This window comes from Schistocerca serialis, chromosome 9, assembly GCF_023864345.2.
Source record: "Schistocerca serialis cubense isolate TAMUIC-IGC-003099 chromosome 9, iqSchSeri2.2, whole genome shotgun sequence".
In the NCBI taxonomy this organism is placed as follows: domain Eukaryota; kingdom Metazoa; phylum Arthropoda; class Insecta; order Orthoptera; family Acrididae; genus Schistocerca; species Schistocerca serialis.
The window spans coordinates 314475334-314547422 of NC_064646.1; positions in this window are offsets into that span (position 1 = coordinate 314475334).

A 72089-nucleotide genomic window follows, 5' to 3' on the forward strand; every position below is an offset into this window, starting at 1 on the left:
CATCTCTTATAAAGTGTTTTCTAATACTTGTTGCATCGCAGTATCAGTTTACATCGTGACTTACGGTCACAATGAGCAGTGATCTCCAGTGGCCTCTTATGGTACCCATTGAGTGTAGTAAAACGACTGCACCCCACAGGGTTTCGGCGTTTACAGGACGTGCCACACAGCTATGTTATATTGGTGTCATTCAGCAGTGGCACACTTTTTTTCCTGTCAGGTGTATGTGCATGAGGATACATTGACATCCGACCATGTCTGCTGGGTGCTCCACTTTTTTGTCATCCAGTGTTAACATACCCTTTGGAGACTTAATTAAAATTACCAATAACGTGTTTGTCTTTGAACACCACATCTTATTTATTTTCTTTACTTTTCTGTGAAGCATACTTTTTGCTTCAGTGAAGAGCCTCTCAAAATATAATCCTGCAACAATGAATAATGTTGTACAAATTCCGACAGCTGATCGCTTTCAGTCTCTCCGCAGACATAAGTTTTCGTTTCGCGAAATTATGTTGAACTACACGTTTTACCATGTTCACTGCTTGGTTCTAGCTTAATTTTTTCTTCTAAATGTACTTACATATTGTTTAAAATATCCGATTGACCTGAATCGCGCTTCGCCGTCTAGTTGTCACGCAGCGCACGTAATGTAACTTCCTTGTCAGTTTTCTTTCTGGTACAGTCGTTTGACTACACAAATGGTTACCACAAGTACAGCGAAAGATTACTGGTCTGTATGGCCAGATGTAAATCAGTACCACAGTAATGCAAGTATCAGGAAACGCAGCCTTAGTGATGAGGCCGTTCTTATCGTGTGTTACCTCAAATTTATTACAGCAAGTGGTATTCCAGATATGTTATCCTCATCATTAGTATCTTAGACAATAGTAACTGCAACTCTATCACATAAACCATTCGTCAGTCCTTACTCAAATGAGATTTTTATTTTAAATAAGAGGTTTTTGCAGGAATACATAGACTCCCTAAGTTCTACAACAGTTCGAAGTATTCTTACTCTCTAAAACGTTTTCCAACGACCTATTAACTGTCGTTCATTTGAGTAATGGTTTTGGTAGGAACTGGATGATAAACTAACAAGTCAGAGAAACAGCGATTAACTCCATCAAGTGCTATATACGAGGGTTGTCCAGAAAAAAATTTCCGATCGCTCGCTAAATGGAAACCACAGTGAAAATCAGAAACATTTTGTTTGCAAGAGTTAGCTACACCTTCCCGATACTTCTCTACATAGTCGCCGCTCCGACTTTTGTCGGAGTGTTATACCAAATTTCCAACACCTTTGTCATAGAAGGCACCCGCCTGTGCTTTCCGATAATTCTTTACGCTGGCCTGTAGCGCGTGGTTTGCGCCCAGGTGTTGTCTTCGTATCCAGCGTTTAATGTGAACACAGATGATTCTCAGGACGAGCCAATTAGGGCTGTGTTGTGGGTGATCGAACACTTTCCATCGAAAAGGCTGCAGGAGCGTCTTCACTGTCCCTGCAGAGTGCGGCTGAGAATTGCCATGAAGAAGGAAGTGTGTGGCAGTTGTGTTACGTGGGCTGCATTCATTAAGGCGAAGCCTCTCAGCGGACCCTCCCATTTGGCGGCAGACATCGTTGTTCTAGGCACATTTATTCGTTCATAGTGCGCTCACAACTGAAAAGAGTATCTTGATGCGATCGACGATCACACTAGAGACACTACCCAACACATCTGTGCAAAGCTTCATCGGGTTTTCACTGTGGTGTCCACTTCGCGACCGATCGGATCTTACTTTCTGGACAACCCTCGTAGAAGCCTCAACATCAATAGTATATCGCGAGTAATTACACTGTATTCATGATGACAAATGAATCTGTGAGCAGTTTTAAGTCACAAATCGCTCTTGTCATATAGCACTAAGTGACGTTAAATATCCAACTTAATCATGAGCAGCTGTATTAGCACATGTTTGAAATTTAATTGATAATAGAAACTGTTTTTTTCGCGGTGTGAATTCAAACACAGCACCTTCAAGCAGTGCTAACTAATTGAAGCCTTCGTGCCTGAGCGAGACTCGAACACAAAGACACATGAAATACCCAAGTTTTGGACATTATCAGTTAGTAATTATGAACTTGAAATTACCTGACGAAAAGATAAAAGCTCATATCCAGCAAACTTTGTTCCTCTTAACTAATCAGGGAAGAAGACAAATGTAGTTCCATTCACAAGCAAAAAAGTGTGTTCATATTTAAACTTGATATGCCGTGGCGTAATGTTTTGTCTTTTTTCAATGATTCGATCCCAGGAACTAATAGGACTGTTAACTAAACACAAAATAATTGTAGACATCGAATTTATTCATTAGTAATAAGATGTTTGTTCCTGAAATGAGTAGATGAAAAAATTATAAGTTACTGGAGTTGGAGCCAGCATCTAGAACCATAATTTTCTAGAATTCATCAGTGGCAGGATGTGTGCGTATTTGAACCAGAGACGACATGACGAAAAGTTCTACGCTGACGTTTTATGCTGACAAATCCCACACATATAGTTGTTACTGACAACATACAAAGAGCTGATAACTGCGGAATTCTTATACGCCAGTAGCTACGAGTGTCATGTTTGACCTTGGAATTATACGATCAAATGTTATGTGCCTTGACTTGGAATCGATACCGGCACCTATCGCTATTGTTGGCAATGCGTGAAGAGACGTTAAAAATTATCTTTCACCAGCAATCAGGAGCGTGCATGCTAGAGCTTGACGGAGCAGGAATCGAACCCAAACACGTACTTTTCGTGGAAACATCGAGTTGTTTGGCATCTTGGGGAAACAACGAAATGATGTAACTGTGTCGTCCCGAATGGGTCTTATCCCTTGAATAGATAGATCTGAGTTCGTATCCCTGTGTGTCACCAATACTCTCACAGTTCCAAATAAAATAAGAAATATTGTAAGTGTCCTCTGATCTTAAGTAGCGATTGGTTCAGTAGCTAAAACAGAACTTATAGTGTACGAAAGCTTACTGGTGACGGAGTATCACTTGCCACGACTAGCGCTTCGGCCATGGCCCGACATAATCTGTTCTGCTCTAGTCGACACCGAAGGGGCATCACGTTTAGTGTGGGTTTGGAACCAAATTGCACCCTTTCGCACAGAACGAATACACCGGATCCCTTAGTGTCTCGGCGTTATCGGAACTGAAGAGAGGTTGTTTGAGCCTGTTAAAAATGGTAATCTGCTGTGCGAAAACAACGAAGAGCTTAAGAATACAAATCTAGTATCAGTCCAATACACCACCAAATTCTTCACTAGGCTGGATCGTTATCTGCAGTGACTAAAAAAGTGCCACACAGGACGAGAATTCTGACGTCCTGGAAGTGGTCAGCACGTTCATTTTCTTGATCGACAACTTTGCCTTTCACCAACTGTCTCGGCTCCTCAGTACATTTTTTCTGCTTGATTTCATAGTCACTGAAATAAAAAAAAACGGCCGTCTGTACGAACTGCCAACGCTACAGGATGCGGAAGTTTCTGTAAGATGTGGTGTTTTCCACTTGAGATTTATCGGTTCTGATAGTGGTAAGACTAGAACAATGCGAACGCAAAGCTGAGATATAGGTTACACTCATTCCTTTATTTTTTATGCTTATTTCACTGTCTGCTTGAAGTATCAGCCTCATAGAAGCTAAGAGATAATTTATTTCAATTTCCAGCTCACCAGTAATAGCAAAACTCTTCTGCAAAAAGAGCTTGTGACCGATTTCCCTAACTAGAACAATATCTTTTCGACAGTTTCCTCTCGTTTCTTTCTTTTTTCAACTGATTGTCTTTCTAAACGTGCCCATAGAGCCATTTCATCGCTGTAAATAGTAGACAACATTCCCTTGGTTGCAGAGTACATCGACCAACGACCGCAAGCAGCCTGGCGCCAGGCCTACGGTGCATGGTAATGTACTCGTATATTATTTTACTTTATTTAACACGTTAAGCGTGCCGTCAATCCAGTGGGACTGACAGCAGACTCTTCGTTTAGTCGACATCACTGCGTGGGAACCGCAGTATCAAGGTTAAAAAACAAATACTCTAATTTTAATTAACTTTATTTAAACAGCGCCAAGATGTGCTTGAGATTTGCACATATTACGAAAATTAACTACCTGTTCAGTTCTAGCTGCATTGCGCCCACATGTTTTTGTGCTTGTCTGGTAACATTCAAAACAATATCCACGTACGAGGGTCGTTCAATACGTAATGTACCACTTTTTTTTCTCAGAAGATAATTATTGTTAAGAGTCAGAATTTGGTGACAATATACGTCAACATATCTCGTTCATGTCCTGTCTTTTTTTACGTAGTCTCCATCACGTTCTATGGCCGTACGCCAACGTTGTGGAAGAGCATGTATTCCCTGCTGGTAAAAGCTCTTGTCCTGTGGGCATAGCCGTGTTTTCACTGCATGACTGACGCTCTTGTCGTCTACAAAGTGTTTTCGCCGTAGAGAATCTTTGAACGGCCCAAATTGTTAAGTCGTATCCCAATTTGGAGATGTGTTCCCGGGTTCTCAGACTTGTGTATGGGCTTGCACTATCGTGTTGGAGCAAGATATCTGCTGGATTCTCGTCCGATCGAACGCGTCGGAAACGGTTCTTGAATCAACGTGGGGTTATCAGCAGAAGCTGTCATCCAAAACATCAGAGAATGAAAACACTTTATGGTGATTGTGTAGATGTGAGTACTGTGCGTCGTTGGGCGAGTAAGTTTAAAGATGTTTAGGTGGGAACATCTAGCAGCGTGACAAACAAAGATTTGGACGTCCTGTGACAGCAGCCAGCGAGTTTCACAAGCAAAATGTTGACAGATTGATTCAGGACGATCGTCGTATCTCTCAGAGAGAAATTGCAAGCACAATCGGCATTTCACAAGAACATGTATACCCATTATTGCTTTGCTTGGCTATAGGAATATCTGTGCACAACGGGTACGCTGGAATCTGACTCCTGAAATGAAAGGGCACAGACTTGATATTTGCCAGGAACTCCTATCGCGTTACGAGAATGAAGGTGACGCATCTCTCCATTCAATTGTGACAGGAGACGAAACGTGGGTACACCATTACGACCCAGAGACGAAACGTCAGTCAATGGAATATCGACACAAAGACTCGCCCCAGAAAAAGAAATTCAACGCGCAGCCCTCAACTGGCAAAATCATGGCCATAGTGTTCTGGGACGCAGGTGGCGTTATCCATATTGATTTCCTTGATCGTGGAATTCAGAGTGTTGCATCACAACAAGGGCCCGAAAGGGAAAGGCAAATGTTTTCCTGTAGCGTGACAATGCCAAACCACACACTTCACGGGCCACCTCAGCAGATCTTCAGAGACTGAATCTCACCACTGTACGGCATCCTCCATACAGTCCAGATTCAGCACCGTCTGACTTCCATATGTTCTCGATAATGAAAGACTATCTGATGCGAACTCTCAAACGAGGGCTAACAAGGATCCGAAAGGGAAAGGAAAATGTTTTCCTGCACCGCGACAATGCCAAACCACACACTTCACGTGCCGCCTCAGCAGAACTTCAGAGACTGAATCTCATCACCATACGGCATCCTCCATACAGTCCAGATTTAGCACCATTTGACTTCCATATGTTCTCGATAATGAAAGAGGATCTGCGGGGACATCATTATGCTTCTGATGAAGACGTTGAGAGAACTGTGAGACTGTGGTTGTGGAAACAAAGTGTCGGCTTCTTCCGTGACGGCTTCAGAAAACTTGTTCATCGTTGGGAGAAATATATCCAATAGGCTGGTGATTATGTGAAAAATGGAATATTGGTAATTAAAGTTCGCATTCTAAAGATTATTTCTGCGTTTGATTTATTAAAATATTCAGATCCAAGCCCAATTAACAAAGGTGGAGAGATTACTTTTCATTCGACACCGACATTTTCCTTCCCGTAACTTGGAATACATAACCCGATTCATAATAGTGGAACACCTATAGAACGTTCACAACAGCGTTATTAAAAAAAACGATCGAATGCTAACTTTCGATACCATTTTACTGTCTTCCTCAATGCACTGCTGTATGCAGTTACGTGCTCCGAAAGGTCAATTTCAGTTTTCCTTTGTTCTGCTCAGTAACAATTTTTGATTTTCGATAAATCCATATTTTGGTTGTAAAGTTTTTTTTTTAGTTTCTTCTGAATTTTTGGTGGAAAGAACCAAAACGTTTCTTTTGTTTTTCCATTTGAGGAACGTCAGTCCTTGATTAATGTCTTCTTCAATTATTTCCCTGCGTTTCAGTTCGATCGTTATAATTCCTGCGAGAATTCCTTTGTGTTTTATTCAAAGGGTATCAACCAAATGCGTATTCTTTGTTGCGAATTTTCTTCCCATATCTACACTGGTACACCAATTTTTGATACATTAAGTATGGCCAGGACTGAATATATCTTGACGCAAATTGATCACAACATTTCTTGGTCTGATATTTTCTTTATCAAGTACTTTCCAGTGTAAATTCGAAAACTGTAACAGTATTCATTATGACAGTGGGATTTAAAATTTTTTCTATGAAATGGCATTAGAGATTCGTTGATACATAGTTTTCCGGCAGGATCATGGTATTTTTTTAAAGTTTTTCTTCAGTTCGTTGATATTGAATTGAACGTTTGAAAGACGATCTAAAGCATCAACTTTTCTATTGTCTGTGAAATACATCATTCTCAACAGAACTACAAAAGATCTCTATTCATTACTTTCATGGTAATATTGAAGTATATCCTGGATCCTGAGACCAATATAAATGTAAGGATGGTAGTGTCACCATTCCGCAAAATCAAGCCACAGAACTGCTTTATTTCATTCCTTGTTTGTTGGCACCTGTTGGTTCCAAGATTTGGAAACCATTTCCGTTTGTGTGTCATAAATAATTATCTGTTCACTGATATCTTCTAATATTTCTTACGTGATATAAAGTCCATAAAAATCTTCCACTTGCTTACACTTTTGCACATTCTTAGCACGAATTCTCACTTTCGCATGATGGCAAGCGCATTACACGGCGACGGCTAGATGGTATAAGTAATGCACTCGATGAATCATTGCCTTCTCATCGTGACATTTTTGTAGCTATGGTAAACCAAGTTTTTGAAAATAATCGCTGTGAAACTAGCCTCTGCTTACAGAAATGTCGCTTTCTCTAACTGGTCGTCCCTTGGTTAGTTTCTTACCATACCATGACCGTTAATACTCCTACTCCACAACTGCCAGTGTTGTGCTTACATTCAGCTTATTTACCCAGTTCCGCGGCAATTGCCGACAGAACTTTTTTCCATGGAGACGCCTGTGGTGCTAGGCGTCGTACATGCACAGCAGCCGGATGGGTTGCCAACCGGCAGGCGCACCAATTAGAGCCCGTGTGTACTCGAAATCAACACAAAGTACGTCATCACTGGAAGGCGGCACCGACAGCGCAACGGAAAGCACAGTAAAATCGATTCTGCCCTCAACATGTTAATATTGCTATTTATTTTTTAGAGTGAAATATCTTAATATTAACTGAGTGGGCAGTGTGCGGGAAGAACTGTGCTTTTAAAGTTGCTTACGCGATGAATGACGACAAGCGTTTTTAACTGTGTAATCACGTTTACCAGAAAAAGTAGGTTGATGGATAGGATCTTGGAAATTTTGTTTGGCAGCTTGGATCGCAAGATTCAATAAGTGTATTTACCAAATGCTATTTTTATTTGAGGCTCTATGTTGTGGTGACTTATTGAACGTCGCATATTTGAAAGCTGTAACGACCGTTGTTTAAGTGCTAAAAAGGGAGTGTAAAACGATAAAAATTCAATTAATTGTGATACTTTGTTCTCTTTGGATTGACAGCGTAAGAATCTTGAAAAAATTTGGTGCGTATTGGGGGAGCGCTGTCGAAGAAATCACGTCAGATAACAGTTTTCTCGTTTCATTTGACGTGAATTACTCTCGTTGTTGAGTAAGGCCAATGACTTCAGTAAAATGACATATTTGCAGTTTACCACTACAGTAATCGTCACTGTCAGCGATACGCTGCAAATATTATGAACTGTGAGAAATTAACTTTCCTTCCACACCTGCGTTCAGTGGGCTGGTTTGGGGAAAATAGGAAAGGCAGGAAATAAGACTTATTTGAAAAGAAGTTATGTTACGTCGGATGCATACAAATCGAATGTAATTCAGGTTGCTCCGATGCTTTCGGGCATGACAGTATGTCCAAAAGTTGTTTCACATATGATTCTAACACCATGGTGTAAACAGCGGAGCGAAAAGTTGACGATTCTACGAAAGGAATACCTAATTTCTATCGTTTATTTCATTATCTTCTTGTTATTTCCACTTTACATCTCACAGTTTCATATGTTTCTGTATTAATTCGAAACACTATCATTGAAGACCTTTAGGCTACAAGGGCAACATTTTTTGGCTTTCCAGCAAAATCGAAAAACAAATAAACCAGAACCATTCATATGAGATTCGTCCCAAAGTATTTTCTTCATTTAAGCCACAGTTCTGTAGTTTATTAGCGGCTAACTTAGACACATGAATGGTGCAGATGGGAAAGTTGGAAATTTGATGTTTTTCCTCTGCCAGAGTAAACATCAGACATAGGATAAGCACAGAAAAAACTGCAATACGTTGAATCGGCCGCGAATTTCCTAAGCGCCAAACGTAACTTGAGTGTCCACAGTAGACATTACTCCAGTCAGCTATATGTTGTGATTGTCGAAGTAGACAAAATATACCCTGATCCAGCGTATGTTTAGACATGTCGCTAAAGGCTCTACAGACTAGATAATCCCGAATATCCTCAATATTCAGTAGTGGAACAAAAGGCTAAGGATAATTGTGGGGTAATGATTCTAGGGGGCCGAAGAACATAATGAAATGCTTACAGTGCTTGTACAGGATGCTAATAATAAAAGTGGCCCGAAAATGGTTTAGAGGATTTTGTGACAACGTTATCCAAACACGAAAGAGTAACTAGAAAACGGAACAAGCAGTACTGAATGTGAAAGTGCAAGGATCACTGGTAGCAGTTCTCTGATTTATTAACTGGGGTAACTTAAGGAGACAGAAGTCAATGGACATCTTCTGCTATTGCGTCGTATCTCCTTTTCCTCGGCCTGGTGCAGCAACTGGAAATGACATGGACTCAAAAAGTCGTGGGAAGTCCCCTCCAGCAATATTGAGCCATGCTGCCTCTATAAAAATCCATAATTGCGTAAGGGTTGCCGGTGTTGGGTTTTGTACACGAACTCACTTTTCGATTACGTCTCGTAAATCTTCTATGGGATCAACGTCGGGTGACTTGGGTGGCCAGATCGTTCACTCGAATTGTCCAGAATATTCTTTAAACTAATCGCTAACAACTCCTGCCCTAGTGACTATGATGTGCTGTCATCCACAGTTGGGAACATGAATTGTGTGAGTGGATGCAATTAGTTTTCAGATAGCCGAACATAACCATTTCCAGTCAATTATCGGCGCTATTGGACCAGAGAACACAGTCCATTCCATGTAAACACAGCCCACGCCATTATGGAGCCACCATCATCTAGCACAGTACTTAGTTGACAACTTGGGTTCCTGGCTGCGTGGGGTCTGCGCCACACTCGGACTCTACATCAGCTATTACCAGCTGAAATTTGGACATATGGCCAGGCCACAATTTTCCAGTCGTCTAGGACCAAACTGAAATGGTCACAAGCATTAAAGAAGCACTCCAGGCGTTGTCGTGGTCTTAGCAAAGCACTCTTGTCGGTCGGTTGCTGCCATAGCTCATCAACGCCAAATTTCATCACGTTGTCCTAATGGATACGTTCCTCATACGTCCCACATTGATTTCTGCAGTTGTTTCACCAAGTGCGGTTTGTCTGTTAGCACTGACAACTCTACTCATATGCCGCTGCTCTTGGTTGTAAAGTGAAGGTCGTCGGCCACAGGGTTGACGGTGGTGATAGGTAATGACTAAAATTTGTTATTATCGGCACATTCCTGACACTGTGGATCCCGGAAGAGTGAGTTCCCAAACAATTTCCGAAATGGAATATTCCATGCGTCTAGCTCCAACTACCATTCTGCGTTCAGAGCCTTAATTCTCGTCGTGCGGCCATAATCATAATCGGAAATGTTTTCATATGACTCATCTGAGTACAAACTAGAGCCCTGCTAGTGCACTGCCCTTTTCTACGTTGTGTACACGATGCTATAACCGTCTGTATATGTGCGTATCGCCATCCCATGACTTCCGTCAACTCAGTGTATTTGGTGCCAATTTATAACCCTCATCTAGAGCAATTTTACTTTCAATGACATACAGAAGAGTGGTAATATGATCTTATGAGTCTGTTTATAACTTTTGTTTCAAAACGAACCATCTGCCGATTTAAGACAATATTGTTAAACAGTCACAGAAGATCGGGACTCAATTTCTATCCGGGAGGCGGAGTACTCATGAGTGAACATGGGGATTTTTTTAGGCTAGGCGGTAGTTCGGTAATTTGAGGTGCTCTAAAGGACACTCGCCAGTCTATACGGATCAAGGGAGGTCAGACCTCGTTCAGAGTGAAGACAGAAAATTGTCGAAGTATTCGTAACAATGTTCCCAAATTTACTGCCCCCCACGAAAGTTCTCGCTTTCATGTTATTCTCGGAACCGGGAGCTGGTTTAAAGTGAAGTAGAAAGCTCGAAAACACCTATCCAGTCATGGAACATGAATTAGAAAGACACATTAGAGGCTATAGGAGGAGAGAGTTCGTTGCAGTTGACGAAAAATATTTTCTCTGTTGAGTTGAAGTTGAGCGTGAGTGTGAAGTTACCTGTTCGCGTATAACAGACCTAGGTGATTCCAGGATAATTTTTGGGTGTTTTCAGCCGCTACCCGATTCCGCTGTGAGAGTTCCTAGAGTCATTCAAAGAAAGTCTACAGACAATAACGCCTAAATACCCAGACTATGCAGTACCGGTTGGGAAGCGACTTTAACCTGCCGAGTTTATACTGGGATGCCTATGGATTCATTGTGGGGGTTACAGATAGACAGTTATGCGAAATACTTTTGAACAAGTTCTCTGAAAACTGTGTTAAGCAGCTAGCTCGGCAGCCAATACGCAATGGAAATATCTTAGACATTGTAGCTACAAATAGTCCGGACCTTATCGACAGCGTCAGTATATAAACGGTGATTAGCAATCATGATGTCAATATACCATTTATGGTTACGAAACTTAATAAAGCAGTCAGAACCGCTAGGAGAGTGTTCCTGCTAGAAAGAGCAGATAACCAGTTGTTAGTATCTCACTTAGTGAACTTTTAAGCTTATTGTATTATCGCTGGCTTGGTTGCGAATCATCTTAGCGAGCGGCCGAGTTTCTTGCAGAGTCGAGGAAGGGACACGGAGTTGCTGTGTTATGTTGTGGGTAACTCTGCGTGGGAAAGGCCTTATTATGCAAGTAAAAGTGTTGCTACAAGTGCTATTACAGTGAAGTGATGAAATATGAAAGTGGATTAAGAGAAAGGCGCGTAATGAAGTAATTAAATATGAGCAGTGCCGCCGATAACGTATTTTGTGTATCCACCCGTTGTGTGTCGTACCGAACATCATCAATCATCTGCGGCGTGTTCGGCCTCCCATAATAAAATAATGTCAATCAGCAATATAGCTTATCACAAAAGAGAGGGTTCAAGTGCCAGTGCCTTGTAGCGAGCGTGAGAACGTGTGTTCGCATATTGCGTTTCCGCATAGTTAACAATCAGCCGCGCATCGAAGGTTACGCGCATGCCCGTACAAGTGAGAACTGAGAACCAAAAATGTAATTTTTATGAACAATGTTATTTTATTACTAGTGACAAGGAGGATTTGTGTCAGATACCTGTGTATGTATGACGAGCTTAAGAACTTTCGTTCGATTATTCGGCCTCCGCAGCTTCAACAATCACCAGCGTCGTGTCGGTTACGCGTACCCTCGTCCAAGTATTATTTTGGACAGATAACCATCATTATGTTAATTGGCATAAACACTTATGACTCAGAGTGTAAACTGTGCAACCTGCGATTTTCTTATCGTGTTAGATAGTAGGATAGTGTTGTGCTTAACGTTGAGTGGCTCCCCTAAACCCGCTTGCATATTTAGGTACTTAATTTCAGGCAAGCCAGCAGCAGTATGGAGCAGAGTATCAGGTACGTGGTGTGGACAGCGCGCACGGTCGAAGCGAGAAACAGTTTAAGGGACAAACCCTCCCCCCGTCCACCTCCTCTCCCCCTCTATCCCCGCCGCCACCACCACGGGCGTGTTACGAACTGACATCACTTAGATCCAGTAATATGGACGTAGACGAATTATATGCAAAGTTGAAGCAGATTGTGAACGGTGATGTGGAGAATCATGTGCCTAGTAAGTGGCTTAAGGACGCAAAAGGCCCACCATGGTTTAATAACGACATTCAGAGGATGCTGAGGAAGCAGAGGCTGTTGCAATCTAGGTTCAAAAGAGAACACGGAAATGACGAGACGCAAAGGTTATTGGAGATTCGTACGTCTGTGAAAAGATCTATGCGCGAAACATACAACCATCTTCTTTACTGCATGACAAAAGAACCCAAGAAAATTCTGGCCCTATGTAAAATCGCTAAGTGGGTCTAAGGCTTCCATCCAGTCGCTTGCTGACCACTCTGGTGAGGCAGTTGAGATAGCAAAAGGAAAGCCGAAGTTTTAAATGTCACGAATAAATAGTTCACGCAGAAGAATCGTACAAACATACCGTCATCTGACCATCGAACAGACTCCAGTACAGACGACACAGTGATAAGCATCCCTGTGCGTAGAGAAACAATTGAAACAGTTGAAAATAAATATGTCACCAGGCCCGGATGGAACCCCAGTCCGATTTTTCAAAGAGTACTGTACAGCGTTGGCCACTTACCTATTTTGCATTTATCGCGAACCTTTCGCGCAGGGCAAAATCCAAAGCGACTGGAAAAAGCACAGGTAACTCCTGTATATAAGAAGGGCAAAAGAACGGACCCGCAAAATTGCAGACCAATTATAACTAACATCAGTTTCCTGCAGAATCCTTGAACACACTCTCAGTTCGAACATAATAAATTTACTTCAGACCGAGAATCTTACGTCCACGAATCAGCATGGTTAAGAAAGCATCGCGGGTGCGAAACTCAGGTTTCCCTTTTCTCACTTGATGTACTGCGAACTATGGCTGAAGGGCAACGAGCTCATTTCATATTTCTAGATTTCCAAAATGCGTGTGACACGGTGGCACATTGCAGGTTGTTGAAGAAGGTACCAATATACTGAATAGGTTCACAGATATGCGAGTGGCTAGGAGACTAATTAAGTTATAAAACCCAGTACGTTGTACTCGACGGCGAGTGTTTATCAGAAACAAGGGTTTCGCGGGAGTGTCCCAGGGAAGTGTGATAGGACCGCTGTTGTACTGTTTGGCAGACATGATGGGCAGCCACTTGTGGTTGTTTTCTGATGATACTGTGGTGTAAGGTGAGGTGTCGAAGTTGAGTTACTGTAGGAGCATACAAGATGACTTAGACAAAATTTCTATTTTGTGTGATGAATGGCAGCTAGCGCTAAATGTAGGAAAATGTAGGTAAATCCGGACGAGTAGAAAATACAAACCCATAACGTTCGGATACAGCATTAGTAGTGTCCAGCTTGACGCAGTCAAGTCGCTCAAATATCTGTGCGTAACGCTGCAAAGCGATATGAGATGAAATGAGCATGTAAGAATTGTGGTAGAGAAGGTGAATGGTCGACTTCGGTTTATTGGCAGAACTCCAGGAAAGTCTGCTTTACCTATAAAGGAGACCGCATACGGAAAGTTAGTACGATCTATTGTTGAGTACTGCTCGTGTGTTTAACATCCGTACTAGGTTGGATTGATTCAGAGGAGGGCTGCTAGATTTGCTGGTGACAGTTTTGATCAACACGTAAGTGTTAAGGACATGCTCTCAGGAACTGAAATGGGAATCTCTCAACTGAAGGCGACTTTCTTTTTGAGGAACACTATTGAGGAAACTTAGAGTAGCGGCATCTGAAGCTTACTGAGGAACGATTCTATTGCCTTCAACATACATTGCGCTTAATGGCCACGAAGATAAGATACGAGAAATTAGGGCTCATATGGAGGCATCCAAACAGTCCTTTTTCTCTTCTTCTATTCGCGAGTGAAACAGGAAGGGTAATGACTAGTTGTGGTACAAGCTACCCACCACCATGCGCTGTAAGGTGGCTTGCGGAGTATCTATGTAAATGTAGAAGTGTAGGATAACGTTTCTGCCGGGGGAATAGTAGTGCAGGATGCCCTGTGTTCGTCACACTGTCATATACTCGTACAGAAACCCTTCGTCTTGGCTGTACCTTCCACAGTAGCCTACAAGACTAAAAGTAAGATAGCAAAGTAAGAACTACTGGCCTCAACAAAAAAAAGAATGTACACTGCTGCCCACTAGCTGAAATGGACATTATGGGACCAAATACGCTGACAAACACTACCTGGACTGTGGCAGGTGGACGCCGCGCCCCACTCCTAAGCAACGTCTCTTTCTACAAAGCCATCTCGTTAATAGGTTGGTATCACTCAGTTATAGCACTCTCTGCATACTTTTGGCAAAAACACTCATTCAGAGGTCTGAAGAACTTCTTTAAATCTTTTTTTTAGCATTCATAAGTTTCTCGGCATTAATATCGAGCCGCGGTTTCATGCAAGATTCTTGACCGAATGATAATATCTCGTGGTGTTTGCTTAGAATAAGATTATTGTTCAGACATTGTATTCATTTTCAGTAACGAATCACGTATGTCGGGACTTGAACATTCAAGGAATAGCTGACGCTATTTCCACTGGTCAGACCCACATGCAACCGTCTGTGCCAAGCTGCCGTCTGCTGACTACGACAACGAACAGCGTCGTAACTGTGTGGCACACCGTACGTTAGCAGCATAAAGTGGAATTTGATTTTATTTCGCATTTTGAAGTTTCACAGAACAGTAGCTGATGTAAAATTCATCTTCAGGAACTATGTATTTATGATGAATTAATAATATTGCGTAAGTGAAGTTTGGTTCTTAACTACTTATCAAGGGTGTTGTTCATACTCATTCTTACATTCCATAGCGAATGCTGTATTGTTTCAAACATTTCTCCACTGGACATAAAAGTAGCAACTTGTGTGGCAATTACAACGACTTACTTGGAGACAGCGTCAGTTATTTCTTGAAAGTGGAAATCCCAACTTGCTTAGAAGAGAGAGATTTAAAGTGAGGCGGTATATTGTCCTCTATGTATGCGTCGTCAAGAAATTTTGCGTTCATCCATACATGGGTGCCATTAGCTTCAAAATTTAAGTGTTACGCCATTACCATCAAAAGTCTCGTTTTTATTTTCTTTTGTTAAATTAAGGTGTTCAGAAAATATCTTTCCTATTTTTGCAGTTATAACACATGCCCCATGAAACTTCGGCCTTAAAATTTAAGTGTAAAGGACAGTGCTATCAAAATGGTTCAAATAGCTCTGAGCACTATGGGACTTAACATCTGTGGTCATCAGTCCCCTAGAACTTAGAACTACTTAAACCTAACTAACCTAAGGACATCACACACATCCATGCCCGAGGCAGATTCGAACCTACGACCGTAGCGGTCACGCGGTTCCAAACTGAAGCACCTAGAACCGCACGGCAACACCGGCCGGCGACAGTGCTATCAAATAGTCGGAAGTTTACATATGTATACATAAAGATGATCAAAATGAAGGCGTAGGTGTGTGTGTATGTGTGTGTGTGTGTGTGTGTGTGTGTGTGTGTGTGTGTGTGTGTGCGGTTTCCAAATCTCCTCACAAACCACTGGACCGATATGAACGAAACTCGCTACACATACACTTCACTGTCAAGCGACAGTAGCTGTGAAAGTAAAAACCACCTAGGAAGCAGAAGGGGTCGGGGTGTGAAAGAAGAATAGCCTGCAACTCGCGAATTTTAGGGATTTATTCAAATGGTTTAAATGGCTCTGAGCACTATGGGACTTAACTGCTGAGGTTATCAGTCCCTTAGAACTTAGAACTACTTAAACCTAACGAACCTAAGGACATCACACACATCCATGTCCGAGGCAGGATTCGAACCTGCGACCGTAGCAGTCGCGCGGTTCCGGACTGAAGCGCCTAGAACCGCTCGGACACCACGGCCGGCCAGGAATTTATTCATCCAGTATTTGAGGATGAGATGTCTTAGCGACTTGGAACACACTTTACACTTAATTTCAAACTTTTATGAATTTTTTTCTCACTGACAACCCCTACAAATGACGAAAGGAAAACTATGTATCCCTCACTACTTTTTCGCAGTTCTTACTATAAAAGTAACGTATGACGCACGGCGTTATAATTTATTACTTCTTTATTGCCAAATGTGTTTACATCACATTTTACAGACAGTATGCACACACATCGCTGAAAGTCAGTGAAAAATTATATTATTTTACCACACAAGGTCCAGGAGATACGACGTCATAAACGATCCGATTTGTGAAAAACCGTCGCAGCATTCATTAAGTTTAAATTTATTACTTCTTTCCTATTAAATCTATACACAATAAATTTCTCAGATACTATGCACATATTCCGCTGAATGTACATACTATATATTGTATCTCTGTACAACAGATAGTTTGGGAGGTATGACATCATAAAAACTGAGATGCGTGAAAAACTTCGCATCGTGCACGACGTTTAAATTTATTTATTACTTTGTTGCTACTAACTCCATTCGCAGTACATTTTGCAGACGGTATCCAATACTCAGCTGCATGTACAAAATTATATCTTGGTACGACTCATAGTTCAGGAGATATGACTTCGTAAACATTAAACACAAAGCCAGACACTGAGTGGTATAGGTGCGGATGCAAAGCTATAAATAAATACTTTACAATACAGGAATGTAGGTCCGGCAATTCCTCCCAGGAAACTGACCAAAGTGGACCAAGTTTGGCTGACAAATCAGGACCTACATAGGAGGATTTTCAACACTCTACCTCTAATATTTACGGAGATACAGACATACGACGCCTTTTTAAGCTTCTGCCTCCTAGGTTGCCCTGCAAGACAGATGTTTTGGGTAAGAAACATATTGACTTGCATTAGCGATTTGCTCTGTAGGGCAGCCTTACATCAGGCCCTTAATGTGCAATCGAAGAGGCAACCCACCAAATGCGGATTATTGCCTCCACCATCCCCGCCCCCGGCCTACGCCAATCCATTCTCGTCCTTCGGCAGACAACACTGTGTCGTTTCCGAGGCTGCGGTGATGTTTACATCACAGCAAGCTCGCTGCATCCGTTTCGATTGCACACCCGGAATGTGCCCTGTTTCGTTAGGTCGCTGTACGTACGCCAGAATCTTAGCACAGGTATGTACCACTTTATTCACCCAGTGTGAAATACCTATATTTTTTGCGTCAACTGAATAATGGGATCAAACCGGTCGGCTTTGACCAATGATCTCATTTGTTAGTCAAAACAACGAAGGTTGGAACTTAAATAGTGGCAATTATTTATTCACAACCCATAAAAAAGATACATAATGAGATTTTCACTCTGCAGGGGAGTGTGCGCTGATATGAAACTTCCTGGCAGATTAAAACTGTGTGCCCGACCGAGACTCGAACTCGGGACCTTTGCCTTTCGCGGGAAAGTGCTCTACCATCTTTTCTTTTTATCCATCCTTTTTTTCCAGCAATCCAATTTTTATTAACCACTTTTATTTTTTATTATTTTTATTTTTTTTCTGTATTTTTAGGATGGTCAGGGCGTGGTACACGCCGCATAGCAGTGGGGTCTCCTCACGGCACTGCCAGTGCGTCGAGGCCCAAACCCCTTCCACCCCTTTTTCATGTTCCCTGTTGTGTCATAGCACTAAGTGTGCAGAAATCTTAACACAATATTCCCATTCTCCGATGTAAGAAAGACAAAGAAACCTCTTCTCTGAGTAGAAACTGAACACTGATAAAAACTTAACAATTCTTCTTGAATCACACAAAGACTTTGGAAATCGAACACGAGTAATTTTGAACAAAATGTTTTGGAAAAAAAAAACTTTTCGTGTAACATAGAAGTTCCGGAAGCAAGGTAATAGTAAATAATTATAAGAAACCAAGTGACTTTTAATTTTCTTCTCTTCGTTCACGTTCAAGGTGTTGTAGTGGTTCCACATATTTAACCAAGACCCATTCTTTCAAAAATGTTGCCGTAGTGCTTCTTGTGGTTGCGATACGTGCTGATTTTTGCATATTCACACTTCATGTAAACGCGGAATTCTATCTCGTTGTCCGACCCAAGTTTTTGTATGACATAACTAACATATTTTCCCAGTAACCAGCTAATGGGGTTGGTTTCGGAAAGTATGTCATGTCTGGCCTCAGGAGGAGCGATGGCGTTATATATTCCGTAGAGGATCTGGTGAGAAAGGCGATTTGTTGCCTGATCCAATTCCAGTTATGCACATTGTCACCACAGATGAATCTGTGGATGAGTGTATCCACCAGATTGCATTTTCCACAAAGGTGTGTCTGGTTTAAACCGATCCCATATAGTCTCTCGTTGGTGCTGATGACATTATTAACTGTTTTGTACCATGCGGAAATAGCGTCTGTAGATAGCCCGGCATAGTTGATGTTCCGCCATACAGCTTTCCAGTCACAATTTGGAAATTTCGTTTCAATTTTGTTTCCGCCCTCATTTAACTTCCTTTCAAGTATGATGTCACGCGCTGTGATACATGTGTTGCTTCTGATTTCGTCACTAAGATAACTTGCTTCGAGGAAAAAGTTCCTCACATACTGCAGGCGGGCATTAATCCTTCGCACATCAATCGGTGCTTGCAGGCTATGGGTTGTCACAGCCTCAAAGAGCTTTGCGGTTATACATTGTGGAAGTTCTCTGAGTATATGGAAAGTCCGTTTGAGGAACAGAGCAGACGCTTTATCGCGAATATCCACCAAACTGATGCCCCCGTTTCTGACATCCAGTATAACGGTAGTCGCACCAACACTTGAATATGTCTCCTCGCCATAAATAATTGGTAACAGTGGACATGATCCCTTTCGCTACTAATTTAGGGATTGGAAATACCTGCGCAGTGAAATACGCTATAGACAAAACGCAGGAGTTGATGAATCTGACTTTTTGCACTAGGTCCATAGTTCGATGGATGCTCTCCATTACAGCACCATGAACTTTCCTCCTAGTTTCCGTCCAGTTAAAAGCAGCCATCCTCATCGGACATGTCATTAAGGTTATTCTCAAAGTTTTATGTTTGTTGTCTTGTTTTTCCCACGCCAGTCGAAGGTGATCTAGACCCCGTAGCTTCAATATTTTACTTTTGTTTTCATTTGTTGTCGCTCCCGACGCTAAACAACACCTTTGGATTTCTCTTTCCAGTGTAACTGTCTCCTCCTTATTCCTTATTACAACGCCCACGTCATCAGCATAAGCTCGTATGACAGTTTTATCACCAGTCAATGTTATGACTGTTAATCTTGCGTGGACAGTGCGGAGGAAGGGCTCTAAAGATACGGAAAATAAAAACATAGATAAGGGACTGCCCTGTGGAATCCCTCGCCTTATCTGTATGGGTTTAGATGTTTGGCCATTGATTGCTATTTTCGCATTTGTACCTGTTGCAATATTCCTTAGCATGTTGACAATCTGGGGGTGGAAAGCCATTCTTGATAGCGTCTCAAAGAGGTATCTATGACTAACGCGGTCAAAAGCTTTGTTGAAATCTATAAAGATTAAAGCACATTTTATACTTTTCACTGAGGTAATTGCAATGACGTCTCTGTATGCAGATAGACTTTCGAATATCGTTCTGGTCGGAGAACAAGATTGATGATGACTCAATATTTTGTTGGAAAAGGCAGAGAGTCTTTTGTTGATAATACGCGAAATTATTTTGTAATCAGAATTTAGTAGCGAAAGAGGCCGAAAATTGTTTAAGTTGGTTTTGCCTTTACTCTTAGGAATCGGTACTATTTTACTTTCCTTAAACTCTGCAGGGACCGTTTTTCCGTTCAGGACCTCATTTGCCATGGATGTGACCTCGTCCCCAATTATAGACCAGTAGCGGACATAAAACTCCACAGGGAGGCCATCAAGTCCCGGAGATTTATTGAGAGGTGAGTTACGCGCTGCCTCATGTACTTCATCTTTAGTAATAGGTGACAGGATGTCAGCGTTGTCTGTTCCCGACAATTGTGGACCTAAAATGGTGAGGAAGTCCTCGAGAGCTTCATCTTCCACTGTGGTAGGGCTATATAAGGTTTCATAGTACCTGTGGACTTCGTCCAGTATTTGTTTCTGGCATGTGAGCCTCGTACCAGTATGCGTCTGGACTTCATCAATTAAAGTTTGACGTCTGTTTTTAGCATGCCGCACCAAGTGATACAGAGAAGCCGTTTCATCTGCTACGACTGATGTGGATTTCGATTTAATTTTGAGTCCCTCCATCTGTTGCCGTTTAATGCTTAATAACTTGGCTTTTATTTTTTTTATATCATTCAGACGAATTACGTCATCATGGGCCTGTTGATATAAGTCTCTTAAAACTTTATAATAAAACTCCATTGTATTCCTCAACTCCCTGTGCCTCGCTGCACTATACTGCATGACAACTTTCCGCAGCCTTGGTTTAGCCCTCCTAGTCCACCAGTCAATGACTGTTGGGTGCTTGTCTGCTGTGCGGAGCCACATAGTCCAAGCTACTCTCATTTCCTGTTCCAGTTCTTCGTCAGATAAAACAGAGATATTTAAATTCCATTGGCCTCTGAATCGACGGGTTGGCTGTACACTTAAATTAAAGCAAGTTAAAACTGCACTGTGATCACTAAAATACACGGGAATAGTTTCAACGTTTAATAAATAATTTTGCAAATTTGGTGACACGTAAATTCTATCTAGTCTGCTGCGGGAGTGGCTGGTTATATACGTGAACCCGACTGACGTCGGGTGCTGAAGTTCCCACACATCCTTAAGGTGTAGATCACTTACTATCTTTTTTAACTGTGGCGAGTAGTTGAAGTTGGGTTGTTGATCTTTCTGGTTTAAAACACAGTTAAAATCTCCACCTAGTATAAGAGAACACGGATTTTTCCTCAATAAATAAATCGGTTCATCTTGAAAAAACTTCGAACGATCCAATTTGTGGGAATTTCCTGATGGGGCGTAAAGGTTAAGCACTGTCACATCGAAATTTTTTATGCCTATGGCTCTTCCTGATTCTAGTCGTTCGATTTCAGTCACCGGAATGCCTTCCCTTATAAGAATGGCTGTACCGATATTGGCTTCCGTAGAAACATTCACAATTTCAAAAAAGCCTGGGATCCGAAATTCCGTATCACAACTTCTTGTAGCAACGCGATATCTGTCGCAGACTGGTACAAGAATTCTTTTAGTGCTGCCAAATTCAAGGGTGACAGTATTTTATTAATGTTAATAGTAGTAATGCTATAAGCTTGCATCACAGACATACCAGAAGAAGCTATTTGGGATGAGGATCGGTATGTTTATAGCAGCAACGTGCTTCTCTACAAGGCACGATCTTTACAAGCTGTGTGCCCATTACATGTGCTAACTTCCTAGAAAAATTTTCACTGCTTTTAAACAAAGAACTTGAGAAGAAAAGTATCCTGAAATCCTGACAATGCATTGCTACAAGTCACTGTGGCCCTTCTCTTTCTCCTCTTCAGTGTTGGCCCTGATGACTTCATATTTAATATTCTTTTGCTTGACGTCTTTCTTCTCTGGTGTGGCTGCCGCTTGATGACGCGTGACAGCAAGACCCGGTTTCGATGGCAGCCGCCGGCGGTGGCTGTCTGGGGCAACGGCCGTGGCTTGCGAGTCGTCAATATTTGGTTCTGGTGTGGTGTCTGTTGTGTTGTCTTGCTGGCGAGGCGTTGATGCTTGTTTATTTCCTCCTTCGGCGCGGCGTTGCGCTTCGGAGTCAGCAGGTTGTTTACTTGGTACTTGGCTCTGAGCACTATGGGACTTAACATCTATGGTCATCAGTCCCCTAGAACTTAGAACTACTTGAACCTAAGTAACCTAAGGACATCACACAACACCCAGTCATCACGAGGCAGAGAAAATCCCTGACCCCGCCGGGAATCGAACCCGGGAACCCGGGCGCGGGAAGCGAGAACGCTACCGCACGACCACGAGCTGCGGACTTTGGTACTTCATCGTACTGTTCGCACGGTATGGGCTGTGCGCTTGATGCGGTTATGACCTCAGGCAGCTGTGACCTCAGGCTCAGGGTCACATCTCCGCGATAGGTCACTACCAGCTGCGTCACTATCTGTTCGTCGCAGTATAAGTCCTTGTGCGGAAGTGGGAGCCCCATCGACCTCCATTTCATCTCCTTTTTCCACTTCCAACAGATCTTCAGGACTGGGCTTCGGCTTCCTGGCAACGGGTGTTTCACAGGAAGAGTCCTCATCAACATTTTTTTCAGTGTCCTCTAGAGGACACATTTTAGTGGGAATCGCGCAGTCACGGGACGGAATTTCAGCAGTTAATGCAGGTTTTAAAGACGGAAAGTCATTAACATTAAGTGCAACATTTGCAGAGGTAGTAACAGGATCCACGACAGCCGTCGGCTCTGCTCTATTACTGGCTGGCAACAAATCGTTGAGTGTTAATTTCCGGCGTTGCGTAAGGATATTTGTTAACACAAAAACACGGCGAGGGCAGTCCTGACGGAGGTGACCAGACTCGTTACATACATGACATGTAGGGGTTTGCACTGAATACATAACATACGCCTTGTGCCCGTCAACAAAGATGTGGGAGGGAATGTTTGCCTTCACTTTCATCGCCACGGAGCGAATGCCGTTGAAGCACTGCAGCTTGAAATGCGAAGCCCACCTTCCAATGACTATTTGCCTGACAACCCCATACTTTGAGAGGACATCTTTAATTTTCGAGTTGTCTACTTCTATGGAAATATTCAAAACCCTAACATTCCTAATTACAGACTCGGAATTCCTGATTTTTACAGTACTTTTAGTACCATCACGGTGTATAAATTCCGTTTCATAACTAAATTTTGCCAGAAAGCGGTCTACACTCACGGAATCGTTAAACTTTACAAAAATGCAGTATTCGTCAGCGTCTAGCTGCATGGTATGAACAGACTCAGAATGAAGGCCAATTACCTCGGTAATCCAGTCGTGTATTTCAACTGCAGAGTGCTGTACTCGACGGGTGTACTTGTCGAAGGTGAAAATCACGGTGTTTTTTCTCACGGAGTTTGCCATGGTGTTCTGCAGCGAAGAAATCTCGGACAACGCCGAAATCCCAACGGCACTACGTAGAAAGACGACACAAACGAAGACCAAATGCTCAATTGATAACGCTTAATTCACGTGCAAAACGTCAATAAACGATCACGAAACACGAGAACACTGACGTAAACACTGAACGTTCACGGAGCAAACGTGAGGAGCGTGCGACCGCTGCGACAGCTAAAGCCAGACTGAACCATCTGAGCTACCGAAGCACGACTCACGCCCGGTTGGGAAGGTATGAGACGAGATACTGGCAGAAGTAAAGCTGTGAGGACCGGGCGTAAGTCGTGCTTCGGTAGTTCAGATGGTAGAGCACTTGCCCGCGAAAGGCAAAGGTCCCGAGTTCGAGTCTCGGTCGGGCACAGTTTTAATCTGCTAGGAAGTTTCAAAAAAGATACATGTTTGCACCTGTTACCGTCCTTCAAAGTAGTCACCAGCGTTGTGTAGAACCCGTTGCCAGCGATGTGGAAGGCGTAGTATACCGTTAGCAGAGCCTGTTCTGTTGATGGTGCGAATGGAGCGGTCTGCTGCCTGTCGAATCTCTGGAACAGTTCTGAAGCGAATCCACGAAGTGGTTCCTTCATCTTAGGACTCAAATCAAAGTCACAAGGACTTAAGTCCGAGGAGTATGGTGGGTTGCACAGTACTTCCCAGTCCCATCGACCGAACAGAGCAGCCAGAGCTTGCGCTGTATGCGCCCGCGCATTGTCGTGCAAAATGATGGGTGGGTTGCGCAGAAAGTGTCGTCGCTTCTTTCGCAAAGCTGGTCGCAGGTGGCTTAAGTCATTGTGACTTTGATTTGATTCCGAAGATGAAGGAACCACTTCGTGGCATTCGCTTCAGAACTGTTCCAGAGATTGGACAGGCAGCAGACCGTTCCATTCGCACCATCAACAGAACAGGCTCTGCTAACGGTATACCATGCCTTCCACATTGATGGCAACGGGCTCTACACAACGCTGGTGACTACTTTGAAGGTCAGTAATAGGTGCAAACATGGAACTCTTTTGTATCGGTTGTGAATAAATAGTTGCCACTATTTAAGTTCCAACTCTCGTATTAATATGTTTACTTTCGAGCCATAGATAACAAATCGGTTATCCCCTGTAGCGAAACAGCATAATCGTAAATAGAAATAAATGAATGTGTTATTAAGAGACAGACATTGAGTACGCTTTTTGTCGCTTGTGATAATTTGAAATCATTTGCGTACATGTTTTGAATTATACCTTTGTCCGAAAGTGAGTCGTTCCACTTGCTATTTCCTCTGTGATTAATTCCTATCTTGTACTATATATGTCAGCCAAAGAATAGGATACTAGAACTAGGGAAAGCAAAATAAAGTGAAGTACGTAACACTGGCATCCTGTACCTGATATTCTTCAGGTGACGTAAATAGTTCAAATGAAGTACAGGATACAAATTTCACATATTTCGATACTTTTGGCCTCGCTAGTGCTAGTATCCGGTTCTTCAGCCGACACTAATATTAGAGAAGGCGAAAAAACCGAAATATGTAAAATCTGTAGATATGTCAGCTCAGGTGCTCCATGCCAATGCTACGTATGTCGCTTTTTTGCTTTCGCTAGCACTAGTATCCTGTCCTTTAGTTGAGCCTTATAGGTGAACTGATGAATAGGATACTAGGCTTTTCTAACGTGAAAAAAGTGATATACGTAACATTATGTCCGAAATATGGATACACATGACAATATCCTCGATCTGTTTTCTCTGTACTGCAATCGTTTCTTTCTCAACATTCATCTGTGCTTTTAAATCTTTGCAGTTCATCATATGTGGCCACTTGTGACGTCGTTGATTAAAGTCGACTGGTTGCATCCCATTCTTCAGTATTCCCATGTTTCCATCCCCATTACACTTACGTAATTACGTATCCAGCAAGGACGATATAGTACACTATTTGATATGGCTGAGCGGCATTTAGACGTCCCAACACCGGACCTGAAAACCCTTCGCAACCCCTCTACTGCAACATACATGACAAATTCAAAATGGTTCAAATGGCTCTGAGCACTATGGGACTCAATATCTTAGGTCATAAGTCCCCTAGAACTTAGAACTACTTAAACCTAACTAACCTAAGGACATCACACACACCCATGCCCAAGGCAGGATTCGAACCTGCGACCGTAGCAGTCTCGCGGTTCCGGACTGCAGCGCCAGAACCGCTAGACCACCGCGGCCGGCCGCATACATGACGTACACGAGTGTGAAATGCCGAGACGAAAGCTTACGCCAATGGGTTAAGTGTGTCTGTGCCAAACGCAAAAATATATTACGCGCACAGGAAAGTCCTAAGGACATGGAACGACGTCTTGGACAGATGTGATCAGACGCAGAGACACTACTGCAGCATGAGACACGCCTTGAAAACGCAAGACATCATTAGGCAGAGGCACATACATACCTCTCCATCCTGGGCTAGCATTACATGCTTCACGAGACATATGCAGAGATATCAACTATCTGTGTGGGTGATAGTCGGTTTTATGTTCACATTGCGGAGAGAACCGGTTTCCTGCCGAACCATCTGGCATAGGTTGACAAGGTGGCCACACCGCAGTCCACCACCAGCCGAATTACAAGCACTTACACAAGGGGACATGCCACAGTCGAAAAATGTGTTACAGTTCAAACGAAAATATAATGCAGCGTTCCAGATGACGTCGTTCGGCAGAACAGCACCATGTATGTCTCCGCATTGGTCAGCACGTTCAAGGGGCATACATATGACTAAGTAGGGTCCGTGTTCCCACCTGAAGGCAATTCACCCAAATATTTATAACTGTACTTCATAGGTAAAGGGATCCTCGAGGCAGACAGACTGCAAAGGCAGCCCTGGCACACATCATGAGACCATGATCACATCAAAAATATGTTGCGCGCGCAATCACACACACACGCACACACACACACGTGTGTGTGTGTGTGTGTGTGTGTGTGTGTGTGTGTGTTTGTGTGTCTTCAGAGAATATATATAAATAACGAGTGATCATCTACAAAGTTCGTTAAAATCCATGATGCTATTCTTGAAATGGTTTGTGTGGATTCAAGTTTTAAGTCAAATATATACTCGTCTAATAGCTTGTCATGACGGGTTTAAGGATCCCAAACAATGCCTTGCTGCTTGTCACCCTGTTTTCACCAACACAGTGTGTGAGCTAGAGCACTCACAAGGGGAGGCCGCCAATTGTGAAATTCACATTCGATTCATACTGCGCATAATAAAAGCTCATGGCCAGAGGTGTAATGTGGCAAAGCACCAAGATGCACTTCTCAGCCGTTGTCGAGAAAATCGACGGTTAAAAGAAACCGTTGCAGTGAAATACTCTCTACGATTAATAATTTTCTACAGCGTCGAGGCGCAACGGTAAGAGCTCGGGTTCGTAACCCGAAGGTCGCCGGATCGAATCTCGCGCTATGCAATTTTTTTTATTATTTGTTTTTTGTAATTCAAATGTATATACCATACGTACAAAAGAAAGAGTTTCGTTTTCTGATCGACTCTTGGGGTGGGCAAACGAACCCGGCGTTATACAATGAGATGTTCCAGGACGATAAGAAGTTACCAACGTGCACTATAAAAGTCATTCCTCCAAAGTGCACTCCTCTCGTCCAACCGTGTGACATGTATTTTTACCCGCAGATAAAAAATTTGATCAAGCCCCTTCAAAATTGCGCTTTTTTAATCGAGCAAAACCGTGACATCAACTCCAGAGACGATTGTATAAAAATCCAATCCATCGTCCACCACCAATTGTCTTCTCCGATTTTTGCCGATATGATACGATACGCGTGGTATGCATCAAACCTGACGATCGATAGAACAATTTTTCAGAATGTCAATCAGGTGTGTTTCCCAACAGATAATTTAAAAAACAATTTTTCTTGTAAAAACGCATCGTTTATCAGATGTGCTTGATGTCGTGCCGTTTTCTACTTTCCATGTTTCTATGACAACTATCACTCTGGTTCGTGCGATACTCCAGCTACTTCTGGTCTCTAATTGTTAATTATGTGAGAGTGTATACCGAACTTTTCAATAAATTGTATCCACCTGAATATTATTTGTAATATTGTGTTTTATTTCAAGTATTATTTTTCCACGACAAACGACTTTCAACAACTTTTTATACACATAATTGTTGCAACTTATTGCCAGGAATTATATATATATATATATATATATATATATATATATATATATATATATGTGTGTGTGTGTGTGTGTGTGTGTGTGTGTGTGTGTGTGTGTGTATGTGTGTGTGTGTGTGTGTGTGTGTACATTTGAATTACAAAAAACAAATAATAAAAAAAAGTTGCATGGCGCGAGATTCGATCCGGCGACCTTCGGGTTACGAACCCGAGCGCTTACCGTTGCGCCACGACGCTATAGGAAATTATTTATTGTTGAGAGTATTTCACCGCAACGGTTTCTTTTAACTGTCGATTTTGTCGACAACGGCTGAGAAGTGCATCTTGGTGCTTTGCCACATTACACCTTTGGTCATGAGCTTTTATTATGCGCGGTATGAATCGAATCTTAATTTCACATTTGGGGGCCTCCCCTTGTCAGTTAAGAAAAATGTCTGCATTGTTTCTAAATTCATTCTTTCCAAGTCAGCTGAGTTTAGCGAAATCTATTTAATTGCCTAAAATGCATCTCTGCAGTTGGTTATATTTGAATTTCTCCCTGTCTTATGCCATCAGTAAATGATATGCAGCAAGTGTAGCAGACTGATTATTAAAAAAAAAAAAAAAAAAAAAACAGAAAGCTTTCCAAGATCAACCAGCTGGCTGTTAAAAGAAATTATATAACTTTACATAACGTGAATTCAGATGAAGAATTCTGTGCGGCAATTCTCGGATATTAAGAAAAGTGACTGCAAATAAATATGTCGTGATACATACTGATATGAAAAACAAAGTTTGTTGCTTTAAGGGGTCAATTATACTCTGAAAATAACCATCTGAATTGTGTGCCTAATTGCAGTCGTTATTCACATGCATTAAACTTAGTGAACATTTCGTGTCCTTCTGAACTGGATCATATACAAACACTTGGAAAGAACTACGAAAATGTATTTGTTAAAGTGTGTGGTACACAGTACTTTGAGCATATGTGGGAGGGACAGTAAAGAACAAAAAAAAAGTTTAAAGTGGTTCCATTCCGTGTCTCAAGGCATCATAAACGTAAGAAACATGTTAATCTGTTAATTATGCCCGTCTAAAACATAAAATTCCCATTTCTGTAACATAAAATTTTTTAGGGCTAACAACAGCATCACTGCTCATTAATAATCATCTGAAGTGTCTGAGCGCTATTTGTACAATTTTCGCTCCAAAGAGAAGTTAGTTTCGCATTTAATTGATTTTTCTCAATTCAAAGTCAACAGTGTCATGCCCAAACTGGAGAAAAAGTGCATAAAATTCGGCTCATAAGAGAGACATTTGAGCTACCGCTTGCAATGCAGTAAGTGTAATATAAAGACGTCGCATGCTTACTGTAGCCAGATGTTGTTAACGAAATTCGTGAGCATAAATCACATAATATTGCATTATATTTTAATTAGTTTTACTTTCCATAAATCATTTTGCTCGATAAATCGTAATGAAGCGGAACGGCTTATTTCAAATTAATTTGTGAATATGGCTGCATGCTGAATATTTAAGTGGATATTTTTTTAAACGAATGTATGTGAGTTATTAATTCTTCCTCACGACCTTTTGCACTTTACAATAAGAGAAACTGCTCTACTGAATAGGAGGAGTTCTCAAGGAGAAAAATTTCAATTTGTTTTCAAATTTTACTTTACGTCTGTCAGACGTCTTGTATCGCTGGGTAAGTGATCGAACGTTTTAGTTGCAACCATTTTACAACCCTTTTTGTGCCAAAGGCAACCTTAACGAATGACATTTTTTGTTGCTGATATTGTAATCATCTATATCGTGGTTCTTTTTGAGCTGTAGTGAATTATTTACAGTCAGTTTCATGATGGAATAAATATACTGTGAAGCAGTAAACAGAATTCTCAAGTCCTTAAATAGAAGTCTACAGGACGACCGTGGATGAGCACCACATGTTATTTTTACACCATGCTCTTGCACAATTAAGGTTTTAAAAACTTGAATACGCTATATTAATGTTCCACAATGACATTTATTTAATAGTTCGTTATTAGTCAGGCATATCAGTACAAAACACAAGCATAATGTAATACCCAAAGAAACTCTAAACAAATAAATCTTATCTTACAGTATATCAAAACTATATGAAAGTATAAGCCAAATATGCTGTACAAGTCAGCAATGGCATAGGCTGCTGTGTCATATTGACAAACTGTTGAATATGATGAACAGGCCAAAAAATGGGCGAAGGAAATAGGAGATAATAAGCTAATTATAACCATTCCGACACACATGCCATAGACTTTTTTCTCCCATTTCTCCCCCTTTCTTCGACCTATTCATCGCATTCATCAGATTAACCATATGACTTAGTGGCCTGTGCCAGTACTTACTTGTACAACATATTTGGCTTACATATGTTACTATGTAATAATATACATTGTTACAATGTTGATTGGCTAAGGATACGAGTCCCTGACTGCAAATCAGTTCTGTGAAAACCGCAGATCAGTAGCACATTCAATTTCCACAATATTTACAGTGCAAGTTTTAGGTGCTTCACCCTTTATATATAAACACACATACATCTACTTATGAACCATGGATCTTGCCGTTGGTGGGGAAACTGGTGTGCTTCGGCGATAACAAAGCCGTACTGTAGGTGCAACCACAATTGGGGGGGGGGGGGGGGGTATCTGTTAAGGGGCCAGACACAGGTGTGGTTCCTGAAGAGGGGCAGCAGCCTTTTCAGTAGTTGCAGGGGTAACAATCTGGATGATTGACTGATATGGCCCTGTAACACTACCCAAAACGGCCTTGCTGTGCTAGTACTGCGAACGGCTGAAAACAAAGGGAAACTACAGCCATAATTTTTCTCGAGGGCATGCAGCTTTACTGTATGGTCAAATGATGATGTCCCCTTGGGTAAAATATTCCAGAAGTAAAATAGCCCCCCCACTCATATTTCCAGGCGGGGAATCTCAGGAGGACGTCGTTATCAGGAGAAATAAAATTGGCCTTCTGTAAACTGGAGAGTGAACTGTCAGCTCCTTATTTGGCAGGTAGGTTAGTAAATTTAAAAAGGGAAATGTATAGGTTAAAGTTAGATGTAGTGAGAATTAGTTAAGTGCGCCGGCAGGAGGAAGAGGACTTCTGGTCACGCGAATACAGGGTTTTAAATATAAAATCAAATATGGGTAATGAAGGAATATGTCTAATAATGAAATAAAAATAATCACGCGGATAAGCTACGATGACCAGTGTAGTGACCGCATTATTGTAGCTAATATAGACACGAGCACGCACCTACCACAGTAGAACAATTTTATATGCCATCTACCTCCGCAGATGGGTAGGAGATTGAGAAAATGTATGATGAGATAAAAGAAATTATTCACATCGTTAAGGGAGACGAAAATTTAATAGTCGTGGAGGACTGGAATTCGATAGTAGAAAAAGGAAAAGAAGGAAAAGTAGTAGGTGAATATAGACTGGGGGGGGGGGGGGGGGGGGGGGAATGAAAGAGGAAAGGAACCCGCCAGGTAGAGTTTTGCAAAGAGCATAATTTCATCACAGCTAATACTTGATTTAAGAATCATAGAAGGATGCTGTATACGTCGAAGAAACCTAGAGACACCGGGAGGTTTCACAGTGATTATATGAGGGGCTTATTTCAATAGTGGTACTAGTCCACTTTTGTTCATTCTGACATGCAGAGTCCTAAACTTAAATGAGGGCTGAAAAATCTGTAGTTGAGATACCAGAAATATTCAAGCATATGGCTTCTTGCTAGAGATGATCCTTTCTTTCTGTTTGTTTGGACCATTAATGTCAGTAGCATTATAGACAGAACTGAAATAAGCTCTTCATATAATGGTAATACAGAGATTTGGGAACCAGCTTTTAAATTATAAGATATTTCCCGGTGCAGATGTGGACTCTGACCACAGTTTATTAGTCATGAACAGCAGATTGAAAATGAAGAAACTTCAAAGAGGCACGAATTTAAGGAGATGGGACCTGGGTAACTGAAAGAACCAGAGGATGTAGAGAGTTTCGGAGAGAGCATTAGGGAACAATTGAAAAGAACGGGGGAAAGAAACGCTGTAGAAGAATGGGTAGCTTTAAGAGATGAAATAATGAAGGCAGCAGAGGAGCAAGTAGATAACAAGACGAGAGCTAGTAGAAATCCTTGGCTAAGACAAGAGATATGGAATTCACTCGATGGAAGGAGAAAATATAAAAATGGAATAAATGAAGCAGGCAGAAAGCAAAACAAACGTCTAAAAAATGAGATCGACAAGAAGCGCAAACCAGGAATGGCTGGTAGACAAATGTAGAAGCATATATCACTAGGGGTAAGATGAATGGTACCTACAAGAAAATTAAAGACACCTTTGGAGAAAAGAGAAAGATCCGTATGAATATCAAGAGCACAGATGGAAAACCAGTCCTAAGCAAAGAAGGGAAAGCACAAAGATGGAAGGAGTATATAGAGGCTCTATACAAGGGAGATGGAAGAGGAAATGGCAGAGGACGTAGATGAAAAGGAGAAGGGAGATAGGAAATAGCATGAGGAATTTGACAAAGAATTAATAGACCTAAGTCGAAACAAGGTTCCTGAAGGGAAAGCAGAAAGATGTAAGGAGTATGTAGAGGCTCTATATAAGAGAGATGGAAGAGGAAATGGCAGAGTACTTAAATGAAAAGGAGAAGGGAGATATGAAACTGCATGAGGAATTTGACAGAGAATTAATAGACTTAAGTCGAAACAAGGCTCCAGGAGTAGACAACATACCAATAGAGCTGCTGATACTCTTGAGAGAGCCAGCCATGGCAAAATTCTTCCATCTGGTAAGGAAAATGTATGAGACAGACGAAATATCCTCTGACTTCCAACAAGAATGTACTAATTCCCATTCCAAAGATAGAAGTTGCTGATGGGTGTGAAACTTACGGAACTGTCAGTTTAATAAGTCACAGTTGCAAAATACTAACACGAATCCTTTAGAGAAGAATGGGCAAACTGGTAGAATCCGACTTCGGGGAAGATCTGCTTGTATTCCGGAGAAATGTAGGAACACGCGAGGCAATACTGACCCTACGACTTCTCGTAGGTTAAGGAAAGGCAAACCTACATTTATGGCATTTGTAGACTTAGATAAAGCTTTTGACAATGTTGACTGGAATACTCTCTCTGAAATCTGAAGATAGCAGCGGTAAAATACAGGGACCGAAGGTCTACTTAAAACTTGTACAGAAACCATATGGCACTTATGAGAGTCGGGAGAGGGGGGGGGGCACGAAAGGGTAGCCGTGGTTGAGAAGGGAGTGAGATAGGGTTGTACCCTAAAACAAGAGTAGAAATTTAAGTACAGGGGAAGAAATATAAACTTTAAAGCTTGCCTATGACATTTTAACTCTGTCAGAAACGGCAGAGGACTTGGAAGAGCAGTTGAATGGAATGGGCAGTGACTTGAAAGGAGGATATAAGATTAAGATGAACAGAAAAAAAGCAAAACAAGGAAACAGAATGTAGTCAGATGAAATCAGGTGATGCTAAGAGAATTAGATTAGGAAACAAGACACTTGAGATAGTGGATGTCCGACAAACCTTCTTCCAAAATTTCAAGAGCCAGCTTTTAATGATGACTCTAAGAATATACTATAATCCCCTGCATACCACTCCAGTGGGGATCGTGAAGACCAGTCTCGATCAATTACAGCGCCAATGGACGCAATGAAACAAGTCATTCTTCCTGCGCACCATACGTGAATGAAATGGGGAAACAGCTCTAACAACAAGTATAATGGGACGTTTTCTCTCCTATGCACTTCAAAATGGTTTGCAAAGTGTAAATGGAGATTCTAACGTAGAAGCGACGGGACACAGCGGATAGGTACTACACTCGTATTAAGGAGAAAAAAAGGAAAAAAACTGATTTTGAAACTTCATGTAACTACCTAGTTTTAAGCTCTCCATGGCTTTTCCAAAACAATTCTCGAGAAAATCGGGATGGGTGCTTAAATTAATTCGTTATGAACTCGCGTGTCATCCGCGTTCACGTGAGATGGTGCTTCATTTCTAACGATCTTCCTCTCGACGACACATTTAGATATTTCTTTCTTGTCACTGTGATCTGTCCAAGGTATGTTTGATCGCCCTACACTCGTGTTAGCAGACAGAGTAGTTAACTATCTCAAGTTATGTCCGAGTATGTACGGTAAGGCTTAGCCCATCTCGTCTTTTCGGAATAAGAAGGATTACGTAAATTCTCAAAGATACAATAGTATCACAACCGAAAAATTTCTCCCGAACTGTATGTTCCTCTTATTCCTCTTTTGTCATGCGTTTGATATTGGTCGGCCTATTGCAACTTAACTTGGCACATTCATTTCTTTTCTCGTCCTCTGATGTAGCTTTTCCTTGCGAAATATACTGCTAAAAATGTGGTGGTTATGTTGTCTCCTCCATTCATAACAGTTGAGATACTCACTTTCGCCTATTTTATCAAATATTTCGTTTATATACACTAATGGCCATTAAAATTGCTACACCGAGAAGAAATGCAGATTATAAACGGGTATTCATTGGACAAATATATTATACTAAAACTGACATGTGATTGCATTTTCATGCAATTTGGGTGCATCGACCCTGAGAAATCAGTACCCAGAACAACCACCTCTGGCTGTAATAACGGCCTTGATACGCCTGGGCATTGAGTCAAACAGAACTTGGATGGCGTGTACAGGTACAGCTGCCTATGCAGCTTCAACACGATACCACAGTTCGTCAAGAGTAGTGACTGGCGTATTGTGACGAGCCAGTTGCTCGGCCACCATTGACCAGACGTTTTCAATTCGTGAGAGATCTGGAGAATGTGCTGGCCAGGGCAGCAGTCGAACATTTTATGTATCCATAAAGGCCCGTACGGGACCTGCAACATGCAGACGTGCATTATCCTGCTGAAATGTAGGGTTTCGCAGGGATCGAATGAAGGGTAGAGCCACGGGTCGTAACACATCTGAAATGTAACGTCCACTGTTCAAAGTGCTGTCAATGCGAACAAGAGGTGACCGAGACGTGTAACCAATAGCATCCCATACCACCACGCCGGGTAATACGCCAGTATGGCGATGACGAATGCACGCATCCAATGTACGTTCACCGCGATGTCGCCAAACACGGATGCGACCATCATGATGCTGTAAACAGAACCTGGATTCATCCGAACAAATGATGTTTTGCCAATCGTGCACCCAGGTTCGTCGTTGAGTACAGGCGCTTCTGACTGTGATGCAGCGTCAAGGCTAACCGCAGCCAGGGTTACCGATGCTGCTGCAAACGTCGTCGAAGTGTTCGTGCAGATGGTTGTTGTCTTGCAAACGTCCCCATCTGTCGACTCAGGGATCGAGACGTGGCTGCACGATCCGTTACAGCCATGCGGATAAGTGCCAACCATCTCGACTGCTAGTGATACGAGGCCGTTGGGATCCAGCACGGCGTTCCGTATTAGCCGCATGAACCCAACGATTCCACATTCTGCTAACAGTCATTGGATCTTGACCAACGCGAGCAGCAATGTCGCGATATGATAAACTGCAATTGCGATAGGCTACAATCCGACCTTTATCAAAGTCGGAAACGTGATGGTACGCATTTCTCCTCCTTACACGAGGCATCACAACAACGTTTCACCAGGCAACGCCGGTCAACTGCTGTTTGTGTATGAGAAATCGGTTGGAGACTTTCCTCATGGCAGAATGTTGTAGGGTCGCCACCGGCGCCAATCTTGTGTGAATGCTCTGAAAACCTAATCATTTGCATATCACAGTATCTTCTTCCTGTCGGTTAAATTTCGCGTCTGTAGAACGTCATCTTCGTGGTGTAGAAATTTTAATGGCTAGTAGTGTAGAATATTTTCAGTTCCTTCCTGACATCTGTATTTTTTTATAACCTTTCTGTATACTGTTACGTTCACCTTTAATTTGATTTTGGCTTTTTTTCCATTACTAAAGATTAATTGCCCTGCAGCAGTTTTGGTACAGACATAGCGTTATAAAATTTAAGCTCAGTTTCCTCTCTATTTATCCTAATAATGGTACAGTTTGTATAATTGAACTTCCCCAATTGTTTCTTTTTGATCTATGTCTCGTCAGTACCGTAGATATTGTGGTCTCTCAAAATTTAAATCTATCTTCTTCATCTCTTCTCTTGCTTTCTATCACTGTTTTTATCCTTACTGGGCTATTCCCACTGAAAGCCAGGGTTTCTTTTTCTTTGTATAGAAACTGATGGATAATATATCTGAACTATTGCTTGTAGTTCATAGGTAACTCTATATATCTCATCTTCACTGATCGATATTAAAGATTAATCACTTGCAAATACAATCTTGCTGGTTAAAATCGTATGTGTCTCCAAATAGGTATTGCAGCCTGCATATTTCTGAATATGCCTACTGCATTAATCTATTGGCGTCCCTCTACGATTTTTATCCCCCAATCTTCCCTCCAGTACTAAATTGGTCACTTCTGGATATCTCCGAACGTGTCCAGTCAACCGATCCCTTGTTTCGATGAAGCTACGCCACAAATTTCTTGTCTCTACGATTTTGTTTCGTACCTCCTCATTAGTTATCCTCAGCGTTGTTCTGTAGCACCATATTTCAAGAGCTTCTATTCTCTTCTTGTCTAAACTGTTTATTGTCCTTGTTTCACTTGCATACATGGCTCCACTCCATAAAAATACTTCCAGAAAAGACTTCCTTACGACTAATCTTGGTATTAACAAATTTCTCTTCTTCAGACACATTTTCCTTGCCGTTGTCACTCTAAAGTTTACACCCATTCTACTTCTGCCAATATCATTTACTTTGCTGCCCAAATAACAAAACGAATCCACCATCTTAAGCGTCACGTTTACTAATCTAATTCCCTTAGCATCACCTGATTTAATCCGATTATTTTCCGCTCGGGGTAGCCGCACGGTCTCAGTCTCAGCTCTCCCGTCGGAGGCTCGAGTCCTCCCTCGGGAATAGGTGTGTGTGTCGTCTATAGCGTAAGTTAGTTTAAGTTAGGTTAAGTGTGAAGGCTTAGCTACCGATGACCTCAGCAGTTTGGTTCCATAAGACCTAACCACAGATTTCCAAATCCGACCACATTCCATTTTTGTTTTTGTCTTATATCCTCCTTTAAAGACACTGTGCATTCAATCAGCCGCTCTTCCAAGCCCTTTGCAATCTCTGACAGAGTTACAATGTCTTCGGCAAACCTTGAAGTTTGTATTTCTTCTCCCTGGAGCTTAATTTCTATCCCACATTTTTCTTTTGTTTCCTTTAGTAATTTTTCAATATACGGATTGAATAACATCAGGCATAGGCTACAACGGTGTCTAACCACCATCTCAACTATTGCTTCTCTTTCTTACAACTGGCATCTGGTTTTTTCACAATTTGCAAATAGTCCTTCACTCACTGTATCTTGCCCCCTGCCATCTGTAGAATTTGAAAGAGAGTATTCCTGTCAACATTTTCAAACGCTTTCTCTAAGTCTATAAATGCTTAACCTGAGCTTTGCCTTCCCATGACCTATCTTCTATGAAAAGTCGTAAGGTCAGCATTGCGTTGCGTGTTCCTACGTTTTTCCAAAATCCAAGCTGATCTTCCCCGAGGTCAGCTTCTACCAGTTTTCTTCATTCTTCTGTAAAGGATTCGTGTTAGTATTTTGTGATCGTGACTTAATAATCTGACAGTCCGGTAAGTTTCACACTTGTCAGCAACTTCTTTCTTTGTAATTGGAATTATTACATTCTTGTTTAAATCTGAGGAAATTTCGCCTGTCTCATTTGTCTTGTTCACCAGTTGGATGAATCTTGTCATGGCTGCTCTCCCAAGGCTATCAGTAGCTCTAACGGAATGTTGTCTACTTCCGCAGCCTTGTTTCGACTCAAGTCTTTTAGTGCTGTGTCAAGTTCCTCAGGTGGTATCATGTGTCCCTTCACATCTTCATCTACGTTCTCTTCCATTTCCATAATATTGCTCTCAAGTACATCTCCCTTGTACGGACCATCTATATACTCCTTCCATCTTTCTGCTTTCCCTTCTTTGCTTACTACTGGTTTTGCGAGTTGAGCTCTTGATATTCATACAGGTGTTTCTCTTTTCTCCGAAGGTCTCTTAAATTTTCTTGTACGCTGCATCTACCTCATCCTTAGTAATATATTCTTCTACATCCTTACATTAATCCTGTAGCAATTCCTGCTTAGTCATTTTGCACTTCCTGTTGAACTTTTTTTTTAAGTTTATATTCCCTTTCGCCTGCTTTATTTACTGCATTGTTATATTCTCTCCCTTCATGAATTAAATTCAGTATCTCTTGGGTTATCCAAATATTTCCACTAGCCCTCCACTTTTTATCAACTTACTTCTCTGCTGCCTTCACTATTTCATAGCTTCCCATTCATCTTCTGCTGTATTCCTTTCCCCTCTGCAACATCTACATCTACATGGATACTCTGCAAATCACATTTAAGTGCCTGGCAGAGGGTTCATCGAACCACCTTCACAATTCTCTTTTACTCCAATCTCGTATAGCGCGCGGAAAGAACGAACACCTGTATCTTTCGGTACGAGCTCTGATTTCCCTTATTGTATCGTGGCGATCGTTTCTCCCTATGTAGGTCGGTGTCAGCAAAACATTTTCGCATTCGGAGGAGAAAGTTGGTGATTGGAATTTCGTGAGAAGATTCCGTCGCAACGAAAAACGCATTTCTTTTAATGATATCCAGCCAAAATCCTGTATCATTTCTGTGACACTCTCTCCTATATTTCGCGATAATACAAAACGTGCTGCCCTTCTTTGAACTTTTTCGATGTGCTCCGTCAGTCCTATCTGGTAAGGATCCCACACGGCACAGCAGTATTCTAAAAGAGGACGGATAAGCGTAGTGTAGGCAGTCTCCTTAGTAGATTTGTTAAGTTTTCTAAGTGTCCAATAAAATGCACTATTTGGTTAGCCTTTCCCACAACATTTTCTGTATGTTCTGTTTATTATTGTAATACCTAGGTTTTTAGTGCAGTTTACGGCTTTCAGATTAGACTGATTTATCGTGTAACCGAAGTTTAACAAATTCCTTTTAACACTCATGTGGATGACCTCACACTTTTCGTTATTTAGGGGCAACTGCCAATTTTCGCACCATTCAGATATCTTTTCTAAATTGGTTTGCAATTTGTTTTGAAACTCTCTACAAATTCTGGTTCTTTCAGTTTATCCAGGACCCATCTCCTTAAATTCCTGCCTTTTTGTAGTTTCTTCAGTTTCAATCTGCCGTTTATAACCAATAAGTTGTGGTCAGAGTCTACATGTGCCGCTGGAAATGGCTTACTATTTAAAACCTGGTTCCGGAATCTCTGTCTTACCATTATATAATCAATCTGATACCTTCCAGTGTCGCCAGGTCTCTTCCACGTATACAATCTTCTTTCATCATTCTTAAACGAAGTGTTAGCTGTGTTTAAATTATGCTCTTTGCAAAATTTTACCAGGTGACTTCCTCTTCCATTCCTATCCGCCAGTCCCTATTCACCTACTACTTTCCCTACTCTTCCTTTTCCTACTATCGAATTCGAGTCGTCCATGACTATTAAATTTTCGTCTCCCTTAAGTACTTGAATATTTTTTTTTATCTTTACATTGCTTCAATCTCCTCCTTATTTGCAGAGCTAGCTGGGGTATAGAATTGTACTGCTGTGGTGGTTGTGGGCTTCGTGTCTGTTTTCGCTACAATAGTGTGTTCACTAGACTGTTAATAGTAGGTTATCTGCGTTCCTATTTTTTATTCATTATTAAACCTACTCCTGCATTATTCCCATTTGATTTTATAATCATAGCCCTCTATTCACCTTACCAGAAGTCCTGTCCCTCCTGGCACCGAATTTCACTAATTCCCACCAATTCTAACTTTAAGCTGTCCATTCGCCTTTTCAAATTTTCCAACTTACCTGCCCGATTAAGGAATCTGACATTCCGCTCTCTAACCCGTAGAACGCCAGTTTTCTTCTCCTGATAAGGATGTCCTTCTGAGTAGCCCCAGCCCGGGGATCTAACTGGGAGCTGTTTTACCTCCGGAATATTTTACCCAAGAAGATGCCGTCATTACGGCTGTAGTTTCCCCTTGGTTTCAGCCGTTCACAGTACCAGACAGAAAGGCCGTTTCGGTTGACGTTACAAGCCCAGATCAGTCAGTCATCCAGACTCTTCGTCCTGCAACTACTGAAAAGGCTGCTCTGCCTCTCTTTAGGAACCACATGTTTCTCTAACCTCTCAACAGATACCCTTCCTTTGTGGTTGCACCTACGATACGGCTGTCTGTATCGCTGAAATACGCAAGGTCCATGGTTATTCGGGGACGGGGGAGGGGGGGAGACACTATGTACAACAAAAGGAACTTCTCGATCTAGAACATTATACTACCACTATATGTTATAGTATAATTTTCTAGATCGAAGAGTTCCTTTTGTTTCCGTCTTGGTTTCGGTAATGAATACTATATCACATCTCCTCTCTTCCAACACAATTTGGAATTCCCATTTATGGATATTCCTCCAACCCTCCACTCTGTTTGTTTACATGCTGCGCTTTACCAAATTCCTTATTTTCGTTTTCCTGTTCTTCGTATAGGTTCCCGTCCGGAATTTTCTCTTATGTAGCTTGCCACCAATTTCTTGTTTCGCCTGGCCGTCTTACGTGGGCTGCTGATGTATAGCTGAGCAGTGGGCCTGATTTTCTTGTAAAGGTTTACTCCCGTAAGGAAGCTGGCTCCACAACGTTCTAGACTCACCCTCCCCCTCCGCAGCTGCTCCCTCATTGCCCCCTCCCCATCCTCGACCTTCCCTTCTCCCCGACCTGTGATGTTACTTATTCTCACAAGAAATGACACTGCTCGTATTACTTAGGAAATTTTTGCGTTGATAAATTAGTGCGCCGGCACCATCTTCGACTGTGTTCTCACTCTGCGCCAGGTTCAGTCAAAATCGATCAATTCGGAAGTCGTGGACGAGCAATTTACTACAAGCGTGTTCTACCACTGCGCCAGAAGGTGACATAAGTTATAACTGACGCAAAAAAAAACGCCGCTGATACTTCAAATTTGTGTACTTAAATTCAGTTGAGTACAAGTCTATCGCCGTTCATTCCATCCACTGTTCAAAATATTTCTGCACGTCTCTTTGCATGAAGCTGCGGAAGGGAGCCGCTATTATTATCTTCCCTGTGCCGTAAACAGGTCGTTCATGTTATTTCTCCGTTGCACGCTGTGTGGTTCTTTACAGAATACAGGAGAGAGGAACAATCGCTGTTAATGAACAGAGATGTCAGATACTATTTTTTTCTATATCTTACGTGAAATAGTAAAAGTAGCACACAACATTGTTGCTATAGTTGCAGCGTCAGTAGCTGCCAGTAGCTCTGAATGTTGAAACATATACCGATACAAGCGGTTTATATCTCTCACTCCTCAATACAGTATCCTTGGCGATTGTGAAAGTCTGTAAATGTTATTCAACTGGCAACCACACAAAGTAGGGTCAGTTCATGAATGTTCCAACTTAAGTACACCCGCCGCCGGAGCACCGGAAAGGGGATCCTTGCATCTCATTGGCAGTGGCGTAATCGTTCGTGGCAGCGCCCTCGTGCGGCGGCGGTGGCTGCAGGCAACGCGGCGGCCTAACTGGCGGCGACGGCGGGCGTATTTGAAAGTGCGGCCGACCGGATACCGCAGTTCACTGACACTCCTTTAAGAGATGTTGATGTAGCTGGTCCCACGTTGGGTTATATTTCAAGGTCGAAAAAAACCGTAATAATTTGCTACTATATGTAAATCAGTTTCTTAGGACTAGAAGAATGATCGTTTCTTCTATGGTTCAGTGTGACAGCCCAGCTTACACTGTCTGATCAAAAGTATTAGTGGACTTTAATAAGTACTTTAAGTTAACAGTCGATGCTAACGTCAGGCGTCTCCACCCTTCACCTGCTAAAGAGTCCGCGGCTCGTGGTCTTGCGGTAGCGTTCTCGCATCCCGCGCACGGGGTCCCGGGTTCGATTCCCGGCGGGGTCAGGGGTTTTATCTGCCACGAGATGACTGGGTGTTGTGTGTCTTTCATCACCTTTTCATCCTCATGCACTAGCAAGTCGCCGTGGTGGCGTTAAATAACTTGTGGAGCGGCGGCCGAACCGCGCCGCGAGGGGTCTCCCGGCCACCAATGCCATATGCGCATTATTAATATTATTACCTGCTAAAGACACTTTCAATGAGGTGTCTGAATGTCAATGAAAGGTAGCCCTTTCTTCCTCAGGAGCAGAAACCAGAGAACGTAGTGATGTTGGAGTCTGGAGTGAAATCATTGTTGCCCAGAAGGTGTTACACTGGGTTCAGGTCGGCACTTAAGCCATCCCAGTCGATTTCAGAAATCTTTTTGTCCACAAACCATTGCCGCACACATGGTGCTTTAAGACACAGTGCATCAACATCGACCTCTACTTTACGCAATACACAGTGTTGTAAAATTTGTCCATAGCCATCCGCGTTTTCTTAACGCTTAGCTACAGGCGCCGCTGAAGTTACGCCAGTACACACCCGCGGCACTCCCTGCCGCAGTTCCATTTTCCGGCGATCATACCACTTAGTATTTTTAAAATATTTATTGAGCAACAAAATTTAAGTAGTACAACTGTTCCAAATGACTTATGATGGCAAATATAATACTTTAGTAAATATTTCAAATATAACTCATATATAACTCATTACTTATGACTAACTAGGAACAAGATGCATAAAAACATAGCGATAAATAAATATTTAGAAAAAAAAACTAAGATGTCATGCTTCGTCGAATCGAATGTTGCAAGCATTGGAAATAATTTTACAGGTGGAATGCTTTATGCACACAAATCGCATACACTGAGTATTTTATTGTAGTTTTATTGTTGCGATGTTTATCGCATTCATTGAATGGACCAGATCTTGGTCGCTAGGCTTGGGGGATTACTGGTAAATCAGAAGGCTCCTTGTATTTGACCAAATATGCTTTTATATCTGTGAGCCCTTTCTTCCAGATAACCTTCAAGTACGCTAAATTACAAATTTTCAATAAACTCTCCTCGCCTTTGCCTCTTCCTTTCCAACACTGGTATGTTGTTGGCAACAAAAATAATATGGGCGTTTACAACTGCCACATCTAAAAATCTGAAAAATAATGATATTGGTCACCTCCTTGTCCTACGTCTCGTAGAATAATTGGCACTTTTTTGGTCATGTGAATCAACGCCTCCTTTAGTAACGCTATAATAAATAATGTCTGCTTTTCTCGTTTCCGTGCATACAGCTGGCTTATCGTGCATTGTTGACAGTAAAATGACCCTTTTACTTTTTCTAGGAAAGTAAGCCAGAGTGCAAAAATCTTGAAAGTCAGATAAAGTTGATCCTACGGGGCGATTTCGGTTAAGAAGGAACTCAAGAGGGATGTCTGGCTTGTTCTGCTTCACGGCCGCTAGAAAAGTAAGGCCATTTTCGAGAAGATGTATAGCAAGCTCGTAACTTGAATAATAGTTATCAGTTGTTAAATTTCTCTTTGAACCTTTCAATGGTTCTACTAATCTCTTTAAGATGTCCATCGGCTTATTCGATAGTACATACTGCACTGGACGTCACAATAAATCTCAAAATGTTATACGTAATACGTTTTCGCATCACATAAGGCATACCTTTTTATGAAATATTTGGCTGGCTTATCTTCAATATAGACGACGAAGCCCCATCGGCCTCAAAATGAGCATTTCTTCAGTGGTGACAAATGCAGATAAACAATAACTTTTCTGAAAACTTTCATTTGTTTCTGAATAAACCTGGGGCTAATTTATCTACCACGCATCTCTGTGATCGACTGCGGTAGTCGTTAAAGTGTAGGGGTTGTAGTCAAAATCGAAATCTGTTTATTCCAAAAGCAGCCCTCGCCACCATAAGATTGGCACCATTCGTCTTCCATGCCCTCGAAGCATCAGCTCTCCAACTCTTGTTGACAGCTAAAATATATAAAAGGCCTAAAAGACCTTGGAATAAACGCAACTACTTCTCTTTCTTTCTATATATAGATTACTGTAATTTACAATTTTATCTACAATATCTATTGTATAATCATAAATGCATCAATTTCACTTTTAGCATCCCGTGAGACACTGTGGGTCCAGGGAAAATTTTCAACAAATTCTTTGAAGACGTTGTCGAGATTTGGGCCACTCGTTTGTTAAGCCAAAATGTTTCAAACCTTTTCCCCTGCCCCAAAAATACTTGAAATTCATTTGACAGTTCCTGAGTTTCTTGGTCTTCGTCCCCTGACTGTTCACTCTCATCTTCAATAATACTCTCTTCTTCGTCACTTTTGTCTGAAAAATCGAAAGTATCTTCTTGTTCTAACCTGCTTTCACGCTCTTTATCAGACAACTATCTTGCATGGTCCAGGTGAAGTTCTTCGGACATTAGCCAAACCCAAACCCTACAGTCGTATTGGCATACGGTATAGCGTAATTCAACGCTCCAAATCACTCGTGTCCAGCCGGCCGCGGTGGTCTATCGGTTCTAGGCGCTCAGTCCGGAACCGCGCGACTGCTACGGTCGCAGTTTCGAATCCTGCCTAGGGCATGGATGTGTGTGATGTCCTTAGGTTTAAGTAGTTCTAAGTTCTAAGGAACTGATGACCACAGATGATAAGTCCCATGGTGCTCAGAGCCATTTCAACCATTTGAACTCGTGTCCAGTCATACACTGTCCAGTGACGTCTGCCCTTGCACCGTCTCAAGCGGCTCTCACTGCTGACAACAGAAAATTGCGGCTTCTGAGGAGCTCCTCGACTATCGTACCACGTTTATTTTAACTCTCTACGCACAGTCATTGTTGTGATGCCTCGTGTAAGGAGGAGAAATGCGTACCATTACGTTTACGACCGATTACGGTTTATCGTATCGCGACATTGCTGCTCGCGTTGGTCGAGATCCAATGACTGTTAGCAGAATATGGAATCGGTGGGTTCAGGAGGGTAATACGGAATGCCATGCTGGATCCCAACGGCCTCGTATCACTAGCAGTCGAGATGACAGGTATCATATCCGCATGGCTGTAACGGATCGTGCAGCCACGTCTCGATCCCTCAGTCAACAGATGGGTTAGTTTGCAAAACAACAACCATCTACACGAACAGTTCGACGACGTTTGCAGCAGCACGGACTATCAGCTCGGAGACCGTGGCTGCGGTTACCCTCGACGCTGCATCACTGACTGGAGCGCCTGCAATGGTGTACTCAACGACGAACCTGGGTGCACGAATGGTAAAACGTAATTTTTTTCGGATGAACCCGGATTCTGTTTAAACCGTCATGATGGTCGCATCTGTGTTTGGCGACATCGCGGTGAACGCACACTGGAAGCGTGGCTCTGAGCACTATGGGACTTAACATCTATGGTCATCAGTCCCCTAGAACTTAGAACTACTTAAACCTAACTAACCTAAGGACAGCACACAACACCCAGCCATCACGAGGCAGAGAAAATCCCTGACCCCGCCGGGAATCGAACCCGGGAACCCGGGCGTGGGAAGCGAGAACGCTACCGCACGACCACGAGATGCGGGCTGGAAGCGTGAATTCGTCATCGCCATACTGGCGTACCACCCGGCGTGATGGTAAGGGGTGCCATTGGTTACACGTCCCGGTCACCTCTTGTTCGATAGACGGTACTTTGAACAGTGGCCATTACATTTGAGATGTGCTACGACACGTTGCTCTACCCTTCATTCGATCCCTGCGAAACCCTACGTTTCAGCAGGATAATGCACGACCGCATGTTGCAGGTCCTGTACGGGCCTTTCTGGATACAGAAAATGTTCGACTGCTGCCCTGGCCAGCATATTCTCCAGATCTCTCACCAACTGTAAACATCTGGTCAATGGTGGCCGAGCAACTGGCTCGTCACAATACGCCAGTCACTACTCTTGATGAACTGTGGTATCGTGTTGAAGCTGCACGGGCAGTTGTACCTATACACGCCATCCAAGCTCTGTTTGACTCAATGCCCAGGCGTATCAAGGCCGTTATTACGACCAGAGGTGGTTGCTCTGGGTACTGATTTCTCAGGATCTATGCACCCAAACTGCGTGAAAATGTAATCACATGTCAGTTCTAGTATAATATATTTGTCCTATAACTACCTGTTTATCATCTGCATTTCTTTTTGGTGTAGCAATTTTAATGGCCAGTAATGTAGTTAGATACGTGTTCCATTGATCAATAGCACGGAAAAACCGTTATGACGTGGAACGTGTCAAATGCAGAAGAAATGCGCACAGGAAACAAGTTTTTTTGTTTACATTATAGTGTTATACCTAAATATTTCTATTATCTATCCCATTCCCTTAAATACGCATTTTGTGCCATTTAAGGGAACGGGATAGATAATAGAAATATTTAGGTATAACACTATAACGTAAAACAAACACCCTTGTTTCCTGTGCGCATTTCTTCTGCATTTGACACGTTCCACATCATAACGGTTTTTCCGTGCTATTGATCAATGGAACACGTGGCTACCTAACTAACTAACTCGCGGCATCTAGCGATCGGTTCCCCAATACGCAGATGTAATCGGATACTTTTGCTCAGATAATGTATGTAGCGAATGGCAACTCTCTTGGAATGTGGAAAATGCTTACTGCACACTAGCAAGTAAAAGAACCTGTTAGTGTCCGATATGAAGATTTCTGAATCTTGTCATATCGTTTCAATACCTAGGGGGATACTACAAAATTACGTGAAATGGCAAGATTTGTTGTAGGATTTTGGTCCAAGCGAGGTAGTGAGACAGTAGAATCGTACTGTGGAAGACAGCCATACAAATTCTCGTGAAGCTCTTCAGATTAACGTTCTCTATGATTTTCCTAAATCGCTTAAGGCTATTGCCTGAATCGTTCCTTTGAAAGAGGAGGGAAGATATTCAGTCCCTGATGTTCCGAATCCTAGCGAAATATTCCTTTTTACTTCATATTTTTCTTTAGTTTTCCCTCAGTTAACTGACGTCGCGGTCATCTTCCTGCCATGTTATCTTACTATACTGGGATCTCGTGCTGAGCACATGTAAGTTAGGAGACCTTGCAACATTTACGACTAAATAATTATCTATTTCGCTCTACGTTGTGGAGACCATTATTTGATAAGAACAATCGTCCCGTCTCCGTATTGCGCAAACAGTCTAAATTATATTTTTAATGTTTTACAGCAGCCATGTAGGAGAGCTTGGAGATGGATTGTTCGAAGGTCAGCGACAGTGCATTATCCATGTTCATTCGTTAACTGCTTCACTTTCCGAAGGGAGAGCCCCACCCTCAGATACTTTATCGGCTCATTTCCCCTGTCGTACGTAACGTTTTATTGTGAGAATTGTGTGGATCTGATCAGTCTCTGTTTTCGAACAATGACGCCTGCGAGTCTAGAGCCCCTATTCGGAAAGAAAGTAAATGATGATGGACTCTTACAGCTAACATTCACATCACTGTAGCAGAAATTTATTAAATTGAGCCATAGGACACTCTCATGAAGCTAAGCGTCCATCATCGATGTGGATCCCTTACCACGATAATTCGTTTCTGTTAAGATAAATTATTTTATTATTTGCTACTCACCATATAGCGGAGATTCTGAGTCGCAGAAAGGCACAACAGAAAGACTGTCACAGAATACGCTTTCGGCCAACGAGGCCTTTGTTAAAATTAGACGATGTACACACACGCACACACACACACACACACACACACACTCAAACGCAATTCACACATACATGACCACAGTCTCTGGCAACTGGAGCCAGACACTTATATTTTATATTGTTACATTCCACCTTGGATTTTCCCAGGGAGGAAACGCGACACGAGCTTGTGCTCCGTCTGCAATGGCTGCGTCGTTCACGAGACGTTACACGTTAAGCTTACTGTTTTAATGATTCTGGATGTACGTGTTACGTCAACTGCACACAAGATGCTAGGTATTCAAGAGTACCGTCCCCAAGTTTGAGGTCTTCAAGAAGTAGGCCCGGGAACAGTGGCCAATCTCATTTCTACTTGCATTTGTATGCTCATAGCTGGTCGGCATGACTCAAATTAAACTTTGAGATGCTCTGATAAGTCAGACTCGGTGGGGGAAAGGCGACGATGTTCTGTTGGGCAAATTTAGAATAACCTACGTACCCGGTGCAAACATCCCATTGCTTGGTAGTATATCTTGCGTGGGGGTCATGATAACGACTGGAGTTAAAACGGATATAGAGTCACACTGTCATTTTTCCCTTGCCTAAGACACCGACGGAATTGACCGTTTTGATCGACAACGGGGCATCAGAGCCTTTTCGGGCACAATGTGTTGATGCCAAAACGGTAAGGCTTTATCGAATGGTCACATTAGATAGTCTGGATTATGCTAGAAATTCGAGAAAACATACTCAGCTTCTGGATTTCATAAGGGACATGCAACAAAATTAGAACCGCTGAACAGAACTCTGAAAGCTGAACATTTTTGAGTTAAACGCTTCTTAATTTTCTTGCACCCAGATGTATCAGCAAAAAATGCTTCCTCTCAACACATCACGTCAGTTAATCCCAAATGAGGGATAATAATAGAAAGGAGCCTTTCTAGTTTTTCTTCGCAGGTAGCGCAATAACAAGATACATTCTGGCTGTCTGTAAAGTGTTTAGCCGGCTGCTGTGACCGAGCGGTTCTAGGCGCTTAGTTTGGAACCGATCGACTGCTACGGTCACAGGTTCGAATCCTGCCTCGGGCATGGATGTGTGTGATGTCCTTACGCTAGTTAAGTTTTGGTTAGTTCTAAGTTCTAGGGGACTGATGACCTCAGATGTTAAGTCCCATAGTGCTCAGAGCCATTTGAACCATTCTTTTTGTAAAGCGTTTATGTTATTCGATCAGCAATGGATATCCCAAGGAAAAGACATTCGATTCTTCCTGCAACAAATCTCACATCAAACCTTTCCTTCGAAGAAAATAGTAACCACAATTGCTGTGAAGCAGAGTGCGCCTATAAACAGGAATAGTGAGATCTTCAAAGCTAGTTCACGTCGTGGTTTTCAGCGATTGTGAGCACGAACTCCCGGCAGTGGCCACGTACAATCGACTTATAATTGTAAGAAGCGCCTCAGGAAACGTGGAATAGTCAACAGAAGTGCAGGGATTCTTCCTGCAACGAATCTCACCTCAAACCTTTTCTTACGAAGAAAGAGAAAAAGAGTCATATAGCGATGTGACGCCCTTGTCACATTTATGTGTTCAGTCATTAACGGAAAATGATTTCCAATATGGAACTGCATTCTACAATTGCTTTTTAAATAAAAATCTGACCATTCCGTCTCTCGCACTGTGAACTGGAGTAAATACTTTCATATATAATGGTGAGATATATATACAAAATGATGTTATTGGTCAGAAGAAAATCCTCTTTGGTAATGTCAGCCAGGCAATCAGTACGGCGGCAGCATAAGTACGAGGGTTGGAACTTTAACAGTGGCAACTATTTATTTACAGCTCGTACAAAATAGATAAGTGTTTCAAAGTTTACTGATTGTCAGAGTAGTCACCAGCATTGTGTATAGCCCGTTGCCAGCAATGTGGAAGTCGTAGGATACTCTTAGCAGTGCCAGTTGTGTTGATAGTTGGAGCAGCGCGGTCTATTGCACGACGAATTTGTAACAGTTCTGAAGCGAATGCCATGAAGTGTTTCCTTCAGTTTAGAAATCGAGCTGCACTCACAAGACAGAAGTGCTGACAATTGCTGCAGGACCTGACCGTCATTTTGCAGGACAGTGCTCAAGCACGCACAGTGGAAGCTGTTACTGATTTGTCTCACTGATGCGGCTGCTAAGTGGTGTACCACATACTGCACGCCCATGACTTAAGCCCTTGTAAGTTCATTTCGATTTCTAAACTGAAGGAAAAACTTCATGGCATTCGCTTCAGAACTGCCACAAATTCGTCGGGCAATAGACCGCGCCGCTCGAACAATCAACACAACTGCCGACTTCGACATCGCTGCCAACCGGTTATATACAATGCTGGTGACTACTTTGAAGATCAGTAAAACTTTGAAACACGTATCTATTTTGTACGAGCTGTAACTAATAGTTGCCACTATTAAAGTTCCAACCCTCGTACATATAGACTCGCCCATGATCAAGGTATTAGACTTTACTATATCGATGAACTCTTAAATGGTGAGCGACAGCTTTAATTTTCCCAACATGCAATGACAAGAGTGCCTGGGAGATATTTAACTAGCTAAAGGTTGTTAAGGTGCTTTGAGCAGACTGTATGGCTCAAATGGCTCTGAGCACTACGGTCAGCACGTTTTTCTTGGTCACCGGGGATATGTTAAATAACACTTTACTACGGGAAGGTCTGTCACTTGACAATCACGGCCACTAGACTTAACTCTTCCTGATTATGTCGTCTCGGAAAGCGTCAACGAGAACAGTACCCTAGAACGAGACATGATAGGAATAATGGAATTCGCAACGCATGCCAATCGGTCCTACATACAATTACACTTACAAATGCTCAGGACATAAAGACAGGCATCAATGAGCTTGCAATAATATGGTAAGCATTCTGAAGAGCTGTTATCGTAAACTGAAACAAAAACAAAATATTATTTTCTAATCTTTTTGTACACGTTGAAACTGTAGTTAAAGATTACTGAAATTGGGAAGTGTAAGCACTTTCTTTATGCCATCCATTTTTTTTTCAGAAGCGTTATTCAAATCACTGGTCTGAGGAAAAGTTGTTTTGACGTTATCATCGAATCTGCGAAAATTACAAAAACAATTTTTCATGCAGAAAATGTTCCTCTCTCAGAGCTCAATTTAATAATAAATAACCACAGAATTTTTGCATCTGATACAGTTACCTACGATGAAATACTCCCTAAGAAAAACTGCACAAGTATTCAGTCAGATCTTGATAAGGTTTACATGTTCAGAAACAATGCAAACTGCACGTAAAATATCAGTAACTGAAATATCAATGACTCACAGTTGGAGTCAATCCACTTATCCCAATTCCTTTGTGTTACAATTAGTGGGGATACAAAATAGATTTATTATATACGATCAGTCGTAGACAAATAAGTTGGCAGATTTCAGTTCTTTGGTTGGATACTGGGAAAATACAAAGTCTACAAAGTGCTTATAAAACACTCTTCAACCATCTTAGTATACTGCTCAGTTTTGTAGGACCCATTCGAAATAGAAATAAGAGGCGAAATTAAACTTATACAAACTAAGACAGCGCGGGTGGTAACAGGATCATTTTACTCACCAGTGGGCCTCAGGAAGTACTGAAGCACCTGAACTGGCAAACGCTTGTTAACCGTTGCCAACTATCTCGCGAAAGCCTACTCATAAAGATTCAAAAGATAAGAATGAAGAATCTGTGCCCTACAAAAAACCTGCTGGGAAGTAGTATCATATACTTCACAGGAATTTTGCATAATAGAGATGTAAATGGAAATGGAAATTTGAGACACTGAATGGTTTCCCATTTAGTCACCCTTATATACTTGTTTTGTAAATATATGTTTGCCTGAAATACGTGATATTAGCAAAAAGTATTCCATATTTTGTGAGGTGGTACTACAGACAAACACAAGAAAAAAATGTTAGTAAACATGGGCTCTAAAATGCATACCTTAATAGCTGTGAACACTCGTTTATGTTCAATACTGTGAAACACATCTCTTCTATTCCAATCTCTTTGCTATTACGAAAGACCTACAGAATGCTTTGACAAATGTGTAAACAAGTGACAAGACATTTCATTACTGTAAACAGCAGAGCAAATTACTATCAAATACATAACAAAAGTTCATGTCTGTAACTCCCCGTCTGTAATAATAGGCTTCCATTGTCCTAGTAAGTACAAAGAAACAACTAGAATGTAAAAGCATTCCACAAATTTACCAGAACGCAAAGTGGATCAATTAGAACTGCGGTACATGCTACACTTACCCAGAACTGTGAATACAGTTTATGTGTAGCAACACTAAAAATATTTTCTGTATGTTGTATCCATTGACAGTAACAGAGGAAAATGTCCTCATTTGTTTACTGCATTCTGTAGGTCGTTGGTAATAGCAAAGAGCTGGCATTAGAGATATATTTCACAGTATCGAAGATGAACGTACATCGTATGTCTTATTGTATGCATTTTAGAACCCCTGCTTGCTGGAAATTTTCTTCCTTTTTTTGGTCCATACTGCCAGCTTTCAAAACATAGAATACTTTTTTTCAAGACTTTGTATGTTTCACCAAACAGTGGGAAATTCCTTTCAAGAAAAGGTGACACTACGATACATCTGAAGCATAGTGAATATGAAGGTCTTGTTTCTCGCTTTCCTGTTGTAAAAAATGAGAAATCTGCATCTCATTCAGACAAGAACCGGGCGACAACTTCTGATGCGAGCAGCTTTCCGTTTAATCGGTCGCTACCACTGAAACCGCATAGCTCACCGTTTGGCGGTGCGGCTCAGTTGACGCCAAGCAATCACGCTGCCCCTGACGACCGGATCGATGTTAGTACGGCAAACACAGCGGTTACCTCCACGGACTAACTTGAAGCCTTTGGACGGGATCATTAACCGAATCGTGTCCAACTTCTGCAATTATATTTTGATGCGAGTTCCAGCAACAACATATAAAATAACAGCTCGAACGCTTCTAATTTGTGTTTTACATGCCCTACTCCCAGAAAAATTACAAAACACTAAACATACTTCGTAACTTTTAGTGAAAATCGTTCTTTAAGTACACGGTGAAGGCAGTTAGAGCTCTGCAAATTGTAAGCTCGTAAGTGTACTGCAACGAGAAGGAATAAAAAGAATTACAAACATAAACACGCAAAGCTACCTGCAAGTGTTATGTGTTAAAGATCTCATACACTGTCTGCTCAAAACTATCCGGACAACTGTTGACCGACACTAGTATGGGTGCTTAGAGGCATATCGGAAACAACAGACTGTTGGTGATCTACATCTGTGCGAAATAATTCGAAACTAAATTGCTGAATACGATTTCCTTTACATCGAATGTATTAGGTATAAATCTGTTTCCCATATCGCTGAGTGATGTTTGATTACTTTTCTGCACACATGAAAATCTGTGCATTGTCTCGATCCCTCTTTGTGTCGTTCTCTCTGTTACGGTAATCCACCTAATGCTGCAAGTAATGCTGGTGAATTCAGTGGCCTACGAGATAAGGATGTAGGTAGTGTGACATGTGGAAGGTTTTCTCGGTATGGACAGCCGAAATCGTTAAGGTGACCGCTCGCGATAGGAGGGAAATGCGGTTTCGAATCCTGATCCGGCACAAATTTTCACGTGTCACTCACTACTGGTTAGTAAAACTATACCTAATAAAACTGACGTCAAGAAATTCCAATTCAGTGGATTAATTTTAAACTAATGTGTGGTGTGCCCACCCTTTGCCGTTATAATGGTTTGAACCTTGCTGGGGACACTTTCTTCAATGAGCTGTGCGAATGTCTGGGGACGTATGGCAGCCCTATCTTCCTCAAGGGATGAAACCGGAAAATGTGGTGAAGTTGCACGTTGGGGTCTGGAGCAAATTCGAAGTTCCTGTCCCATAGGTGTTCCATGGGATCCAGGTCGGGACACTGAGCAGGCTAGTTCATTTCAGGAACTTTTTTTTCCCATTAGTCATTCTCCCACAGGTGTTGCTTTATGACAGAGTGCGCTGTCATTGTCTCCGAACTGTTCCTCTACTGTACGTAGTACACAATGATATAATATGTCTTCATATCCTTCTGCATTTTCTTAAGCGCAGTAAGGGAACCCCATATCCCAACCACGAGGAGCAATTCACCTCCTAACTTTGTCGTTGGCACTAAACACGGTGACAGATGTCTCCAGACACTCACCAAACCCAAAACCCAAAACCTTCTACCGTATTGTCATTTGGTACACTGCGATTTGTCACTCCAAATCACTCGATTTCAGTCATCCATTGTCCACTGCTGGTGCTGTTCACACCATCTCGGCTGTCGCTCAGCGTTTTGTATAGAATATGTAGCTTACGAAGAGCTGTAAGTCTTCGTACACAAATCTACGTAACTGCCTATAAGCAGTCGTTGTCCTAGCCGGACTACTCATAGCACTTCGAAACTCAGAGTGATTTCTTCCGTTGATTCCACGTAATTTTTACAACCATCCTTCGCATTGTTCGACGGTCTCTGTCCATTAGTAAGTACATGACATCTGCTCGTCCTGGTTTATCTATGGTTGTTCCTTCACTTTTCCACTTTACGATCAAATCACCAAAAGTCGACTTGGACAGCTTTAGAAAGATTGAAATAACCTCGATGAATCTGTAAGTTCGTGACATCTAGTACCAAGTCTACATTTCAACGTACTGATCTCTCTTCAATGACCTATTCTGTTGCCACTGTTTATCTACTGACAACACAATACTCCGTGCGTCCTTTTATCTCGGCAGGTACGCGTCTCGTGACATCTACAGGTTAATTCCGCATTACGTAGGGATGTCCGGATATTTTTGATCAGATACTGTAAACTCCGAAAGAAATGTACTCGTATTGGTGAGCATATACCGAGAATACAGAATGAAATATTACCATAATTTACAAGGGATATGAATCCGTGAGCAGTGACCTTATACGATGGAAGACTGCAACGTTCTTGGACTACTTTTAAAAAGACATTTCTCCAGTGTGCTGCTAGGTTAATGTAACGCACCAGACGCAGATTATTTTGGTGTTGTCATAAAACATGTATGTAAAACCGATTGCAGAGGAAAGATAGTGACAGAGAGGAAATAATTCATTCAAATACAACTGAAAAAAACATATCTTACGTTTGCAAAAGGCACATAACATTCTTGTTGCTACGATACTGTTGAAATAGATGAAGATGTTTCTGCTAAATACCTAATTATGGCAACTAAAAACTACGCGTATTTATTCCTCTTTATTATTTTTTCTCATATTTCACGACGCTACCGTAACTACCAATACTGAAAGTTGCGTATTCTTTTGAATTACTTTGAGCTTTTACCAGTAATGGAATGAAATTAAAGTTATATTTGTTAATTGTAACGTAATTGTTGCACTCGAGTGCGCCTTTTCCAAATTAATACAGGATCGTTGAGGAGGAATAGGAAAAAATTTATGGAATGGTAGATTAAACTAAATCGAGTAAGACATGTGCTATGTTTCCACTTTTAGTTCTTTACAGAGGTTCAGCAGATTACAGATACCTATTTTCATTCAGCATGTGGGTACTTCAGTTGCTAGATGTTTATTTGCTGGCTGTCGCTTTTGTTTTGAAGGTCAGATTCTGAAGTTGTGCTTGAGTTTACATAAATGCGTTTTTAAAGTGTGATTGCGACTTGTGGGGCAATTCTATCGCACTATTTAAAAATGCCTCACATATTTACAACCACCGACTATGCCGATAAGGTATTTGTGTACGGATTTCGTGATGGAGACATTGTCACTGCTTGTACAGAAAACGGTAGAATGTTTGCTAATGGCAGAGTGCCAGATTCAAGAGTATCAGTCGCGTTTTAACTACACTGTGTGAGCCTGGCGCAGCGCTCTGCAGTCATGTTTCATCCCAACATGAAAACGAAGAGAGCGTGCATGAAGTAAAACACATTAGTTAATTGGTAGAACGTAGTCCAACAAACACACGCAGGATTCCTACACGTATTGGTGTTCCACATAACAAGATCATGAAAAACATTATGAATGTGCGGCCCCCGTCATCATCTGCAGGGGATTCAACACTGTTGAGAAGGAGTTAAACGACTGGAATTTTGGGGTTGCCTTATTGCAAACCTGACAGTAACTCCTTCACTAATGTTTGCTTGAGAAGCCACATTCACTCGAGACGCTATCAGAAAAGTTCGTTTCTTTCCTCTGACGTCCAACGGAATCACATACCTTTGTGTAGATACATTTTCAAGAATGCTTCTCAGTAAATGTGTGGTGTGGTGCAACAGACAACTTGTTGATTGGGCCTGATGTATTGCCGAGGGGCTTTTACGTAAGGGCGACCATTAACAACTGATGCTACAACACTTTACTGTAAAATTCATATGTCGCGATCACGGCACTCGACTGTCTGTCCACTATTCACAAAATACAGTGTTGTCTGCTGTCTTAAACCGCTTTACTCAAAGATGGCCGCCCCATCCACCCACGAAACCACTGCCTAACTCAAAACAATGTTTGACAAAAGCTACGGATATTCTAAAACTAAACACAAAAACATTGATGATATATTGAAAAATATGGAATTTTTCCGGCAGTAACAATTTAAAGTCTAATTTTTTGTATCTGCCACCGTTTCTTCACAACTAATGTACTTGGGGCGTCATTTTGCTTTTCCCGTATTTTTGATACTAAACATAAATAAATAAAAATACGTACTTACTCATCTACCTCTATAAACTTTAGAATGCTGCCGCTAGTTTCGTCTCTTTAAATTTATTTATTACCAAAAACATAGTTTCTCTCAGTCGAATCCCATATTCCGACCGCTCATTCAAAAATGGTACACACTATGCTAAATCGGCTATGACCGCTCGAAGCAGCTCTACTAGCCGCAGTCCGCAGCTCGTGGTCGTGCGGTAGCGTTCTCGCTTCCCACGCCAGGGTTGCCAGGTCCGATTCCCGGCGGGGTCAGGGATTTTCTCTGCCTCGTAATGACTGGGTGTTGTGTGCTGTCTTTAGGTTAGTTAGGTTTAAGTAGTTCTCAGTTCTAGGGGACTGATGACCGTAGATGTTAAGTCCCATAGTGCTCAGAGCCATTTTACTAGCCGCATCCATAGACGCTTTGTTTATATCAACCGGCCAATGCATTGGCGAGATATTAGCTTTTGAACTATCATAAATTTACAATTTTTAAGACAGCAGTAACTTTTAAACTATTATATATTTTTGTGGCGCGTCTACATAAATTAGCTTTACATATTTTTCTGTCCATGAGTGCCAACTCGCACTTTTGTATCACTCTTAGTTTTGTTTTTATCAACTTTTCTGTGGCAGATAAATTTCTCCAAGCACGACGACACGGCCATGCGCGCTCCTGCCAAGGGTTGCTTCAAGGCCGCGTAGAAGCTAGCCGCTCGCCACAGCCTTGTAGCAACCGCCAGTCACGAGATCTGCGGCGGAAAACTGCCGCTGTAGTCGTCCCCCACAGCTAGTACACTCACAAAATGAAAATCCGGAAGATAAAGAGATCAGACTTGTATGTGATGTATGTATTAACACATCACAAAATACAAACCATTAATTTGCACCACGGTGCACCACATTGATGACAATGATTCGCATCCTCAAGATCGAAGGCGAACTCCTTGGGAGTTGCAAACCGTGCTGGACGTTCAGCTAGGTATCCACTTTTAAAGAATGCATATAGAATCATGTTAGTATAGTGGGGTGATGAAAACTGACAGAATGTGATTGCATGTAACCGAATGCTAAACAGTCAGTCATGGAGCTTATCGTGAACCTGTCAAACCATTGTGGAATAGCTACAGATAGAGTGATAATATATTTTATAGGCACGGAAAAATCCATCCTGAGGCTGTATTTATCAAGTGACTTCAGATGATATAAATTGCACTATCACACACTTCTCGGGAGAGGTAGTTTCCTCTAAAGGTGTACGAATTGTATACGCAGACCAGGAATCAAGCAAAAGCAAATTTTTTTACCAGCTGCTGGTAGAAAGCAGTGCTCGTACCAAAGTTGTAGTTGTCTTACATCATTTTTCCCACTCTTGCTTGCTTGCTTAATATTCTCTGCTTCCCTTACAAGATCACGCACACGAGAAAGAATCGTAGGAGGCAAAGCACCTCCAACTTCTCGCAGTACAATAAATAACTGTCCAGTCAATTTGTCATCCAGATTTACAGTCGGCATAGTTATACACGAACCTGTTACGCATTGATGTTAGCTGATCTTACAACAATTCTCCTGGAACCTCTAATTTCCAGGGACCCTTTCTCATGCATTTCCTCTTCCAGTCTCGATTGGTCGGAGTTGGAAACAAATTCCTTTACTGAACGATGGGATCAGTTCGTTTATCTTATTTACAGATTCTCGGGCCGATTCTGCAGTTTGCTGTGCATCATCAAGTTGACGGTTTGTTTCAAACTTCATTATCTCAAATCTTCCAATTCTGTAATACTGTTTCAAGTTATACAAACATTCGATGTTTCCCTTGGAATCACTGCAATCTATGTCGCACGCAATTTGATGTGCACAACGTAGTAGGCCACTATCATGTACATTTTGTAAATCGTAACCAGCATACTTGAAACGCGCGAACACCATTTTTTGTAATAAGTGCATCTTGTCCTCCCTTGATTATCCGTAGTTTTTCTTATACATTACATGGTCGTATAGCTGTGGACTTATTCGAAATCTGTTAATAATTGTTTCTTTACCATGCTCCAGATGATCTTCCATGTACGTAATTACGTTCAGTACCCATTCGTTGGACGACGACTGCCCTTTACTATGTTTCACTGGAAACGAGGTTTGTGGCTCTCTGTCCAATAAGATGATGAACTACATAGCCCGACGCCTGTTTCAATATCACTTTGACTTGTTATGCACTTATCGTCGTCACTGTATTTCTCACATGCTATGTCTGCACAGTCGAGCGTACACGACACCACACATCCCACTCACTCATCTTGCAGAAACGCTAATATTTCATCTGCCACTTCTTTCCGACTCCGCAAAATTTCTTGGGTGCCTTTCTGGCCAAATGTATACGTCGGCAACTATCGTTGCAGATATAATGCATTTTTTGCTTTGTCTCTCGTTCCCATTTATCTGCTTTGTAACAAAAACATTACCACTGTAGCACTGTTCTGAGTTACTCGTCAGGCGCTACAGCCGGGAACCGCGTGACCGCTACGGTTGCAGGTTCGAATCCTGCCCCGGGCATGAATGTGTGTGATGTCCTTAGGTTAGTTAGGTTTAAGTAGTTCTCAGTTCTAGGGGTCTGATGACCACAGCAGTTAAGTCCCATAGTGCTCAGAGCCATTTGAACCATTTTTGAGTTACTCGTCGACTAATTACTTCAATTACGCTCCGTAGCCTCATGCTCCACACTGTTGGATACCTCCAGTCCGGTCCCCGTGCCATTAGCAGCCTATTTTATGGTTGAATTGTATACAATATATGGGGCGTCGAATGCCGTTAAAATCCTTGGCCTTTGGTGACTTCGCTCTCAAGGGGGACCTTGTAAGAACAGACCACCTCAGAGTCGCTCGGCTGCAGTGAGAAAATTCGTTGCCCTTCCTTCCAGATCATGTTATCCTATCATCTGAACCACGCCAGCCACCGTCCGTAGGCGCGTACGGCACGAGCAATAAATGGGACAAGGCTAGCAGCCAACAGCAACTTCTAGCTTGCATGTTAAGATGCGTTCTGTAATCCAAAAATGCCATATTTCTGAAGGATTTCCTTGTATTCACGTATATAAAGCGAAATTCTTGCTCATCCCTGTGGTAATGTTCGGGTGTCCTCCCTTCGATGTAGAGTTTTTCAAAAGATTAGGAGTTGGGATTTCTTAGAGGAAAATTGGGCACTTATCGCCCTTTTTTCGGAGAGCTGGTGTCGATTGAGGTGCACGTCTGTTGAGTTTTGAGCAAATGTTACACTTGGTATTTCCGCTGTTAACTATCTGAGCAGCTCACAATTTGCAGGATTTGCTGCGCAGCATCTTTTCTCTGATTAGTCGTATTGTTTTGTTGGTCTTGGACACGTTTGCTTTGCATTTGCGAGCTAAACAGGTTAGGAAAGCTTGTAGCCTTTACCAAGCTGTCTTCCGCGATGATGAGGTATCTCCACACAGAATTAGTTGAGCTTTCATTGTTTAACTCAGCTTCTAAAGAGCTTTGAGTTTCAGTATTTTAGGTAACTTTGTGATATTTGTGTAGGAGTAATTTCTGAGTCAACATTACGAGACTTTGTGTCAACCTCATTGGATACTTATTCTCTCTCATTTTAACGTTGTATGTGTAGAGACCTTAGAGTAAATAAATGACTTATTAAACACATACTTGATTTGAACCTTAGAGGCAAACAATTTTCCTACAACAGATGCTGGTTAGGTGACTAAAACATATCGTAATTTGTTTGTGCCACTGTTCATTGCAAAGTGGGTACTAACCCGTTCGTTACAGTATTAAATAAGGACGTATTTTGATCTGCGATTATGAATTATGGTTTATTAGCACTTCATTGAGCTCATCAAAGATGTTCTAAAGGCTGGTCTTAGAGAGAACATGCAAGATGGGCAGGACAGTTTCTGTTTATGTCTAGCATGATCATGGAATAATCAAAACAGGTAATTTTCAAGGCGTATCTCTGCAACCAATAAAAACTGAACATACATTATGTGGAATGATTTCTTCGAATGTCTTTCGGTCAAAGGGGCTGCAATCATGGACTGTGCGGCTGGTCCCGGAGGAGGTTCGAGTCCTCTTTCGGGCATGGGTGTGTGTGTTTGTCCTTAGGATAGTTTAGGTTAAGTAGTGTGCAAGCTTAGGGACTGATGACCGTAGCAGTTAGGTCCCATAAGTTTTCACACACATTGTGAACATTTTTTTAATTAGTCTTTGCTACCACCTTCTAAAATATAGTATTTACAATTCCTCCTAAAACACCTTGTGTTTAATAAAGGGATTACAACGTGCAGCTGCAAGAATGAAAACATATTGTACTACAATTATTTTCGCAAAAATATGTGTTGCCAACAAAAATTTACTTTAGCTACATTTTAAAAAACATTATAACAAAACAATACTGTCCAGTCACAATATGGGACCAACTGTCAAAATCCTGAACAACCGTCCTTTGCAGCGCGGACTACTGAGAGACGTGCAGAGAAATAGTCAGTTGGATTCTGAAGGAACCAACAGGGATGTGGAGCCATTCCGACTCCGGCGCTATGGCACGAATAGCCTGATGGATGAGATCCCACAGATTCTCGATTGGGTTTAAATCAGCGGAGTCTGATGTCGAGGCGAGTACACGCACGTACACTGCGAGTTGTGTGACACATTGCATTGTCCTGCTGGTAGATGCCATCGTGCCGAGGAGAAACTAATTGCGTGTAGGGGTGAACGTGGTCCTCAAGGATAGATGCATACCTTATTTGATCCGTTGCGCGTTCAGGAATAATTAGGTCATTCAGGGAAAGCCACGAAAACATTTCCCAGATCATAACGCTCCCTCCTCCGTCCTGGAAACTTCCGACGATTGTCTCAGTGTGTTTGCTTTCAGAAGTTTCACGCCGCTGGAGCATAAAATGTGATTTATCTGAAGAGGCCACCTGTGACCACTCAGTGAAAGTACAGCTGCGGCACTGGCGCGCAAGTTACACCCTTCGCCGCCAATGAACAGCCGTCAGCATGGGTGCATGACGAGGCATATGCTGCGGAGCCCCATACGTAGCAACGTTCGCTGAACGATTGTTGAAATGCCACTGTTGGTAGTACCTTGGTTCATCTGGGTGATCAGCTGCTCAACAGTTGCACGCCTATTTAGTCGTCCACATCTCCACAGCCTTTGTTCTTCTCTGTCAACCTACGGCCTGTGGTGCACAAATCTGCCTCGTCAGTGGTTTCGGATAGCACCATTTTGCTATGCATGGTATACTTTAACCACGTTAGCATTCAAACAGTTTACAAATATAGCCATTTCAGAAATGCTCCTACCCTTGGACGGAAAACCAGTGACCACGACCTTTTGATCGTCAGATAAATCACTTCGTTTCCACGTACGACAACGACTGTACTTTTCTCTGCATCCCCTGACACGCTTTATATGCCCTCCACTCCTAGTGCTGCCACCTTCCGTCTGTGAGTGGTTATTGCACATTGACGTCGTACGCACGTGGTGGCCACATTAATATAACTTGAACTTGCATTTTTACGACAAAAATTATAAAACAGTAATATGCCTACTATATCAATTTTGGTTTTACTGCGCAAAGATAAACGCATGTTGACAGGCAGACTGCGACCGCAGTGCTTGAGAGTGAGTTAGATTCGCGGAGATGTGTGACGGAGACCTAACATGAGACTGGTGCTCTGGGTCACACATCAGCAGCGTAGACAGGTTGTGTCTTTTCGTGTCTGAGGCAAGAACTCTCCATTTGGATTGGGACAGGCACCTACCGATTATGAAATTTGGAAATTTGTGGTAAGGTCTTATGGGACCAAACTGCTGAGGTTACCGGTCCCTAAGCCTACACACTACTTAATCTAATTTAAACCAACCTACGCTATGGACCACACACACACACCCATGACCGAGGGGGGACTCGAACCTCCAGCGGGAGGAGCCGTACGGACCGTGACTAGACGCCCAAAACCGTGCGGCTACCCCGCGCCGCCTACCGGTTATGACTAGCTGCAGTTAGAGCTGAAATACGGGGAAACCTCTGAATTTTAAGCCTCTCCTCTGCAATCAAGTATCCTGCAGTTGGATGATTCCTCTCGTAGCGTTCTGTAAATACTGCATATCTGTGACATACTCCAGGCATCTGATCAACCAGATCATGCTCTTCTTCCCGCCAGCCGAATTAGTTATCAGTACAGTCGGACGGCAAAATACCACGACGACCAAAGCATTGAAAAGAGAAGAGAACTCGAATTGCAGCCTTCCCTTCTTCACGCAACGCTGTGTTGCCATCTTAGCCCTTGTTCATACAGCTAATCGTTCAGTCTCTGAAGCATTCTTTACTTTTTCTAAAAGCGACCTCTACATTTCATATCGTTATATTTGCTTCTGTCACTCTCATTTTTGGGCCTTAATATTCCTTTCTGCCTGTTTCAATTACTGAATTTCTGTGTCTTCTCGTTTCATGTATCAAATTTAAAGTTTTAAACATAGCTGCGTGGTCAGCGGCCACTGAGTCTACCCGTAGCTCGACATATGTGAGCACCCAGTAGTGGCTTGCTTTCCACGTATTCTACTTTAAGAGTTTTGTCACTGAAGCTTTATCGTTTAATATTTATTTTATACATGCAAGTACTGTTTATTTTTGTACTGTTACTCAGTTTTCACGTACTTTTACGCTCTTACGTAGAAAAAAAGTCATCATGTCTGCTGCTGTCAAATAAAACGTTGACTTTTACTTCATGTACTAAATAATGTTCGTCTTAACGTTCATCTGTCTATACTTTGAATGTTTAGTAGCCTACTTATATTTGAGGCTACTAGATGGCACTCTTGGTGTAATGTTCACCTGCCCGCAGTTGCTAACGCGGGCGTCTCAGTCTGTTGCGACCTGTGCCTTGACTTGCATGAGCAGTCCATAGTGGCTTGCCTTCCATGTATTCTTTTTTTAAAGAAATTTTCTGACTAAAGCTTTATCGCTTGATATTTATTTTATACTTGACATGTAATTACTGTTTCTTTCTTGTACTGTTAATCAGTACTTACTCTTTTACAATAAAAAAGATTCGATAGTTTTTGTACTTACGTCATAGGCCAGTTTGAATATTTTATTCCTGATGAAGTCACTCAAAAAAGTGTCGAAAGCAGGTCAAAAGACAAATTATGCGCCCGAGGCCTGTAATTGCTATAATTTTATAAAATTTCACATTTTCTGTGTTATCCAAGGATAGCTGGTACACCTTCTCCTTTTGCCTAATTCTACCTCTGCACGTTTTAGTACTTCATCTCTCAAATTTCCTTTCTTACTTTCCTTTCTGTGTTTCAGTCAGTCGTTTCCACTCAACGCTGTCTCTTTGTGTCAAATTACCCAAATCATATCTCTTTAATTACCTACCTTTTTTTAAAAAAAAAATTCAGCTGTAGCCTGCATTTCATAATTAAATGTCGATTATAAATCATTAATTCACTATTTTATATCGTCTGTAACAGGTCAGTGTCCCTAAGTACACATCCTTCCACGACCAATGTTAAGTAAAGTGGCATTAATGATGAAATTGTGCTCTGTGCAAAAATATAATAGGCTTCTTCCCCTTTCATTCCTTTTCCCCAACCATGTTCTCTGCAGTAGCTACTGTTGCTATCGATGTGGTTTTCAAGTTCGTGTGTAAACATAAATGCTGTATAATTGTTCACACATCACTGTGTTAGTGAAAGTGTTTCTTTTTCCACATTTCTGCTTTTCACTTGGAGTGATTCATCTTCTTTTTGTATTCTAAAGGCGTCGTAGACCATGTTATAATTAGATCATATCAACGTTATATTTCTTTGTCGTCTGAGTGGTTCTCTGTCGCTACATTGTTTCAGTTCTTCTAATTTTTGAAGGGATTTATTCCGATGACAGCGTTGAGTTTGATGATACCCTCTGACAAGTAGTTCGAGCCGCAGCAATTTCTGAATATTGGTTATTGTAATTCTTAGGCCTATTTAGTAGTTGTACTAAAATTTTTAACAAAATGTGTAAGAAATTTATTTTAGCATGCTGGTAGTGATGAAGGTTTCTCATAGACTAGTTTCACCGCCTTTTCGAACAGTGTTCAGATGGTCACATGTAAGTATATATATTGTGAAAAGAAGTCACATTTTTGCCGCTCGGAGTGGCCGTGCTATTTGAGGCGCCATGCATGTCACGGACTACGAGGCCCCGCCCGCCGGACGTTCGAGCCCTCATGAATTCATATTTGGTCAAGTTATCATCTAATTAAAATCCCTCTATTCAAATTAAACTACCAAATTTAAATTCAAATTACTACTGATACTTTAAAATGTAAGTCTCAATGAATCAGACACTAATTAATGTGAAACTAATAAGTACTTTTCAGTTTCATTTCGTTCTGGTGTACGTTGGGTCCGCTGACAGACTATGGGGGAAAGCTAGGGACACAGGCATCCGATGGCTAGCGTGATGTAAAACTGTGCCTAGCTGAAAGGGCCAGGTCTCAATGCATATATTCTGAATAGGAGGGCATGTTTCACATGCAGATAAATCCTTCTAAAGCCCTGAAGGCGATGTTTGCCAGGTAAAAAACTTCCATTGTGAGAATTTGAGGAAAGAATGGTCTCGAAAAAATATGAAACTGCAAGAGGTGGGGAAACACAATACATTCAGGATGAGAAAAATCTGCTCGTCTCAATGAAGGTCAGCAGGTTGGTACAGCAAAATAATTTTGGCAGCAAGAAGGAAGAATAATCAGTGCTTTCATGTAGCCCTTGTCACTGGCTAAAATACACTGATCACCAAAATTAAAGCAACAAAGCACTATTTCTCCGCCCTGTGTCTAATTCACGATATCATCAGACAAACTGTCAACAGATGTTCGTACGATAGTGTTCTGCTCAGAAGATAGCACTCCGCTCAACGTCTACCACGCCAACGATGACGTCATGGCGCCTATTAAACGTTGTACGTAGTGTTTGCCAGGCAGTCCAGACCCACCAAGCGCTGTGCACACAGTCATAGACCGTTCTGCATTCACAGTGAAGACACCTACCAGACTCTCTGCGGTGGAGGGACACAGGAAGAATGAAATCAAGACAGTCGTAAACTGATGTGGCGCGACGGATTAGCGTGAATCTTTCTGTTGTTTTACGGATGTGGCGACGGTTCATAGAGCCCGGGACTATATTCCGAAGACAAGAGTAGGGATGACCACTTGTGACATCAGGATGAGAGAACCGTTATTTGACTGTTAGGAACGACGGCACCGCCTCAGACTGCAACGCAACTAGCATCTGGCCTCGTGGTAGGCACTGGGGGTGTTGTACCGAGACAAACGATGTACTGAAGGCTTCAGCAGAGTGGCCTTTATTGCCAGAGACCTGCTGTATGTGTAACTCTGACACGTCTTTACAGAACAGGAAGTCTAGAGGGGAACCGTAAACATGCCACCTGGACGATCGAACAGGGGGTCAAAGTTCTTTCCACAGATGAGTCCAGATTTAGTCTGGAGACTGATTCTCGACAGATTCATACCTGGAGGGAGTATGGAAGACGATTTAAGAACCCAAACAGTGTGTAAAGGGATCGATATTGAGGAAGACCCCGAATGGTATGAGCAGCGATTATGTTGACCACTCGAACACCTCTTCATGAACTTACACGGTTGAATCAGCAAGGTGTAACTACTGTCAGCTATCGTAATGATATCTTGGAATCTCGTGTGGAGTTCTTGCTAGGTACTGTGGCTCAAACCTCGTACTGATGGACGATAATGCTCGACCTCATAGAGCACGGATGGTTGACATTTTCTTCCAAACTGAAGAATTTGCACCCATGGCCTGCTCGCTCTCCCGATTTGAATCACATAGACACATAGAGCAAGTCTGAGATCCACTAGGGACATGGATTGCATCACGTTACCACCCACCAACCACTCTCCAAGACTTCTGAGCAGCTCTGCAGGAAGAATTGGCGTTATTACCCCAACATGAGATTCATTACATCATTCACAGCATGATTCAATGCTTCCAGGCCTGTACTGATGCCTGGTGGTCACACCCCCTACTGAGCAATGTCGGAATGTGTATCTAAACCCGTTAAGTTGGAAAAACAAAGAACATTTTTGTTTACCGTTACGCAGTTGCAGTTATTACCGTTCTGTATCGTTTACATTGTTTCTACTTACTACCAAACCTGTTCATACTGTTTTATGGCAAAATAAACCCAACTTTGCAAAATTTCTGTTTGTTGCTTTAATTTTGCCCACCAGCGTATGAAACCTTTGCCGCTGCATACACTTTCATACACAACGATAAGGAGAGATGGGCTACCGAGTAGTGCGGCAACTGTAGTTGTAGGAATGTAGGACAGGAGCGGAAATGGTTAGTGACCCAGTAACACAGCAGTTAGAAGATCTACTGAACTTGTATTTCTCCAAACGTAGAAAGATTCATTACAAATGGTACAGCAAGAAGTAGAGACCAGCTACCACAAAGTCAATAATGATGGTGATAAAACTAACAAAACTCTGCCCGAATAAGCAATGACGGCCCATCGGTACCAACCGGTCATCATATCATCCTCAGCCCACAGGCATCACTGGATGCGGATATGGAGGGGCATGTGGTTAGTGCACAGCACTTCTAGCTGTACGTCAGTTTACGAGACCAGAGCCCCTACTGCTCAGTCAAGTAACTTTTCAGTTTGCCTCACAAGGGCCGAGTGCACCCCGACTGCCAAGAGCGCTAGAGACTGGATGATCGCCCATCCTGGTGTTAGCCCAGCCCAGCAGCATTTAACTCCCGTGATCTGATGGAAACTGGTGATCTGATGGAAACCCGTGAAGACTATTTACAAAACATCCGCCGGGAAAGCTTGAAGAGTCACAAGAATTATTGTGTTAGAGCCGCTAATAGGTGGCATCTCATTGGCTTCCTGTAGTGAAGTGACTCCAATGCGTGTGAGCTGAGCAGTTGACACCAGTCCTCCTACATTGTGGCTGTCGAGGACACTTGAGGTACCAGGCCAATAGAAGAATGGCTCAGTGGGAGTGCTCCATTGGATCTGCCAGCTCCTGCGTAACCGCTATCAGCTCTTGCATTTCCATTGGTATCACACCCATGGGGTGGTATTGATATGTAATACCACATATCTCACAGTGAGAAAGAAGTTCTGCTTTTTGCCCCTCTGAGAGAGAAACGAACAGCAATGGTTAATAAAGGCAGGTTTTTGAGGAGAAGGGAAATGGGTTTTATTGTTATAAATTTTTCATTAGTCACAACTGATTATATCAGCAACAGACGGCTGAAGAGGATTCAAATCTGGCAGAAGCAACAAGAATTTTGAGAAGAACTGCATACAGATACTTTCTCTTGGGCCATCAGAGGAAGAGATGCTTTCACTGTAGAGCTGCACAGAGGCAGGTTGTCGTCCTAGTGCTGATCATAGATGACATGGCTGTACTTTCAACTATCACTGCAGGCATCCTCTGCGCCCGAATTTTACAGTGAGAGTAAGAATAAGCTGCGTTTGATTGAGACATGAAGAATGGACTCTGAAGTTGTTTGTTGCAAGTTATTCCCGTTTTTGTAAAATTAATTCACACTGTTTCCTAGTTCAGTTCGGCATGCACTTAGGCTAGGTTGCTGATGCCTACATATACTTTTGTGTTTTTTTCTTCTTTAGTCTGTTGATCAATTCCATAATCCTTTGGGTTTTACCTGGCCCTAACTAACTGTATCATTTCATTCCACCTTCTGCGCCTTATGTCTTACCATTCTCCCTTTATAATTCATTTGAATCTTTGTGGACTTTATTATTAATTGTCGTGTCTCTTTAATGATTGGAATCAACTTAATGCACTTCAGTAATAAACAGGATGTTATAGGGCACTTGGGTGTCATTTCATAGTACAATAAAACCCCTCTGTCAACATATCTCTGTGAGCTGAAGCAGCTATATTTCATGTTTGACCAGACCATCCCTTTTTAAATTTAGATGCTTATCAGTTTCCATTGTACAACTTTTTTCTTAATGTTTCACGTGATCATATGTGGCGTAGTCTGTTCGCTGTGCAGCTCACTGTGTTCTTTGTTAGGTCTCAGGGGGAAACTGATATCCCTAGTCATATTACAACTAGATTGGTTACCAATACCAGAAAATAACACAATCACGACATAATAACAACAAAACTTCATGTAACTTCAAATAATTTAAAATTGCTAATGCTGTGCTAATTTGTGCTTTTGTTGTAGCAAGGAGAAGGAGATAAGTTGAGGCTGTCATGGTCCTCAGTCTCAACACTGAAATTCTGGGAGATTTATTTATTTCGATTGTGGTTGTGCACGGGTCTTGCTGTGTTTTCTTGTATATGTGGGATTAGAGATTTAGTGGCAGGCTTGTTGTTGTTGTTGTTGTGGTCTTCAGTCCTGAGACCGGTTTGATGCAGCTCTCCATGCTACCCTATCCTGTGCAAGCTTCTTCATCTCCCAGTACTTACTGCAAACTACATCCTTCTGAATCTGCTTAGTGTATTCATATCTCGGTCTCCCTCTACGATTTTTACCCTCCACGCTGCCCTACAATGCTAAATTTGTGATCCCTTGATGCCTCAGAACATGTCCTACTAACCGGTCCCTTCTTTTTGTCAAGTTGTGCCACAAACTCCTCTTCTCCCCAATTCTATTCAATACCTCCTCATTAGTTATGTGATGTAACCATGTAATCTTCAGCATTCTTCTGTAGCACCACATTTCGAAAGCTTCTATTCTCTTCTTGTCCAAACTATTTAACGTCCATGTTTCACTTCCATACATGGCTACACTCCATACAAATACTTTCAGAAACGACTTCCTGACACTTAAATCTACACTCCTGGAAATGGAAAAAAGAACACATTGACACCGGTGTGTCAGACCCACCATACTTGCTCCGGACACTGCGAGAGGGCTGTACAAGCAATGATCACACGCACGGCACAGCGGACACACCAGGAACCGCGGTGTTGGCCGTCGAATGGCGCTAGCTGCGCAGCATTTGTGCACCGCCGCAGTCAGTGTCAGCCAGTTTGCCGTGGCATACGGAGCTCCATCGCAGTCTTTAACACTGGTAGCATGCCGCGACAGCGTGGACGTGAACCGTATGTGCAGTTGACGGACTTTGAGCGAGGGCGTATAGTGGGCATGCGGGAGGCCGGGTGGACGTACCGCCGAATTGCTCAACACGTGGGGCGTGAGGTCTCCACAGTACATCGATGTTGTCGCCAGTGGTCGGCGGAAGGTGCACGTGCCCGTCGATCTGGGACCGGACCGCAGCGACGCACGGATGCACGCCAAGACCGTAGGATCCTACGCAGTGCCGTAGGGGATCGCACCGCCACTTACCAGCAAATTAGGGACACTGTTGCTCCTGGGGTATCGGCGAGGACCATTCGCAACCGTCTCCCTGAAGCTGGGCTACGGTCCCGCACACCATTAGTCCGTCTTCCGCTCACGCCTCAACATCGTGCAGCCCGCCTCCAGTGGTGTCGCGACAGGCGTGAATGGAGGGACGAATGGAGACGTGTCGTCTTCAGCGATGAGAGTCGCTTCTGCCTTGGTGCCAATGATGGTCGTATGCGTGTTTGGCGCCGTGCAGGTGAGCGCCACAATCAGGACTGCATACGACCGAGGCACACAGGGCCAACACCCGGCATCATGGTGTGGGGAGCGATCTCCTACACTGGCCGTACACCACTGGTGATCGTCGAGGGGACACTGAATAGTGCACGGTACATCCAAACCATCATCGAACCCATCGTTCTACCATTCCTATACCGGCAAGGGAACTTGCTGTTCCAACAGGACAATGCACGTCCGCATGTATCCCGTGCCACCCAACGTGCTCTAGAAGGTGTAAGTCAACTACCCTGGCCAGCAAGATCTCCGGATCTGTCCCCCATTGAGCATGTTTGGGACTGGATGAAGTGTCGTCTCACGCGGTCTGCACGTCCAGCACGAACGCTGGTCCAACTGAGGCGCCAGGTGGAAATGGCATGGCAAGCCGTTCCACAGGACTACATCCAGCATCTCTACGATCGTCTCCATGGGAGAATAGCAGCCTGCATTGCTGCGAAAGGTGGATATACACTGTACTAGTGCCGACATTGTGCATGCTCTGTTGCCTGTGGCTATGTGCCTGTGGTTCTGTCAGTGTGATCATGTGATGTTGTAAGTAGGCTGTTTATGTTTTCTCTATGTAAGTAGGCTGTTTATGTTTTCTTATTGGCAACGTTACGTAGCGCTCAATATGAAAATCACTGGCTGTGCTGTGTGCAGTCTGTGGCTAGTTTGCATTGTTGTCTGCCATTGTAGTGTTAGGCAGCTGGCTGTGAACAGCGCGTAGCGTTGCGCAGTTGGAGGTGAGCCGCCAGCAGTGGTGGATGTGGGGAGAGAGATGGCGGAGTTTTGAAATTTGGCATGAACTGATATATATATTATGACTTGTGATGATATTAAGGTAAATACATTGTTTGTTCTCTATTAATATCTTTCATTTGCTAACTATCCCTATCAGTAGTTAGTGCCTTTAGTAGTTTGAATCTTTTATTTAGCTGGCAGTAGTGGCGCTCGCTGTATTGCAGTAGCTTGAGCAGCGAAGATTTTTGTGAGGTAAGTGATTTGTGAAAGATATAGTTTAATGTTAGTCAGGGCCATTCTTTTGTAGGGAATTTTGAAAGTCAGATTGCGTTGCGCTAACAAAATATTGTGTGTCAGTTTAAGCACAGTCTTGTATAATTGTTCAAAGGGTACGTTTCATATGTCGACCCTTAGCCTAGGATACCTCACTGGAATCTTCTGATTTTTCTTGTAGTTTGTGTATTTAGTGTAGCTTTTGTTTATTGCTAGCGCGTAATTATAGAGAGAATTTCCTTTGTAGTTGCAGTCTTTCATTGTTGTATAGTAAAACAGTTGTGGCATGCATGTAGATTTGCACTAAGTATTTCGCAGCTGCGCTTGCAATTAACTAGATATTATTTTCAGTGCTATGTCAATGTGTTCTCTTATTTTTGATCTTCAAATTGTGTTTTTCTGTGTTGTCGTGTGAAATACTGTGACAATAATGGCGTGTGAAAAACGTAACACTAGGCTCCAAAGTAAACTGAGAAATGACAGTGAAAATGAAAGCAGTGTGTTAGCGCCACCGAGTAATGAATTAACTGATGTTCAAAGTAGTAATTTGGTAATCGTGCATAGGGAAATGGAGCGGGCTGCAAACAATGGTGTAGACAGTGAAACAGGTAGTGAACAGGGAAGCATTTTCGATCGATCGGTCGGCAACAGCTCGCCTCAGGAATCCGAAATGACAGGACACAATTTCGCAAATACTGTAGAGTCAGGTTTTGGGTCATCACCGTTTTCTCAAATAAGTCAAGACACATTTTCTGCTTGTCAAAATGTGAATGTTGCCGGTGCAAATGCACTGCCGAAAAGCGTAGAGAAACAGATTCCAGACACTAATACATTATTATTGCAATTAATGCAACAAATGGAACAAAATCAGAGACAAACACAGCAAAAGCTTGAAAAGTTAGACACAATGGAACAACATCAGAGACAAACACAGCAACAGTTAGACACAGTGGAACAAAATCTCAAAAAGTTAGACACAGTGCAACAAAATCTCAAAAAGTTAGACTCATTGGAACAAACTCTCGAACAAACACGTGAGGATTTAACTGCTGAGTTACATAACATTGAATCGAAATGTCAAAAAGTCTGTAATGACGTAAAAACTCAAATTTGTGAGCATTTTCAACCTATTTTTTCGCGTCATGAAAATGCATTACAGAATCACGAAGCAGCCATAAAAGAACTGCAAATTATTGTTCATGAAAATCATGAGACCTTGCAAGCTAAAATTGACTCAGTTGCATCTACCGATTCGGTTACGCAACTTGCAAAAACTCAGGAAAACTTAAAGG